At 41.0% G+C, this 72,089-nt stretch overlaps 1 long non-coding RNA gene across 2 annotated transcripts; it reads right to left on the bottom strand.

Moving 5' to 3' along the window:
- Positions 1-21,033: 21,033 nt before the first annotated feature.
- On the bottom strand, positions 21,034-64,525 carry LOC127451602 (uncharacterized). Of its 2 annotated transcripts, XR_007899116.1 has the most exons (4): positions 64,418-64,525; positions 60,050-60,130; positions 59,260-59,362; positions 21,034-22,031 (listed from the first exon to the last, which is right to left on the bottom strand). It is a non-coding gene; the product is annotated as an uncharacterized LOC127451602 (long non-coding RNA). The 2 variants fall into 2 exon arrangements; XR_007899115.1 differs by lacking the exon at positions 21,034-22,031 and having other exon boundaries at positions 58,729-59,362.
- Between the last annotated feature and the right edge of the window lie 7,564 nt (positions 64,526-72,089).

Below are 72,089 nucleotides of genomic sequence, written 5' to 3'. Positions count from 1 at the left end.
TGACATATCCTTACCTAGGCGCAGATCAGTGCGAAGTAGAGGGTGCATCCGCATCTGTAACTGTTGTCACCTTGTACTTTTCGCTAGCAGCAATTTTTCTCAGTGTGCACTTGTCTTTCTAGAGCTTATCGTAAAATGCAGAGCAGTCCAGTCCAAAATTAAGATGCACGAAAAGCATTGCCTTCATGACTGTTACACAGAGTTGAGATTTATCCGGTGTCCATGCTGCGTTCATTAATGAGAACACACGCTCCACAGATGCAGATGTCCAGGCAGGCATAAAACAAACTCCACGACCTTGGCTAAGACTCCGAAGTTGATGATCTTGCTCTCCAGCTCACGAAAAACGTCTGTCCATCACTCAGACATGGCCGTCTTGTTCATGTTCCACTCAGTGATGCGATAAGTGATGATGTTTTTGCGCAAGCCCACTCATCAAAGAGTGTGGTTTCATCAATCAAACTGAGAGCAGGGATTCTGGAAGTGTTCGAGGCTGCTCTGAAAGTCTTTCCACTCTGGGATGTCTCTCAGTAGGGCCCACTTAAGTTTTTCTGTGTTCTCCAATGAGCGGCTCCACCGATGCTGAATAAAAGTTTCTCACTGCACAAATGAAATCATCCGCTCGCATGTCACCAGCTTCAACCAGGGCATCCAACTGCTTTTTAATGTCAGAGGGTATGAATGATTCCTCCAGCCTGGCCTGCAAGACTTTTCTCAAGTCATTAATGTGCAAAGCTATGGCCGTGCACAACAGAATGATAAGCAAAAAGTCCTTCTCTTGCGTGCACCTTGTCAGATTCGGAACTTTGCTTAAAAAATCGCTAACACTTGGTGTGGCACACTTACTTTTAGCAGCATCCACATGCTTTTTTGTATGAACATGCTGCGTGATATCAGTGTGGCCTTCATGGGTGATGGAAAAGCGAGCTCCACAAATCTCACACCTCACTTTACTAGGCTCTGTCATAGGCGATAGGGAAATTTTAGGAGAGCAGAAATACGGGACAAAACAATATTTTTTCAGAATAAGTCGGGACACTAGAAAAAGTACTTAAATACGAGACTGTCCTGGGAAAAACGGGACATCTGGCCACCCTACTCTGAATGCAATAATTTTCTGAATAAAGGCTTTAAATGCGATTGTCACGAACTGCCTTGTGTTTTTCCCTCACTTTCAGTTCAGTTTCAATGACTGTTTAGTTTTCCCCTTGTTCATGGACTACATTTCCCAGTATGCACCTTTTTGATTACACTCACCTGCCCTCCATCTTCCACAGCTGTTCCCTGTTCCCTTATTATTCATCTGTGTATATATACCCTCTTGTTTCCTTCACTCATGGTTAGTTCTTGTTCTTATGTTAAGCTGTAGCATTCATGTATATATTTAGTTATTTTGTATTCTTCTATGTTTATTGAATTACCTTATTCCTTGTTATCATTAAAAGAAGCTGCGATTAGATCCAAAGCCTATTTTCTAAAATATCACCACCACGTTACAGAAGTTACAGGACTGGCCTACAAATGGATCTAGCGGCTGTCCAAATACTCCTCACTCAAGAGGACCGTCCATTACAGGATCATGTCTGAGTTCATTGATCTTGCAAATGTGGTGTAGTTTGATGACCGCACTCTATCATTTTTCAGAGCCAGTCTAAATGAATCATTAAGGGCACGGATGCCCAAATCTGATCCTCACATGACTTTATGTGAGAACATGGATTTGGCTTTCAAATTATGTGGCTCACTTTTCACTGAAGAGGAAGAGGACTTTGAAACTCTGCCAACGCCTTCCATGGCCCCCAGTGGCGTATCCAGGAAATTTTTACTGGGGTGGCCAAGGTGGGGCACAGACCTAGTGTGGGGTGGCAATACTGGGAGAACCTTTATGGATGGCACATGATCAAAATGTGTAAATATCGCATTGCTTTGCTTCAACATCTACACGTATAGAATAAATGAATTCTTAAACTCATGTTAGCCTTCACTGAGTTGTTTGTATTCAATATCAGATTGTTTTGACATTTGACAGTTTTCTATTCCTGTTCTATTTTAGCCTATTACAGTTTCTGGGAATCTCTGGTTATTTTAACATAACATCCATTTTTAAATCAGTAATTGTTTAGGAAAAGTCAGTTACACATTTTTAAGAGCTATTCTCATTGTAGAGAATGAATCTGTGTATAACATCAGGTATAGTGTATAATCATAAAAAGATACAAGTACAGGTGATAACTGAGGCGCAATTCAACCCCAGAATTGCAGATTGAGCTCTGAATACAGTAAAAAACAAAACTCTATTTACAGTGTCTACTCAGGTTTATTTTCCATATGTTCTGATAGCTTCAATTACTTTGAATATTACCAAATAAAATAGTCAAATCATTTGTGGCATTTAAGTGCAATTTGCCCTGCCTCTGCATATTTAAAATGTCAAATAAGGTATAAAAACTTTGAAGATTTTGTTGGTCTGACTGACCAAAAATACACAGAGCTCATATATATATATATATATATATATATATATATAACTCATGTAAAGATTTAAAGTACAGTCACAGCACAAACCCTTCCATTTCACACACAGGTTAGCCATATATATAACTTCAGCTATTGAACACGTACATCTGTAAAACGCTTTACACACCTCCGTCATTAAATCAGAAAACATGGCATTTCATATTTCATGTCAATATAAAGATAACATGCTGAATGTGGTGTAGGGTCTAGCTTTCTCTTTAACCTAGCTACTGTAATAATGAAAAAATGTTTTCACATTCACATGGAAATTCGGGATAAATTAAACGTTAGATTAGATGAACATACCTCTCAAAAAACAGCTTTCTTTTTGACCACAAATCGACGTCGTCAACTCATTGGAAGTTGGAGGTAGACGCTAGCTCGTGTCAGCTTCGTGCTTCTGACTGACCATTATACTCCAGACCTGGCGCCCGCGGCCTGCCCCTCCCCCCACTGATCAAAGATCAGCTCACACAGCTTCAGTCCCACCACTACTATAATGGTCAGAAATATAAAACTGACCCTGGGTCAGTGTGGCTCTAAATCAACAAATGACCTGAAATGTCATCTTTGACAGGCGTTTCTATTGGTTCTTCGTTCTTGTGTTGATGAACATGATGAACTACCAATCAGTTCTGGGGTGGCCACAGGGTGGCCAATGAGATTTCAGGGGTGGCCCAAGCCACCACAAGCCACCCCCTAAAATAACCACTGACGGCCCCCCACCAGAGACAAAGACCGACCCAGAGCCAACAACTGATGCATTGTCTGTCCCAGAGCCAACGCTCGCTGAGCTGTTAGATCTGGAGCTGGTTCCCGCCCTTGTGCCCACTCTGAGTACCCTTCCTCCTCCGCTGGTTCCGTCCAGCCTTTCTGCTCCCCGGGTCCATCCAGCCTTTCTGCTCCACTGGTTCCGTCCAGCCTTTCTCCTCCACTGGTTCCGTCCAGCACGATGGCCCTTCCTCCTCCACTGATTCCGAACCAGCACGATGGCCCTTCCTCCTCCACTGGTTCCATCCAGCACGATGGCCCTTCCTCCTACGCTGGTTCCATCCAGCACGATGGCCCTTCATCCTCTGCTGGTTCCATCCAGCACGATGGACATTCCTCCTCCGCTGGTCCCACCTAGGACATTAGCTGCTCATCCTCCTCCTCCTGATCAGCCGGTTCTCCCCAGTTCACAGGTTCGACCATTGCCCCCTGTGGCATTACAGATGAAAAAGACTTTTGACCCTCCGATTCCACCTAGGCCCTCTGAGCCCTGGACTCTGCCTTGGCCCTCCGATCCCTCGACATCACCTCGGCTCCACTGTGGTCCTCAAGCCTATCGCCTCCACCGGGGATCCTCGTCCCTCCAGCTCCGCCTTGGTCTGTCGGTCACCTACCTATGCCTTGGCTCTCCGATCCTCTGGCTACACCTTGGCTCTCCGATCCTTTGGCTCCACTGGGGACCTTCATCCCTACAGCTCTGCCTTGGTACTCAGTCCCACTGACTCTGCCTCAGTCTTCTGATTCCCCCAGCTCTGCCTTGGTCCTCCGAGCCTCTGGCTCCACCCTAGTCCTTCGAGCCTTTGGCTACACTCCAGGTTCTCCAACTCTGCCTCCTGAGCCTCCCACAGTTCCACCTCCAGAGTCTACTACGACTTCACCTCCTACGTCTCCGCCTCCTGGTTCTCTTATGGCTTTACCTCCTGAGTGTCCTTTGGCTCCACCTCAAGTCCTCCTCACCTTCCTCCAAGCCTTCCACGGCCATCTCCAAACCTGATCCTTCTCCTAAACCTCCTGACCCTCCGCCAACTCTGTCGTAGACCCTGATCCTCCTCCCAGGCCTCCAGACCCTCTGTCCAGTCACCCTGGATTCCTGTCACCCTTCCTTAACCCTCCTTGGGTCTTGTCTGGGCATCAGGAGCCAGGGGTTCTGTCACAAACAGCCTTGTGTTTTTCCCTCACATTCAGTTCAGTTTCAGTGACTATTTAGTTTTCCCCTTGTTCATGGACTACATTTCCCAGTATGCACCTTTTTGATTACACTCGCCTGCCCTCCATCTTCTACAGCTATTCCCTGTTCTCTCATAATTAATCTGTGTGTATATATACCCTCTTGTTTCCTTCACTCGTGGTCAGTTCTTGTTCTTATGCTAAGCTGTAGTGTTCATGTATATATTTACTACTTTTGTATTCTTCCATGTTTATTGAATTACCTTCTTCCTTGTTATCATTAAAAGAAGCTGCGATTAGATCCTAAGCCTCTTTTCTAAAAGATCAACTCCACATTACAGCGATAAAGTTTTTAAAAGATAATTGTTTTTTCACACAGAAGTTCACACAGTACAAGACTACCACTGTGTCTACATTGCTAGCAATTTGCCTGTTTTATTCATCTTTTCTTTTTTGTGCTGTATCAAAGAAAAGACTAATATCATTTGAGTTTCTTTTCATCACTGATGTATCTGTAAAATGACATGACTGTGTCAGCTGGCTAGCAAAAAGAAAATACACCAAATTATTTACTGCCATCAAGCTGTCCCTCATTGTGTTTTTTTTTTCCCCCAGTAGAATCTTAACACAATCATTTCTTCGAGAACCCAAACACTGCTCTTTTCCATACAAAAACTGTTCATATTGAGCACTACTGTCGAGGTCCAAAGAAAAAAAAATAATATACCATAAAAGTAGTCCATACAACACAAAGCTGTTGTGTGGCCCCAGAAAGCTTGGAATATAATGCATGAGTCATGTGGACTACTGTTATGATGTCTTTATACTGAACCTGTAATAGTGCTTTATAGTATTTGTCCTTTTGAAGCTTGACAGCTCCTTCTCACTATAAACTGTTCTATGGAACAGAGCTGCTTAAAATATCTATTTTTATGTTCCAAGTAAAAGTAACAGCATGTGGATTTTGAACAACATAAGGGTAAGTAAATGAGTAAGTAAATGTACATTTTCCATTTTTAGGTGAACTACTCCTTTAACTGATGGCTGATCCTCAAAATAAAATCTCTTAAAGTCTCTTTTAAAAGAAGACTCTTAGGAGATACTGTACAAAATTCAGAATTCATTAAAGAAATAAATTATTTAGAAAATCTTAAATTGATTTTATATTATTACCTAATAATATTTGCATTACAAATATATGACACTGTCCTTGCCACAACCTAAAAACTCAATTGAAGTCACAGGTCTTACCATGTTCTAGTTTTAATCTGAGGGTGAAAACACTCTACTTTGTGTTGTAGATAATTTTCAATATCAAGTGAATTTTCTAAAAAGGTACTTCAGAAACTTACCAGATAACCACATTCATTCAATTCCATTACAATATACACACATTGGCTCTTTGTTTTAAGCCTGATATGCTGAAAACTGCTCCGTTAATGTTTTCACATTCAAAATTATAAATGACATACGAATCACGTACTGTATGTGACATTTTTAATTAAAAATGGCAAATTTCGCCAAATGGTGAATAGTTTGCACAATTGGAAATGACTGTTGGTCTGTACAACATTTCAATCATAAAATAGTGGGCAAATATTTCATGTTTAGTTCTATACTGACATATTACATGACACTAAAACACTTAACCTGAACTGCTGACACTAATGTGTGCGTGCTGCGTGGCGCTGGAGTAATCTACAAGGTTCCCACTCAGCTTGTTAAATTTGAGTCCCGCCTTCATCTCATATGACATTGACGAGCGGTGTTAGACCACTGTGCATGCTAAAAAGTAAACTTTTTTTAAACCATTATGTTATTCCTGCAACAACTTAATGGGACTTGTCCCCCTCAATGTACATTGTGGTTACAGCCCTGGCTGAAACATATGCTAGTGCTGCTTTCAGTTGCTCTTCACTTTCAAAAGGTATGTTTACATCTTTTTTTTTCCTCCCACATACATCAAACATGCTATTTATTTATTTTATTTTTTTGCATGAAGTAATCAGTTTCCATCTTACGGGTGTGTAGTGCTTTCTGTCACAGTAAATATTTTTCGTATATTTTAATTGATGGTTGGTTTTGTTTCTTACCACTTTTGGTAATAGAAGGTGGTGATATACCCTGCTGGTTGGCTTATGGCTGTTTCAACTCCATTTTTCCCTGCATAATATCAAGAAAGGGATGCCGCTATTTTGGTGAGTGGTAGTTGGCTAAAGCACATAACTGGTAATCTGAAGGTTGCTGGTTCAATCCCCACAGCCACCACCATTGTGTCCTTGAGCAAGGCACTTAACTCCAGGTTGCTCTGGGGGTATTGTCCCTGTAATAAGTACACTGTAAGTCGCTTTGGATAAAAGCATCTGCCAAATGTAAATGTATTTTGCCTTCTATGGTGCTTGTGCACAACTCCCGTTCATTTATCCCTATCTGAATTATTTGATTTGTTGTCCATTTAAAATATTTCCTTAAAGTGTGGGTTGTGTGTGACCCTTCTGTTATGATACATTGTTTCTTTTTTTCTTTAATTACTTGTGCTACCTTTTATATAGGGAATTGGGCCAGTATCTTTCCAGGCCAGCTATACTTCTCTGCATTGAAATATCAGTGAATGCCCACATTGTAGTAGGTAATTTGTGGAGGTAATTCTATGGGTATTTAGTGGTACTGACTTGAACTGTGCTACTGCCTTTCTTTAATGTGTTCTTTTTCCCCCCTAGTTCAAGTGGAGTCACCGGTTGGAGAGACTATCCCCCTAGTGGTGGTTGCCTTTCATTACACTTATCTTACTGTGTTGCAGTGTTTTGGACTGGCCAATTTTGTGTGGTGTGCGGTGCTAGTCTGCAGCACACCCTGGAAGTCTCTCTTCCCAGTAAGACTCCACTCTGTTTTTAGGAGCTAAATTGGTGGTTTTATTCTTGTGGCCACTTTTACCATTTTGGAACTGTAAAATAAAGCTTGTGATTAAGTCTATTTTTATAAGTGTTATTTTCCCCTTTTTTTGTGTGTTAATAAAAATTTTGAATTTTTGTCTTGTCTCTGCTCATTGCATGAACAATCCTGAGTGACCTTTTGGTTGGGTTTAAACCATTTCACTGGGTGTAATTCCCAGGGTGGCGTAGTCAAGTATGTTTTCATCTATTTTAAAACTTTTTGCTTTTCATATAAACCCCCCCCTCCCACTCACGTCACATTCTGGTGCAGCCGGCAGGATCGTGCATGCAGAGACGGTTCCAATTCTTTCTTTTTTTTTGTAATTGGGTACTAGTTGGCCCATTGTGTAATTGTTTATACATCTGTTTAAGGCAAAATAGCAACTGTTCGAGGCAAAATAGCAGCTCTCTGTTGGTCTCAGAACAACCCGTGACAGCTGTTTCCTATGTGTGTGTGCTTTTTTGTGTTCTCTACTACTGTGAAGGCTCTTCTGTTTAGGTAATGGAGGAGGACATGCAACAGCTTAAGGAGTTGGTAGCCCAGCTGAAAGCAGATTGCTTTATGAACAAAATGCGGCAGCCTTAAGTTCGCCTGTGGTTTCTCCAGTGGCTCCTCCCAGTGCCCCCACTGCTGTACCTTTCCCTGGTAATGCTTCAGCCACGGAACGGTTAATCTTCATTCCTGGAGAGAGGAAATTTTACCTTCAGGGGAAGATCTGGGATGGGTATAAGTGAGTCGGTGAAAGAGGTTCAGGCCTGTATGCAAACCTGCCAAATGTCTCAAGCAGACAAAGCATTTAAAATTGTTGATCACTTAGAGGGTGAGGCTAGAGAAGAGATTAAATATCGGTCTAATATAGAGAGACAAGACCAGATAAAATCTTTGCTGTATTGCAAGAGTTGTATGGTGGTTCTGAGTCCCATGTAGCCTTGCAAGAAGCTTTCTTTTCTAGGAAGCAACAGGAGGGAATTGCAGGAATTCTCTCTGGCTCTGATGAATAAATGAACATGAGGAAGCTATCCGTTGGGAGAGAGAGGGTACGCCAGGAGGTCCAAGCGGCAAAAGTCATTCTCTTCCATCTGTTGGTGGCATTCAGTATGGGGTTTGGGGGGTCAAGTCCTATACCCAGTGATGCTACACAAGGGTTGGAATTGTGGGAGCTGAAGGAAATGTTGAAATTACAACAAGATTAGATCAATCAGTTAACCCACAGCATTTCTCTTTTACAGTGCCCCCAGAGACATAGCAGTTTTCCATATAACAGCCCAATTATAAAATCAGCAAAAAAAGAACATTTTGTAAAAATATAATAACTTTACAGATCTTTATTGTAAAGGGTTTAAACAATGTTTTCCATGCTTGTTCAATGAACCATAAACATTTAATGAACATGCACCTGTGGAACGGTTGTTAAGACACTAACAGCTTACAGATGGTATGCAATTAAGGGCACAGTTATAAAAACAAAGGACACTGAAGAGACCTTTTACTGACTCTGAAAAACACCAAAAGAAAGATGCTCAGGGTCCCTGCTCATCTGCATGAACGTGCCTTAGGCATGCTGCATGGAGACATGAGGACCGCTGATGTGGCCAGGGTAATAAATTGCAATGTTCCTACTGTGAGATGCCTAAGACAGTGCTACAGGGAGACAGGAAGGACATCTGATCGTCTTCACAATGGAAGACCACGTGTAACAACACCTGCACAGGATCGGTACATACGAATATCACACCTGCGGGACAGGTACAGGATGACAACAACAACTGCCTGAGTTACACCAGGAATGCACAATCCCTCCATCAGTGATCAGACTGTCCGCAATAGGCTGAGAGAGGCTGGACTGAGGGCTTGTAGGCCTGTTGTAAGGCAGGTCCTTACCAGACATCACCGGGGACAGCGTCGCCTATGGGCCAAACCCACCTTCGCTGGACCAGACAGGACTGGCAAAAAGTGCTCTTCACTGATGAGTTACACCGAGGCCTGTACTCTGGAGTGGGACCGATTTGGAGGTGGAGGGTCCATCATGGTCTGGAGTGGTGTGTCACAGCATCATCAGACTGAGCTTGTTGTCATTGCAGGCAATCTCAATGCTGTGCGTTACAGGGAAGACATCTTCCTCCCTCATGTGGTACCCTTCCTACAGGCTCATCCTGACATGACCCTCCAGCATGACAATGCCATCAGCCATACTGCTCATTCTGTGCATGATTTCCTGCAAGACAGGAATGTCAGTGTTCTGCCATGGCCAGCGAAGAGCCTGGATCTCAGTCCCATTGAGCACGTCTGGGACCTGGGTGAGGGCTAGGGCCATTCCCCCCAGAAATGTCCAGGAACTTGCAAGTGCCTTGGTGGAAGAGTGGGGTAATATCTCACAGCAACAACTGGCAAATCTGGTGCAGTCCATTAGGAGGAGATGCACTGCAGTACTTAATGCAGCTGGTGGCCACACCAGATACTGACTGTTACTTTTGATTTTGACCCCCCCCCCCATTTGTTCTGGGACACATTATTCCATTTCTGTTAGTCACATGTCTGTGAAACTTGTTCAGTTTATGTCTTAGTTGTTGAATCTTTTTATGTTCATGCAAATATTTACACATGTTAAGTTTGCTGAAAATAAAAGCTTTTGAAAGTGAGAGGATGTTTCTTTTTTTGCTGAGTTTATATAGGAGGTGTCAGCAGCCTGGTCATATTGCTAGGGACCTTGATGGAGCACGGGTTTTCCGCTGAGCTGATGAGCAACTGCTGATCGGCCTTTGACTGGTGGAAGGGTGGCTCCCTCAAACAAGCCATCAGAAAACTAATTCCCACTGAGTTGCTGAGCTACGATTCTGGTGGGTTGTCATCTGGCTCAAAGGTGGGTTTGTGTGAGGTAGGCACTATGGGTAGGCTTATGTCATCTTGCCCTCATAGTGACATTATGATTGGTGGAATTATCGTGCCATGTTTTTTAAACACAGGATCTATGGTGTCTACAGTTATAGAGAGCTTCTTTTTTGCAGCATTTTGAGCCAAGGGGCCAGGATCGTCTCCAGTCTTGCCAGTGGTTGCAGCTTCGGGCTGCCATCGGTCTGGAGATCCCGTATCTTGGTAGTTGGAACTAGATGTTGAGCTCTGTGGTAAGGTAGTACCCAAATGTGGCATATTAGTTGTTAGAGACCACCTGGTCTCTGGGGGGGTGGTTTGCCCCCTCAGGTCCTGGGTGTTCTGGGCATGAAAGTTATTAGTATGTTCTATCAAGAGGTTGTTTGGGCAACATAGTCTCGCCTGATTTAAATTACCTTCTGTCTCCCAGTGCCATTCCAGTGCAGTGCAAGTGGTTTATCCTTGTGGCAGAGTAAAGTTAAGGGGTAGGAGAGCTAGCCGGATTCCAGGTGGCACCCTTAAGTTTGTATCTGCTACTTGTTCCAATAAATTCTCTGGTCATGTCCTATTTGAGCCTTCAGACTCAGGCTTACCAGCTGGGTTATTGGCCTCGCCGGCTGTGTTGCAAGCTAGAGGTATAGTTTACCTACCAGTTGTCAATGTAGGCAGGGAGGATGTACTGTTGTTTCCCTGCACTTCCCTTGGTACTGTGAGTGATGTGAATATAGTTGGTTTTCTTACAGGAGTCATTGAATTAGGGCTGTGGTAGCCACTGTTTCCACTCACACAGCCTTTACATCAATCCAGGATAGGATTAAAACTCTAGACTTGACCCCATTAGGTGAACAGAAACAAGAATGTTAAGATATTTGCTGCAGAAATACTACACAGTGTTTTCCACCCATGAAGGGGATTTGGGTTGTGCCAACCTCATTTCCCATGACATACCTTTGATGGATGATGTCCCGGTGAGACAGTGCTATAGGCATATTTCCCCTTCTAAATATGAGGTAGTCAATGCCCATATTAATCAGCTGTTAGAGGCACAGGTCATCTGGAAGAGAAGAAAGAAAAAAGATGGCAGCCTTCGGATGTGTGTGGATTATTGTCAGTTAAATAGCAAGATGAGAAATGATGCATTCCCTCTTCCCCGCATTGAGGAGTCTTTAGATTCCCTCTCCAGTGCCCACTGGTTTTCCACGGTGGATTTTGCCAGTGGTTACAACCAGGTTCCTGTTGCTGAGAAAGATAAAGCTAAGACAGTGTTCTATACACTGTTTAGGTTGTTTGAATGGAAAAGGATGGCCTTTGGCCTTTGCAATGCACCTAGCACCTTTCAACGACTTATGCAGAGGATGTTTAGATATCAAAAATGCCGTTCATTATTGCTTTACTTGATGATGTTGTCATTTCTCCTCCTCCGTAGCCCAGCATCTGGAACAGTTGGAGGTGGTTCTCTCTTAGTTCCAGCAAGAGGGATTTAAGGCCAAGCTGGAAAAGTGTGCCTTTTTCAGCCTAAGGTGCATTACATGGGCCATGTGATTTCCAGCAGGGGTGTTTCCACGGACCCAGGAAAGATCGAGGCTGTAGCCAGCTGGCAGTGTCCAACCAATTTCTCCGAGCAGCATTCCTTCTAGGGGTTTGCAAGCTACTATCGGTGCTTTGTATCAGGGTTTGCCAAGTTGGCGGCCCCCCTTGTCAAACTGGTGGCGGATCAGGGTGGCATGAAGACCAAAAAAGCATTCTCGCCTTACCCTGACTGATGCTTGGACAGAACAGTGTGAGAGTGGTTTCGAGTGGTTGCTGCCCCGGTACTGGCTTATGCAGACTTTACCTTGCACTTCATTCTGGAGGTGGATGCCAGTCATAGCAGCCTGGGGGCTGCCCTCAGAAACAGAAAGGTAAGGTTCGGCCTATTGCTTATGCCAGACATGGTCTCAGGCCCACCTTATGGAATATGCAAAACTACAGTTCCATCAAGTTGGAGTTTCTGGACCTTAAGTGGGCCATGACTGAAACATTCAGAGACTACTTGCCTGGGCACAAATGCATTGCTTATACTGACAACAACCCTCTCAGTCACCTCTCTTCTGCAAAGTTGGGAGCCATGTAACAAAGGTGGGCAGCCCAGCTTGCTGCCTTTGACTTTAAGATCAAGTATCGTCAGGTAAAGTTAATCGTAATGCAGATACTCTCTCACCAGTACTGTCCTGATTGCAGTATGGTGGACAGTATACTGCCTGGAATCTCAGTCCCTGAGTTCCTGCAGCAAGCTGCTGGCAGTAAGCCTACAGTTCAGGTGACACAAAGTGTTGTTTCTGTTCTGCCCTGCCTTGTTTCTTCAGACCTGATTTCCCTGCAGGAAGCTGATCCAGTCATCAGAGAGGCATTGGTGGTCTGGAAGCAGAAGATGCGCCCTGGGCTAGGGGAGCAACAGCGGCTTTCTCATTCAGTCCTCGAGTTACTGCAGCGAGGGGATCGTTTGGTGCGGTGAGAAGGGGTCCTGTACCGTAAGGTGTGCCCCCTGGAGGTGGGGAAGAAGTGTTTCAACCTGTCCTGCCTGCAGCCTTAAAAGATGAGGTGTTGACACAGTTGCACCAAGGACATGGCCACCAAGGTGTCAACTGAACCCTCAAGTTGGTGTGCCAACAGTGCTACTGGCCTGGGATGTCCTCTGAGATTAAACACTGGTGCGTGCGGTGCCAGGTGGCCAAGGACAGTAGACCAGTTGCTCATAGTTTTATGGGCCACCTCATTGCTTCCCAACCTAATGAGATCATTGCAGTGGATTTCACTCTTCTTGAGCCATCTCAAAATGGAATGGAGAATGTCCTGGTCATGACCGACATCTTAAGCAAATACTTGCTGGCTGTTCCTATTTGAGACAAGCGGGTCTCTACTGTGGCACAAGTCCTGGTGTCTGAATGATTCTACAAATTTGGAGTCCCAAGTCATCTTTATTTGGACCAGGGACATAATTTTGAGAGTGCTCTTATCTGTCAGCTGGGTAGTCTGTATGGAATGTGTCAATGTGAACATTTTAACAGGACCCTGCACAACCTGCTGCATACTCTGCCCATTTCTAAGAAAAGAGACTGGACATCCTGCCTCCCACAGATGGTTTTCTGTTATAACACCAATCCCCATCAGACAACGGGGGAGTCTCCTTATTTTCTTATGTTCAGCCAAGAACCCCAACTTCCAATAGATTTCCTGTTGGGACGGATTCCCAAGCCAGTGGCAGGCAGTGTGCGCGGTTGGGTCCAAGAACACCAGGCTAGGCTTAAGATTGATTTTGATGGTGCCAAGGATCATCTGGTCGCAGCTGCAGATCATCGGAAAAGGTGGGATGATCGACATGTTCAAGACCAACCATTAGGGGTAGGCCGTTAAAATCACAGACGGTTTTTTTGCCTTCTTTTGCTTAGTCAGACTTGGTGTGGTTTCTCCACACACACTCATAAATAAAGTTTCTCACATGGGATGCTTTTTCCCAAGTCAAGCAGATTCCATGGCATCTCATTACTGAAGGTTTGGCAACAGCCACAAAGAAACACTGCATTGCTCACTGACATAATGGAATGGCTTTGTGTTTGTATATATATATACACTCACTAAGCACTTTATTAGGAACACCTGTACACCTACTTATTCATGCGATTATCTAATCAGCAGAAGACCATGTCGGGCACTTTATTAGGACCACAGTGTTCCTAATAAAGTGCTCAGTGAGTGTACAGTATATAAAATAAACTCTTAAGGCAGGACTCTTAACAACTTTATGTTATATATGTGCTTTCATGGGCTCCTGTGATGCGAGTACAGAACACTAGATATTTAATGGAAATTCCTGAAGCTGTATGGTTACTGTCTTTATGGGTCTGCAATGGCATTCCAATCAGCTTTTGTGTAGAAGTGTTTTTGCCCTTAATTTGCCTTCTAGCCCGGCATGTTTAGCTTTTGATTGAGTCTTCAATGCAATTAGAATGCAACATGAACTGACTCAATTAACCACCGCTGGAAGCATTCCATTGCAGTTAAAATGCCTGTTTCAAATTCAATATTACCTGCTTGCAACAATTCCTGTAGTATTTATAATGTTTGATGTAAACTTTTTATTCAGCACACAATGCTGCTTAACCAAACAACTTTAAGTAATAGTTTAATATTCTGACTGTTGATTTATAATGTGGGCCTAATCCAAATCATGTCATCCCTTTGTGAAAAGTTCTCTGCCTTTTTGCCAGATGTATAAAAAGTGGTGTTTTATGTCATCTCTTGAAACTGCATTAAAAGATTTGCTCCATTTTGGAATGCTTGAGAGATATCAGATAATCTTCTAAATTACTGCTATGACCTGACTGTCATTTTGAATGAAAGTTCATCCAGATTTGTAAAAAATTGGTTGACCAAGTTAACAATAAACTCTCATTTCCTGTAATCTCATCTACAGTCAGACCCACTCATCATGCATAGCCTTGTCTTTCAGCTTATCCTGCCTTAAGCTTCACTAGACAAATGATTTGCCACAATCTGTGACAGTACCCCTGTGATGGCCATGAGTTGCCTGATTCTGTGTAAAATGCATGGCTGTGACTCACTGAAAAAATTTTACCTGTAAAGCAAAAATCAAAATCTATTTTTGTCCTTATTAGTCTCTAACACAATAGTCTTTCTTTTCATTATTGCCCACAGACATGAGATTTTAGAGGTAGGCAAGGCAAGATTTTTGATGGGTAAAACAGCAGCCTGAACATTCTGCCAAATAACCTTAATTATTTGCATTTTGCATTTAATGTATATAACGATTTATGCTGTTACAAAACAACATAAAGCTCAGAGATGCTAAAACTAAGAATTTAATCTTTTAGAGTCTCTTCATCTCATTTATTCATTAATTTGTAGAAATGTATGTAATTGCTCTTTTTGAGATTTGAAGCCCCTTTGCTCCTTTTAGTATCTATTGTGAAAATGGCACATTAGATTAGTGGGAAATCTCTCTGTAATCAGTGAAGATAAAAGCTTATTGACAGTAGAAAGGCAGAGCAGGTGAATGGGTGCAAGTCTCATGGGATGGGAAGTGCCTGCTCTTGTTTTCAGGTCCACTTTGTTATATTAAACACTGGGAATATCATTAGTTATGAGCTTTTTTCTGTTTTTGAGAGACATTGTGTAAAAGAAAGGACAGAAAGTACAAAGAGTGGAGGTGAATAGTAAAAAACAAAAAACAAAACAAAAATGCAATTTTGAGAAATAAAAAATAAAATCACCCTCATTCCGTTCCGAACCATTATGACTTTCCTTCTTCCATGGAACAAAAAAGGTACGTTTGAAGAATATCCAGGCCACTCTTTCATATAATAGAAGTGCAAGTGGACGCATTCTGTCAAGCTCCAAAATTACATAAAAACACCATAACAGTATCATAAAAGTGTTAAAGATTTTGCACTATATTTCAAGTCTTCTAAAACCATATAATAGCTTTGATCGATGAGAAAATTTTAGGATAATGATGAACTTCAAAACTGTCTGCACAAATATCAAATTTAAAATTTAAGTTTCTGTGTGTTTTATTTATTTTTTTATTTTTTTACTGTTACATACTAGATGAAATGTTTCACTGAAAATTAATTTATGTTGAATACTAAGGGAGATAGTTAATCCACCAAAATGAGTCGCGCACACACACACACACACACGGCATGCCATTTACTGTACAGTATGTTGCTTTAATCATATTTGTTTTGTGCATTGCCACACAGTAATGTTTCCCCAGGGCTCTTCACATGTGACATCGCAGAACATGTGAAGTCACAACAGGGAAGATTCTCCATGCTACTTGGAAAGGAAAGGATAATCTTAAAAGCACATGTCTGTGCGAGTTCACAAATCTGCATACTTCAGGTTAAGCCAAATCTTTTGAAAACTAATAACTAATGAGTGCCCGGAGAGCTGTAGACATGATGAGAAGCACTGTTGACTCTTACACAAGTAAGAATCCTGTTTCAAATCCATTTATTGCATTTGGAACTGTGTTTTTGGCAGGCATTTACTCACTCACTTCTGGTGTTTCCATGCTGGCTTTACTGCACTTCAAGAAGGCAAAAACAGTGACTTTCACACATAGTGAAAAAACAAGTTAAAGGGATAATTCACCCAAAAATGAAAATTCTGTCTTCATTTACTCATTCTCACTCTTATAAAATGAAAGTGAAAAGTGAATGAGGCTGTCAGTCCCTAACATTCTGCCTAATTTGTGTTCCACAGAATAAAAAAAAGTCATATCAGTTTGGAACAACATGGGGGTGACTGAATTATGACAGAATTGTTATTTTTGGATACACTATCACTTTTAACTGCTGAGGTGAAACAAGTATTTATTTACTAGTGCCCAACTGATTTATCGGTTGGCCGATATTATCGGCCATTATTAGCCTTTCACAGATATATCGGTATCGGCATATGTTTTCCGATATGCGCAGATATGAAAACTTTCTTTTTCAGAACATATAATGCAGAAAACAATGCTTGGGGTGATTTAGAATTGATGTCATAACTTTGTTTGTCCAGCAGAGTGCGCTCCGACTCCATTGTTCACAGAGCTGAGCTGATGGTGGTTCTGCAGACATTGCGGAGGTAAGCGGTGTCTTCATGGTAAGTTGCTAACTAGTTTGTGAAATACATACTGGAAAGTTAATAAACAATGACCCCATCATTTCCCCTTGTCAATATAACTAATATAATGTTAACCCTGTCCCTGACAACCATGTCACTCATGTTTATCACATCTGTTTGCTATTTTAGCCAGCTAGAGTTTGTCAGTGCAGTCAGTAACGTAGCAGATTGAAAGGTAAGCATCAGAGCATCTTTTTTGCAGCTCAGCAGACAACGGTATGGTGGTGGATTGTGTCTGTTGAGTGTTGATTTCATGCTACGTTGTTACCTAGTTGGTGAGACGCAATGCTGGAAAGAAAATAAGCAATGTCCGTCTTTTACTCTCTGTGAAAACGTGCTTATAGTTAACTAGCTAACCACGTAGCTACTTTCATACCTTGTCAGCTGAGTGGAAGCTAATGTGTAAACATGTATTCACCAAACTGTTTTGTTCAGGATTTGCAGTTTGGTACACCCTTCAACTGAACAGTTCCAGTCGTTGCATTTACAAAATGTAATATTTAAAAGTTTCCCCTGAACTTGTGTAGCAGAATACGGTGTAACATTGCTGCCGCTATTTATCTCTTGACTTGGCAGGTGTAAATGCTTCTTGTTTTACAACCTGCCCCTAACTGACTGGCAGTATTAAAATAGTCAGCATTTGTCTGATGCTAAACAGTACTACTGATGTTTATTTAGCTATTTATTTTATTTGTATTTATTCTTTATTAAATGGTCAGCAATTGACTGATACTAAACATACAGTACTGATTTTTATTTAGCTATAATTTTAATTTATTCTTTATTTAAATGGTCAGCAACTGACTGATACTGAACATACAGTTCTGATGTTTATTTAGCTATTTATTGTATTTTTATTATTATTTTCTCATTGTTCATTTCTAGAATTTGTTGACAATGTAAACTCAGCAAAAAAAGAAACGTCCCTTTTTTCAGGACACTGTATTTTAAAGATAATTTTGTAAAAATACAAATAACTTTACAGATCTTTATTGTAATGGGTTTAAACAATGTTTTCCATGCTTGTTCAATGAACCATAAACAATTAATGAACATGCACCCGTGGAACGGTCGTGAAGACACTAACAGCTTACAGACGGTAGGCAATTAAGGTCACAGTTATAAAAACTTAGGACACTAAAGAGACTTTCTACTGACTCTAAAAAAAGAAAAAAAAGAAAGATGACCAGGGTCCATGCTCATCTGTGTGAACGTGCCTTAGGCATGCTGCATGGAGGGATGAGGACTGCAGATGTGGCCAGGACAATAAGTTGCAATGTCCGTACTGTGAGACGCCTAAGACAGCGGTACAGTGAAAATTAATTTATGTTGAATACTAAGAGAGATGATTAATCCACCAAAATGAGTCACACACGCGACATGCCATTTACTGTACAGTATTTTGCCTTAATCATATTTGTTTTGTGCAGTGCCACACAGTAATGTTTCCCCAGGGCTCTTCACATGTGACATCGCAGAACATGTGAAGTCACAACAGGGAAGATTCTCCATGCTACTTGGAAAGGAAAGGATCATCTTAAAAGCACATGTCAGTGCGAGTTCACAAATCTGCATACTTCAGGTTAAGCCAAATCTTTTGAAAACGAATAACTAATGAGTGCCCAGAGAGCTGTAGACATGAAGAGAGGCACTGTTGACTCTTACACAAGTAAGAATCCTGTTTCAAATCCATTTATTGCATTTGGAACTGTGTTTTTGGCAGGCATTTACTCACTTCTGGTGTTTCCATGCTGGCTTTACTACAGTTATAAAAACTTAGGACACTAAAGAGACCTTTCTACTGACTCTGAAAAACACCAAAAGAAAGATGCCAAGGCTCCCTGCTCATCTGTGTGAATGTGCCTTAGGCATGCTGCATGGAGGCATGAGGACTGCAGATGTGGCCAGGGCAATAAATTGCTATGTCCGTACTGTGAGATGCCTAAGACAGCGCTACAGGGAGACAGGAAGGACAGCTGATCATCCTCGCAGTGGCAGACCACGTGTAACAACACCTGCACAGGATCAGTACATCCGAACATCACACCTGTGGGACAGGTACAGGATGGCAACAACAACTGCCCGAGTTACACCAGGAACGCACAGTCCCTCCATCAGTGCTCAGACTGTCCGCAATAGGCTGAGAGAGGCTGGACTGAGAGCTTGTAGGCCTGTTGTAAAGCAGGTCCTTACCAGACATCACCGGCAACATCGCCTATGGGCACAAACCCACCTTCGCTAGACCAGACAGGACTGGCAAAAAGTGCTCTTCACTGATGAGTCGCGGTTTGTCTCACCAGGGGTCACAGCATCATCGGACTGAGCTTGTTGTCATTGCAGGCAATCTCAATGCTGTGCGTTACAGGGAAGACATCTTCCTCCCTCATGTGGTACCCTTCCTACAGGCTCATCCTGACATGACCCTCCAGCATGACAATGCCATCAGCCATACTGCTCATTCTGTGCATGATTTCCTGCAAGACAGGAATGTCAGTGTTCTGCCATGGCCAGCGAAGAGCCCGGATCTCAGTCCCATTGAGCACGTCTGGGACCTGGGTGAGGGCTAGGGCCATTCCCCCCAGAAATGTCCAGGAACTTGCAAGTGCCTTGGTGGAAGAGTAGGGTAATATCTCACAGCAACAACTGGCAAATCTGGTGCAGTCCATTAGGAGGAGATGCACTGCAGTACTTAATGCAGCTGGTGGCCACACCAGATACTGACTGTTAATTTTGATTTTGACCCCCCCTTTGTTCAGGGACACATTATTCCATTTCTGTTAGTCACATGTCTATGAAACTTGTTCAGTTTATGTCTTAGTTGTTGAATCTTTTTATGTTCATACAAATATTTACACTTGTTAAGTTTGCTGAAAATAAAAACGTGTGAGGACGTTTCTTTTTTTGCTGAGTTTATAATAATAATGTCAAATATTTTTTGATACAAATATGTGTTTAAGACAGCAGCCTTCTGAGTACCTTTGCATAGTCACATGCAACATGGTGCACAGTCCACATTGTAAAGGTCTGTGTTCATTCCAGCTCAAAAATTTTATATATCGGCCACCATATCGGTAATCGGTGAATGTTCCCCCTCAAAAATCTGTATCGGTCTCAAAGATCCCATATCGGTCGGGCTCTAGTATTTACACTGTGCCAAAGAAATTAAAAACAGACTATATCACATGTGTTATGATTATATGTTTGACAATTAGGAAGTGATCTGATTAATGCAAATAAAAAAACTAAAGAAAGATATTTAAATAATTGGTCATTACATGAGCACATATACTACCACATTTTGGGACATTTTAAAAACTCAAAATGTTTTGAAAAAAAAAAAAAAGAACCCAGGTATACCAAATACATATAGTCACTTTGATCTAATCTTACAATCCTCACACTAAATAAAAATAAATAAGCAATGAGGCATGAATTAAAAAAACTAACTAAATAAATAAAAGACAAGGTTTAAATTTTAAACAATTTAATAAAATCAACTCTTAGAATAAAATCCAAATAAAATAATCATTAAAACTGTGCCAGGATTAAACAACATCAGTAATGACAGGGGACTGGAATGGTAATTTTACAAGTTGAATAAAAAATATATAAGGAATAATTCACCCAAAAATGAAAAGAAAAAACAAAACAAAAAACCTTCCTCACCGAGGAGAAAAGGCCTTTGCACACCAAATGCGAATTTTCGTTGCAATTAACATTGGAACACTGGATTCCTATGAAGCCATTCACACCTGGAGTGAACGTACGCGTGCCGACAAAGCAAGTTTTTTTTTTTTTTCGTTGAGTGTGTTTTTTGTTTTTTTCACCGCCCTATGATGAAATGCTTTGACCAGTAAAATATGAGCTTTGGATCTTGTGTCACTTCAGTTACCAAAAACAGCACAAAAGTTGGTCTAAAGCACAGAAAGCTGTTTGGACCATGCTAAAGTAACTCGAGGAATAATTCCTGAACCAGCAGCGAGGATGTGTGTGTAATTTGCATCAAATGCCACCAATATATATATATATATATATATATATATATATATATATATATATATATATATATATATATATATATATATATATCTCATAGGATTCTCTTAACATGTAAATGTGAGTTATCTTATTTCTCTAATAAAATATTGCGGAATGTTTGCCTTTGTATCACTTTTTTAATAAACAACTTTACGAATCTTAAGTGTTTTTCTTCACCAAATATTAATAATATTAATATTAATAGTGTGATTTGCAGTGCACTCTGTGTACACCAAAAACTTGGTGGTTTCTCCACAAAATTATGTGATTGTTACTGCTGTGCTTTTGTTAACAGTTGTTAACAGCTATACTGTCATTAACAGTAAAGTATCTAATAATGGGTCAGTCTGAAAATGGGTTTTGGGTTTGGATGTCGTCACGTTTAATTCGTAGCATGCAGGTTTGAGCAAATGTATAACAAGTAGATATACATGGCAATAAGATACAATCAGTATTGTTCCAAAAGACAGCATTTGTTTTAACATGTGACTGCATTACGCAGTGATTTCAAACAAATGTACATAGCACATACAGTATGCATGGCAGTGGCATATAATTAATATTGTTCCAAATGATAGCATGTTTTAACTGTTAAACCATTTTTTACCCTCGATTCTTTCTATTCACCCCTCAGACTGTGTATACATGATAATACTGCCAGTCAGCTTGTCCAGCAGGTGAACTGAAATAGTTTGTGAAAGTGTCTCGAATGTTTTCTTTGTCATTTCAACCACATCTGTTTTATTCTTTTGATCTGCTCGTTAGAGAAATCACTTGCTTTTCTTTCTTATTGTGATTTCATGGTTGTTTTGCAAACTTGACAAGTAGTTCTTCTCATCTGTGATGGGCGAAGGGCAGACCAGTTGAAATGTGCTTTGCGCCATCTACCGTACCGGGGTAAAACTGCTTGTCCATTAGAGACACCGATCATAAATGTGTTAACGGCAATCAGTCACCTCGTCTGCAATTCGTTTCACATTATCACATCGGCTCTGGTGTGCAAACATCTTAAAGCAGAGTCTGCTAGACCACACCGGCCACACCCCTTGCATTCCAGATTCCTGAAAGAAAAGATAGAAATGGAGCCAGACAAGACCAACTCATACTGCATGCAACCACCCTCAAACCCCACACTTTATGACACACAATGTGCACCCAAAAAATAAATAAATCTATATATATATAAGTTTGGAATAATGCACAGATTTTGCTCTTATGGAAAGAAATGGATACTTTTATTCACCAAAGTGGCATTCAACTAATCACAATGTATAGTCAGGACATTAATAATGTGAAAAATTACTATTACAATTTGAAATGATTTTTTTTTTTTCAGAACTTCTTAAACTACTTCAAAGAGTTCTCATCAAAAAATCCTCCACGTGCAGCAATGACATCTTTGTAGATCCTTGGCATTCTAGCTGTCAGTTTGTCCAGATACTCAGGTGACATTTCTCCCTATGCTTCCTGTAGCACTTGCCATAGATATCGCTGTCTTGTCGGGCACTTTTCACACACCTTACAGTCTATCTGTTCCCACAAAAGCTCAATGGGGTTAAGATCCATAACACTCTTTTCCAATTATCTGTTGTCCAAAGTCTGTGTTTCTTTGCCCACTCTAACCTTTTCTTTTTGTTTTTCTGTTTCAAAAGAGGCTTTTTCTTTGCAATTCTTCCCATAAGGCCTGTACCCCTGAGTCTTCTCTTTACTGTTGTACATTAAACTGGTGTTGAGCGGGTAGAATTCAATGAAGCTGACAGATGAGGGCATGTGAGGCATCTATTTCTCAAACTAGAGACTCTGATGTACCCTCTTGTTTAGTTGTATCTAGGCCTTCCACATCTCTTTCTGTCCTTGTTAGAGCCAGTTGTCCTTTGTCTTTGAAGACAGTAGTGTACACCTTTGTATGAAATCTTCAGTTTTGCATAGCCTTCATTCCTCAAAACAATGATTGACTGACGAGTTTCTAGAGAAAGCTGTTTCTTTTTTGCCATTTTTGACCTAATATTGACCTTAAGACATGCCAGTCTATTGCATACTGTGGCAACTCAAAAACAAACACAAAGACAATGTTAAGCTTCATTTAAGGAACCAAATAGCTTTCAACTGTGTTTGATATAATGGCAAGTGATTTTCTAGTACCAAATTAGCAATTTAGCCTGATTACTCAAGGATAAGGTGTTGGAGTGATGGCTGCTGGAAATGGCGCCTGTCTAGATTTGATCAAAAATGACTTTTTTCAAATAGTGATGGTGCTGTTTTTTTAACATCAGTAATGTCCTGACTATACTTTGTGATCAGTTGAATGCCACTTTGGTGAGTTAAAGTACCAATTTCCTTCCAGAACAGAAAAATCTGTACATTATTCCAAACTTTTGGCTGCCAGTGTGTGTGTGTGTGTGTGTGTATATATATATATATGTATATATATATATATATATATATATATATATATATATATATATATATATATATATATATATATATATATATGTGTGTGTGTTGTCGATTTAACACATTAAAAAAATCGATGCAATTAATCAGGTCCCCGGACCTTAATAAGGAATATTCCTATCACTGGAGCAATTCAAGCTTGAAGTACCACCTGTTTTCTCCAGGGTGCAGTAAGTGAAACTTCAGTTGTATAACCAATGCACAGGTTATATGGAGAACAAACCACACTCACTGACAGTTGGTCGTATCTAGAAGGAATCCCTCTTCAGTCAGTCTCATGAGATTTTACAATTCTACAGATTATACATAGCGTTTGAAGTCGCATAGCAACGATGAGCGCTAGTAAAAGATCTGTCTGTTTTGAAAATAGTCATTCTTGATGATCAATTCAAGCTCTAAAATAAATATTTCACATAACAAATTTGATAACCTCATCTCTATGTGTGCTATTGTCAGTCATGCGATATTGTAAGTCAGTGGAGAAATACATCAGTAAGCGCTGGTAATAAGAGTCTGAATGGGTGGTCTAGTGGTAACTAATTTGCCCTGTGTTCAAGAGGTTTAGGATTCTAATCCACCCATATGCAACTTTATATTTTAATTAACAAAGATTGCATCCGCATCTCAGTGGATGTATATCTTGAGTGGGGACACATTTGTTTGTATTTTTCTATGGGATTCGACTGGAAAAGAGCACGAGCTGCGGAACTCGCAGCAATGAGGAGCGCTCGCAGCCCATTCTCAATTCCTCAAGTACATCACTGAGGCACATAGGTTGCTATCTTCTTAATACTGTATAATTAACACTTATGTTGTTTATGAGCATGCCGTTGTTATTTTGCTAGCCATCTTTAACTGATCTTTAACTTTATATGTCGTTCTTTTGATAAACATAGTTAACTGATCAGAATCAGAATCAAAATCAGCTTTATTGCCAAGTACATTTACACATACAAGGAATTTGTCTTGGTGACAGGAGCTTCCAGTGTACAGCAATACAAAAACAATACAAAACAGCAGCAAGACATAGATAATAATAATTAAAAAATAAATAATAATTATACACATACGTTACATACACACACAGACACACACACACATACATACATACATACACACATATGTAGTACAAATCAAATACAAATCTGTCATCTGTTATGTACAGTGCAAAATACAAATCTGTTATGTACAGTGCAAATGTTTTTTTTGTTTTTTTCTCTCAGAGGAATGAAATGGCAGAAGAGATTGGATGTGTTGGATAAATATCAAAAAGATTAAACTGTGTATTTCACATAGTTATTGCTCAGTGGAGCAATTTACCTGTTCATGAGATGGATTGCTTGAGGGAAAAAACTGTTCCTGTGCCTGACGGTTCTGGTGCTTAGAGCTCTGAAGCGTCTGCCAGAAGGCAACAGTTCAAAAAGGTAATGGGCAGGGTGAGTGGGGTCCAGAGTGATTTTTCCAGCCTTTTTCTCACTCTGGAAGTGAATAGTTCTTGAAGGGGGGTCAGGGGGCAACCAATAATCCTCTCAGCAGTCCGCATTGTCCTTTGTAGTCTTCTGATGTCTGATTTCGTAGCTGAACCTAACCAGACAGTTATTGAAGTGCAGAGGACAGACTCAATGACTGCTGAGTAGAACTGCATCAGCAGCGCCTGTGGCAGGTTGCACTTCCTCAGCTGGCAAAGGAAGTACAACCTCTGCTGGGCCTTTTTCACAATGGAGTCAATGTGTGTCTCCCACTTCAGGTCCTGTGAGATGGTAATGCCCAGGAACCTGAATGACTCCACTGCTGCCACAGTGCTGTTTAGAATGGTGAGGAGGCTCAGTGTTGGGGTGTTCCTCCTAAAGTCCACAATGATCTCCACCGTTTTGAACGTGTTCAGCTCAAGGTTGTTTTGACTGCACTAGACAGCCAGCTGTTCAACCTCCCTTCTGTATACAGACTCATCGTCATCTCGGATGAGGCCGATGACAGTGGTGTCATCTGCAAACTTCAGGAGCTTGACAGAGGGGTCCTTGGCAATGCAGTCATTGGTGTAGAGGGAGAAGAGTAGTGGGGAGAGCACACATCCCTGGGGGGCACCAGTGCTGATTGTACAGGTGCTAGAAGTGAGTTTCCCCTGTCTCACAAGCTGCTGCCTGTCCGTCAGAAAGCTGGTAATCCACTGACAGATAGACATGGGAACAGAGAGTTGGTGTAATTTATTCTGGAGTATAGCTGGGATGATGGTGTTGAAAGCCGAACTGAACTCCACAAAATGGATCCTTGCATATATCCCTGATCTGTCCAGATGTTGCAGGATATGACACAATCCCACGTTGACTGCATCATCTACAGACCTGTTTGCTCTATAAGCAAATTGAAGGGGATGAACGTAGTTGCACATATTTAGATTATACATAACAGACTGCGCATGTGTGAAAAGTTAACGAAAGAGGGATCCCTTTTAGACACGACCCCTACAGTTAGTCTCAGCCTCAGAGAGCATGCCCACAGTCTGTGTACTAACCGTCTGACTCTTATAGCACACAAAATTGGAAACGCTTTCTGACTTCAACAGGATTTCCGAGAGCTTAGTTTGCGCTGGTCCGGGTGGAAGCGCGAGTCAAGTTCACAAGGTTCCATGTTGATACAATGAGCACTTTTGAGGACTAAATTATCACAAAATTTGTCCAGATTTGCCAAGTTAGTCACATCAACTCTTTTAAAGATATTCAACATTTGGTTTGAGGCACGTAGCAGAAAGTAAAGCAGATATCCATCAGCAGAGCTGTATATTCTGCTTTGTTTACTTAATTCAGTTAGGACAACTCTCGGGGTAGTATAACATATATTTTTATATATACAGTATATGATATGGTATGGGCTTGGTCTTGGTGGACTAGATCTTCTCCATGCATGCAGCTGCTGCTGCTGCTACTTGACATGAGTAAATATTCTGCTGCTGTTGCACGGAACCCATGCGCTACTGCTGCTGACAGAGAAGCGTGCTGCTTCTACTGAACAAACATAAAATCCCCCCGTAGAGCAGATCTAGACAAGTGGTGCTGGGGAGGTGGAGGAAGAAATGCTGCGTGTTACCATGCTGCTGCAGCCGTGCCACTATGATGCGTAGGTGGGTTATATATAATTTGAAGAGGAAAAAAGGGGTGACATATCAGCCTGCTCTGAAAGAATACTCTGTAATGAGGTTCTGTGCTGTACTTACAGTCGCTACACATTTTCCGCTATTTCCCGTGTGTTTTCTGTGCAGTCGCTCGTGGAGTCTCGCATTCCATTATGCAAATTATTTATTTTCCCATGCCAGACTTTTATTATGGTATGAGCCGTCTCCGTTGACCCCGCCCCTAAACGTCTTATGATGGCTGTGACTAGTCACTTAACATGACAGTTAGATGGCTTTTCCTGCCTAAGTGGGCGGTTCTTTGCCAATGTTAGCTGTGATAGACCCCAGACCTTTGCTGTTTATGTCAAAGGTCTGACTACGTGAGCCAGTAGACACCACAAGATACACGTTCTTGTGTTCAAACATTGATGCAGTGTAAATCTGAATGCAGGGATCTCAAGACATGTTTTTCTACGTTTCAAATTACATTTAACTTCACAAAGTGACCTAAAAACGGTATGACGCGATGCAACCAAAGTGAGATGCTCCAAAAGCGTCTGTCTGACACGTCCTTAGAAAATCCCTTATAATAAATCTTGGACTGATAGACAAATTCAGTTGCAAAATAGATTGCTACATTTTAATTTATTCATTTAGCAGATACTTTATCCAAAGTGACTTACAAAATGAGAAAGGATACAACATAAGCAATTCATAGACAGTAGCATGGAATGTTGCTCCCAGATTGCTGTGTACTTCAGGCTAATGATTGGTTTATGTTCAATAATATGGAAATAAACAATATATTGGATTCTAAAGCCACTTTTTGTACTTATCAATGCTTTAATCATCTGCCACAATAATGTAATGCATTTTAATTATCTGAATTATTATTTTTTATTATTATATATATATATATATATATATATATATATATATATATATATATATATATATATATATATATATTGTAATTATTTAAATATGTCTATTTAGAATCATTTCATCATTATATATTAAATTATTGTTATTTTAGGGGCTTTCTCCACAAATATTTATATATGCCATTAATTTTTAGTAACTAATCAGCTTACCATGTAATTAATTAGATTAAAAAATGTAATTGATTGACAGCCCTAATATATATATATATATATATATATATATATATATATATATATATATATATATATATACACAGAGAGAGAGAGAGAGAGAGAGAGGGAGAGATTAGTTTATACACACTGATGAGCCAAAACATTATGACCACCTGCCTAATATGCTTATTTTGTCCTCCATGTGCCGTCAAAACAGCGCTGACCCACCGAGGCATGGACTCTACAAGACCCCTGAAGGTGTCCTGTGGTATCTGGCAAAAAGACATTAGCAGCAGATCCTTCAAGTCCCGTAAGTTGTGAGGTTTCCGTGGATTGGACTTGTTGGTCCAGTACATCCCACAGATGCTCAGTCGGATTGAGATTTGGGGAATTTGGAGGCCAGGGCAACAATCTTCAGAATGTTCCTAAAACCATTCATGAACAGTGTTTGCAGTGTGGTAGGGTGCATTATCCTGCTGAAAGAGGCCACTGCCATCAGGGAATACCATTGCCATGAAGGGGTGTACCTGGTCTGCAACGTTGTTTAGGTAGGTGCCACATGTCAAACTGACATCCACATGAATGGCCAGACCCAGGGTTTCCCAGCAGCACAACACCTTCTACCGGCTTTTCGTCTTCCCACAGTGCATCCTGGTGCCATCACTTCCCCTGGGAAACGGCGCACATGTACATGGCCATCTATGTAATGTAAAAGAAAAAGGGACTCATTTGACCAGGCGACCTTCTTCCACTGCTCCAAGGTCCAGTTCAGATGCTCGCATGCCTATTGTAGGCACTTTCGACGTTGGACAGGTGTCATCATGGGCACTCTGACCGGTCTGTGGCTACGCAGCCGCAGTGTGCGATGCACTGTGTGTTGTAACACATTCCTCCCGTAACCATCTGTTGGGCCTCATGTGCTAAGATAGGAGACAAAGGCAGGCCTACACAGTCATAAAGCCGGACTGAGGCCTGTAAGAACACTCAAAGGCAAACGGTGCTAAAATCAAACAAAGGGAGTCCATACAGACTACAGATCCCATCAAGCCCTGCTCACTTTACACCTAGGTGTGAAATTCTGAAGGATCGAAATCTCAACTCCTATTGGATGAAACGCACTACAGAACGTGTCCCTCAACCATGTTGTCATCGAGAGTATAAAACCCCGGAGATTCCTCCTAAGCTTCGCTTCCAGTGATAGTTTTCGCCGTGTCTAGTTGCAGCCCTGCTGCTCCCATGTGTAGCCTCGCTGCCCAGGGAAGTAATGTACCTACCTGAACTTTGGCCATACAATCTCCATCTTGCTGGACAAGTTTATCGACTGCATTGTATTGATTATTAATTGATATCACTGCATCAATAAAATTTGTTATGCTTTAAAGAGAAGTGTTTTGGTATTGTTCTGCATGCACCTGTGCCAAGGGCTGGTAGGGGATGTCAGTGCTCGGATTCAAGCCTTCATTGTTTTCTTTTAGAATGTCGATGTTCTCCGGATGTCGACTTTCCTAAGAGAACGATCCTATATTGAGACTGTTATACTGTCTGGTTATTATTCCCTGATTCCAGGGTGGTGCCCCGGCAGTATTTATCCTTATTAATATTCTATTGATTTTGATAATTGATAGTTATCTTTGATGATTGTTGATTTGAAGGATTAATAAGCTAATGTTGATTCTAATCAATGTTCTGTTGATTTTGATAATTGATAGTTATCTTTGATGATTGTTGATTTGAAGGATTAATAAGCTAAAGTTGATTCTAATCAATGTTCTATTGATTTTAATGATTAATAATTATCTTTGATAATTATTAATTATTGCTAATAACCAAACCCTCTTCTGAACAAAGCCCTAACACTTCATTAACCTTTTCTGTGACTTGTGCTGCAGGTTTGTACCAGACGGGATAGCCTTTGTTGCCCGTGCGCATCGATGAGCCATGGGTGCCAAACATCCTGTCGCCTGTTTGTGGTTTATCTCTCCTCGGACCACTGTCAGTAGGAACTCATCACTGCTGACCAGGAGCACCCCACAAGCCTTGCCATTTCAGAGATGCTCTGACCAAGTCATCTGGCCATAACAATTTGGCCCTTGTCAAAGTCGCTCAGATCTTTTCTCCTGCCTATTTCTCCTGCATTCAACACGTTGACTACGAGAACTGATTGACTGCCTACCATATAATCTAACCAGACCTTGAAATGTGGCCCTGTTAGGAGATGATTAGCGTTATTCGCTTCACCTGTGAGTGGTCATAATGTTTTAGCTCATCGGTGTATACAGTATTGTAACACAGTTCTAAGTTCGTGGGCAATGGAGGAGTCAGGAGACAGCAAACAGTCAAAGGTGAGTATTGTATTACTCTCAGTGTCTCACAAAACTTAAACAAAAAGGGCTCTTAGTGGCCAAACACACAAATAGGTCAGCAGTGTCATATATAGCTTCAGGAAGAGGCTCTGGTCTAAATCTCCCACTCTGATGCTCTGGCATGCCTTTTTAGGTCTCCCTCCGCATCACTATAATCAGAGACAATTATTATAGTATATAGTTAGAGATAATTATGACCAGGTGAGGAGCCTTACCGCTTTCTCTGTCTCTCTCTCCCGCAGACTGACACATGACCACGCCCCCCATGCCATAAGTATATATAGTATATGTTTAAATATTTGAATTAAGGTATTTACACCACTTGCATGCTGTGACACACACCAAAGCACCGCATCTATCAGGAAAGTCAGTAGGAGGCAAACAAACACGTTCCAATTGGACTCAGATAGAGGAAAGAAAAATCAAAAACAACTCTGAATCAGGAACAATTATCAAACTGACATGTTAAAAGGCACAGACTTGATCACCACCAAAATCTAACGGAGAATAAAACTGGCTGGCACGCTAAAGTGTTGCTCATAAAATCACCAAAAGCCTCAATGCTACATCCAGGTGAGAAAGAAGCAATACTAGAAAATAAAAGATATGTATCAATAGAAGAACATCCACTAACAAATCATCATATATTTACAAGAAATCCATTCTGATCCGCTACACCTATAACCTATAAAAAAGCATTTGTCTTCCAATTATTCACGCCACATTATCGGGATACAACCAGGAATTGCTTGTGTACTGTATGCACAGGTGAGCCTACTTTTATCCATTCTTGCAATGGATGAAGATTTTTGCTGAGAAATGACTAGGGCTGTCCTTTTAACGTGTTAATTCAGTACGATTAATTTTTTTGTAAATAACACATTACAAAATGAACACAATAAATCATGTGTCTGGGCCGTAATATGGAATCTTCCTACAATCGCAGCAATTAAAACTTGAATTGAAAATACAATTTTTCATCACGTTTTATTTACAATATGGTGCTGCAGATGGCTGCTTCGGTGTGGAGCTCTCTAGCGTTTTTGTTACTTTTGTTTGTTTTTCATGTTTTTTGTCACTCTTTCCTGATCAGTTTCACCAGGGATGAACTGCTGAATATTCGGCAGAGCATACCTGATAATTTTTTGCTGGTGTTTGATTATTCAGACGTTTTATTAGACATTGTAATGAAGTTCAAAGAATGCATGGGCAAGGAGGAAGCTGGGACTGGCTTAACAAACACATAGACATTTATTTACACACACAATTTTCACTGTTACAAACATCGTTAATTTTTACATTCAATACATAAACACAAGCACACAAAGGTTCGTGTGTCTCTCTCTCCCCATCTGCCGCTGTCTCCTTTCCTTAAATACTCCTAAATACTAACTCCGCTACTCTGTGTTTCATGGAAACCTGGCTGAATGAAGCCATCCTGGACAGTGCACTACATCTGCAGGGCTTCCAGCTGTTCAGAGTGGATCACGTTGCAGAATCATCGGGGAAAAATGAGAGGCAATGGAACATGCCTTTACATCTACGAAAGTTGGTGAACAGATGTAACAGCGTTGAAGATATGCTGTCCTAATTTAGACGTACTCTTCATCAACTGTAAGCCTTTCTACTCGCCGCGGGAGTTTTCCTCCTTTATTCTGGTGAGTGTGTACATTCCGCCACAAGCATGCACAAACGCAGCGTTGCAACAGCTGGCTGATCACATTACAGACACAGAGCAACATCATCTGGACTCTCTTATCATTATTCTGGGAGATTTTAATAAAGCTAACCTCACCCGTGAACTGCCAAAATACAAATAACACATCCCATGCCCCACCAGAGAAAGAAATATACTGGACCACTGCTACACCACTGTAAAGGATGCATATCGCTCTGTCCCACGTGCAGCTTTAAGACTCTGATCACTGTCTGGTCTAATGGACTAATGAAGCAGAGCTGGAACTACAAGCCTGCTTTGAATGCACTGATTGGAGTGTTTTTGAAGCTGCAGCCACTGACTTGGATGAGCTCACAGATACTGTGACATCATATATCAGTTTCTGTGAGGATATGTGCATCCCTACTAGGACATTTTTATCATTAAATAACGATAAACCATGGTTTACAGGAAAACTCAGACAGCTTCGTCATGCCAAAGAGGATGCTTACAGAAGTGGGGACAAAATACTGTACAACCAGGCCAGAAACACTATGACTAAGGATATCAGAGTGGCTAAAGAAGCTACTCTGAAAAGCTGAAAAAACAGTTTTCAGCCAACAATCCTGCATCTGTGTGGAAAGGCCTGGAAAGCATTACCAAGTATAAGACACCTCCCCCTCGCTCTGTAGAGAATCAACAAATAGATTATGAACTGAGTGTGTTTTACTGCAGGTTTGAAAATCCCAGTCTCACACCCCCTCCCCCACTCTGATCTTCATTTCACACACACACCAACACCTCCTGGAACCCCCCTCCTCACCCCTCCTGCTACTCAACCTGCACTTATGGTCTGTGAGGAGGATGTGTGTTGGGTCTTCAGACACAAAAAACTAGGAAATTTTCAGGCCCAGAAGTGTCTCACCTGCCTCTCTGCGTTGACCAATTGGCCCCCATCTTCACACAGATCTTCAACAGATCACTGGAGTAGTGTGAAGTTTCCTGCTGCTTTAAATGCTCCACCATCATTCTGGTCCCCAAAAAAAACAAAAATCACAGGACTTAATGACTACAGACTTGTCGCTCTCACGTCTGTGGTCATGAAGTCATTTGAGAGACTGGTTTTGGCCTACCTGAAGGACATCACTGGAACCCTGCTAGACCCCCTTCAGTTTGCTTACCGAGCAAACAGGTCTGTGGATGAAGCTGTCAACATGCGACTGCATCATATCCTGCAACACCTTGACAAACCTGGAACTTATGCAAAGATCCTATTTGTGGACTTCAGTTCAGCCTTCAATACCATCATGCCTGATCTTCTCTCATCCAAACTCACCCAGATGTCCATGCCAACCACAGTCTGTCAGTGGATCAACAGCTTTCTGACAGATAGGCAACAGCTAGTGAGACTGGGGAAAATCACATCCGGGATCCTCACTATTTGCACTGGTGCTCCTCAGGGATGTGTTCTCTCTCCACTGCACTTCTCCCTGTACACAAATGACTGCACTGCAAAGGACCCCTCTGTCAAGCTCCTGAAATTTTCAGACGACACCACGGTCATTAGCGTCATCCGCGATGGTGACGAGTCTGCATACAGACGGGAGGTTGAACAGCTGGCTGTCTGGTGCGGTCACAACAACCTTGAGCTGAACACTCTCAAAACAGTGGATATGATAGTGGACTAAAGGAGAAATCCCCCCATTCCACCACCACCCTAAACAGCAGTGTGATAGCAGTGGAGTCATTCAGGTTCCTGGGCTCTACCATCTCTCAGGACCTGATGTGAAGAAGGCTCAGCAGAGGTTGTAATTCCTTCACCAGCTGAGGAAGTTCAACCTGCTACTGGAGCTGCTGACTCAGTTCTACTCAGCCATCATTGAGTTTGTCCTGTGCATATCTATAAATGTCTGGTTTGGTTCAGCCACCAAATCAGACAGAGGGAAACTACAACGGACAGACAGGACTGCTGAGACAATTATTGGTGCCCCTCTGCCCACCCCCCAAGACCTGTACGTCTCCAGAGTGAGGAAACGTGCAGGTAGAATCACTCTGGACCCCACACACCCTGCCCACTCCCTTTTTGAACTGTTGCCCTCTGGCCGGCGCTACAGACCACTCAGCGCCAGGACAACCAGGCAGAAGAACAGTTTTCAACCTCAGGCCATTTACTACATGAACAATTAAACTGCCTTCAGGACTCTCATAGTGTAATAATGTAAAAATATGTAATACATATATGTAAATTCACTTATATTTAATTCAATAACTGTACATACCCTACCTTGCACAAATATTACCACTTGCGCATGCACATATGCCATTCTATGTTATATATCCTATTTTTTTGTATGTCTATTTATACTTTGACCCTGTTTTATATTCTGTGTCTCACTGTAATTTTCTGTTTGCAGTTGCTTGTTTCCTTCCTATCACCAAATTCCTAAATCCTTGTGTACGTGAGCACACTTGGCATTAAAAGCTCATTCTGATTGTGATTCTGAAGTAGCAACTGTTTTCAGCAGGTGGCAGTAAGCGAAACTCCAACTGTATAGGCAATGTGCAGCTGAACAGAGAATAAAACGTCACGGTTGCTTGTGTAACCTCCGTTTCCTGATGGAGGGAATGAGACGTTGTGTCAATGTAGTGACACTAGGGGTCACTCTTCGGAGCCCGAGACACCTCTGGTCTTTGATAAAAGGCCAATGAAAATTGGTGAGTGGTATTTGCATGCCACTCCTCTGGGCATACAGGTTTAAAAGGAGCTGGTATGCAACCACTCATTCAGGTTTTATGCTGAGGAGCCGATATAAGGTCCGGCCTTTTCAGCGGGTAGTTCAGCATTGTGGCAGGAGGGACACAATGTCTTGTTCCCTCCATCAGGGAATGGAGGTTACACAAGTAACCATGATGTTCCCTATCTGTCACTCACTCGACGTTGTGTTGATGTAGTGGCACTAGGGGTTTCTATATGAAATGCCACAATTGGCTAAACTGTGTTACGTGAACTGTCGGTGTGTTGTTGGTAGACTACTGTGTGCCTCATAGCCAGCACACCAGGTCAACACGTAACCTCCCCCAACATAGTTATGAGTGTCGAACTGCCCTTTTTGGGGACAAGTCGACTACCCAAGAGATAGAGACAGGCTTAACCCAGTCGTGGCCTCTTTTCCCCTTCTCTTTTTTCCACTTCCTAAGAAAGAAGGGGGATTATCCGACTGGGCCGACAAAGAGAGGGGGGGGATATTTAAGTGGAAGGATACGTCACATAGTCCATGTGGAGAGTCTTCAAGGTAGATCCTGCCCAATGGGGGAGGAGCTACTACAAACATGGAGACTGGGGCAGAGGGGCTCTGCCCAAGGAAGACGCAGTTTGCCAACAGGGAAACAAATTAGCGGAAGATATATATCGCATGGGGTTAGCCTAACAGGGAACCACCACATGCGAAGCACCTACCCCAGAACAGGACTCTTAGTTAGCATGTGTACTGGGCCGGCAGCGAATCTCTCCGAAAACTTGACTGCCACAGGGCTCGGAGGAAGTCAACCAGGGAACAAACTTGTGAACACTACAGGGAATTAATGGTGCACGTCTTCAGCTCAAAAGGAGGTGGAAGGTGCTATGTGCAAGCGATACACCCGGCCGGCTATCCGCTTATCCGCTTGTGTTGCGTGCCCGGGATGTGAGTGGCTCGCAGCGACTTGAAGTGCTGCTGACTCCAGAGGAGGAGACGGTGGGCGAGTTGTGATATAAACAAGAGCGCAGACCGCCTTGGCGGTTGACATATGCTACCATTGCCATGTTGTCTGTCCGAACTAACATGTGCTTGCCCTGGATCAATGGCCGGAACCTCCGCAGGGCGAGCAGAATTGCCAACAACTCGAGACAGTTGATGTGCCAATGCAGTCGCGGACCCGTCCAGAGGCCTGCGGCTGCGTGCCCATTGAAAACAGTGCCCCAGCCCGTTTTGGAGGCGTCTGTTGTAACCACGACGTGCCTGGAGACCAGTTCTAGAGGAACACCTGCCCGTAGAAATGAGCGGTCGGTCCAAGGGCTGAAAAGACGGTGACAGGCCGGCTTGATGACCACGCGATGTGTCCCGTGGCGCCATGCCTATCTCGGGACTCGAGTCTGGAGCCAGTGCTGAAACGGCCTCATATGCATCAACCCGAGCGGGGTGGCCACCGCCGAGGATGCCATATGCCCCAGGAGCCTCTGAAAAAGTTTTAGTGGAACCGCTGTTTTCTGTTTGAACGCCTTCAAACAGGCCAGCACCAACTGGGCATGCTCGTTCTTAAGGCGCGCCGTCAAGGGGACTGAGTCCAACTCCAAACCGAGAAAAGAGATGCTTTGAAACGGGAGGAGCATACTCTTTTCCCAGTTGACCCGAAGCCCTAGTCGGCTGAGGTGTGAGAGCACCAGGTCCCTGTGTGCGCACAACATGTCTCGAGAGTGAGCTAGGATTAGCCAGTCATTGAGATAGTTGAGAATGCGAATGCCCACCTCCCTTAACGGGGCAAGGGCAGCCTCTGCGACCTTCGTGAAGACGCGAGGAGACAGGGACAGGCCGAAAGGGAGGACTTTGTACTGATACGCCTAACCCTCGAATGCAAACCACAAGAAGGGTCTGTGTCGAGGAAGGATTGAGACGTGGAAGTACGCATCCTTCAGGTCTACCGCCACGATCCAATCTTGATGCCAGACGCTCGCCAGAATGCGTTTTTGCATCAGTATCTTGAACGGGAGTCTGTGTAAGGCCCATTTCAGTACTCGCAGGTCCAAGATTGGCCGCAACCTACCGCCTTTTTTCGGTACGAAGAAGTAGGGGCTGTAAAACCCCTTCTTCATCTCGGCTGGAGGGACAGGTTCTATCGCACCCTTCCGTAGGAGGGTAGCGATCTCCGCGTGCAAGGTAGTGGCGTTTTCGCTCTTGACCAAGGTGAAGTGAAAACCGCTGAACCTGGGCGGGTGCCTGGAGAACTGAATCACGTAGCCAAGTCGGACGGTCCGGATCAGCCATCGTGACGGATTGGAAAGCGCGAGCCACGCGTCCAAGTTCCGCGCAAGGGGGACCAAGGGGACAATGTCGTCGGACGTACCGGCAGGTGGGGCCTTGTGGCGGGGCGGAGCTTGAGGTGCCACACCACATCGTGGCCGTGCTGAGTCTAGGGACATCCTGGCTCCTTGTGATTACCTGGCTCCTTGTGATCACCCCCGGAACAGCCTGGGACAGGGGAAGAAGAGGCCTGTCCTCGTAACACATGGAGACTGCCACATCGGGGGCGGCTGTGTGCCACAGCTGGGCGCTCAGGGGTGGAAAGGCCACCGCTGGAGCGCCAATCCTGCAAGAAAAAAACCTGTGGACGGTAGTCGTAGTGTCGACTGTGCACACCGGGTATGTGACCCAGGGAGGAAGGAAGCCGCTCTTTTGCTGAACTGTTGGGTACCGCGGCCACTTGGGCATGCGGCGAAATCAAACAAAAAGGCAGCAAAAGATTTTCCGACCGGAGTGGTCTTTTTACCAGCTCCAAGTGAGTGGGTTCCCTCGTCTCTGGGTCGCCCATCTCAGGGGCGCTTTGACGACCTCCGTGGGTTCTTAGGCGCCGGCTGTGAGACGGGTGGCATCTGCTTCCTGCGGTGGGCTCCACGCCGACTGTGACGAGCAGACGGGGTGCGGGATCTTGAGCCACGCCGGGGCAGGATGTGCCAGATTGCCTCCGTCTGCTGCTTCACCGCCGAGAACTGCTGGTCAAAGTCCTCGACGGTGTCGCCGAAAAGGCCAGTCTGGGAAATGGGGGCAGCAAGGAACCGTGTCTTGTCGGCCTCGCCCATCTCGACCAGGTTGAGCCAAAGGTGGCGCTCCTGGACCACTAGTGTGGCCATTGTCCGCCCGAGAGACTGTGCTGTGACTTTCGTCGCTCGGTGAGCGAGGTCGGTCGCCGAGCGCAGTTCCTGCATCAAATCTGGGGCGGAACTACCCTCGTGCAGTTCTTTCAACGCCTTGGCTTGGTGGACATGCAGGAGAGCCATGGCGTGCAGGGCAGAGGCGGCTTGTCCAGCAAATCTGAAGGCTTTAGCCGTCAGGGACGACGTGAGCCTACAGGGCTTGGACAGGAGCTTGGGGCGTCCGTGCCATGTGGTGGCGCTCTGCAGGCATAGGTGCACCGCGAGCACCTTATCCACCGGGGGAATCACCGTATAGCCCCTAGCCGCCCCACCATCGAGGGTAGTGAGAGCGGGGGAACTGCGGAATCGGGGCTGGGCAGTAAAAGGTGCTTCCCACGATTTCGTCAGCTCCTTGTGCACTTCCAGGAAGAATGGCACTGGAGCGGGGCGTGGCTGCTTTGAGCGGCGCCAAGAGCCCAGGAACCAATCATCAAGCTGCGAGGGTTCAGGGGAGAGCGGAGGGTTCCACTCTAACCCGACGCTCATGGCCGCCCGGGAAAGCATGTCCATCATTTCGGCATCGGCCTGTGACTGGGCAATCGTCCCCGAAGGGTGAAGCCCAGCTGAGGCTTCTGCATCCGACTGGACAAGCCCGCTCTCTGATGCTGCGCTCAAGAGCTCATCATCTTCGCGGGCTCCGAACAAGAAGCCAGACTCTCCGTGAGATGAGCCGGCGAACTCATCCGGAAGCCCGATTGGGGCAGACGAGCGTGCTGGGGAATGGGAGGTCCATGGGGGGATACCCGGTGGAGACGATCCCATTGGGGTCCCCAAATTGCCCCCAGTGCTAGTCGCACTGGCCTCATACCTGTTCTTATGAAAGCAAGCCGCAACCGCAACATTGCCACGGTCATGTTCTCGCAATGAGAACATGAACCATCCACAAATGAAAGACAGTGATCATGACCGTCCGAAGTTGAGAGATAACGACCGCAACCAGGAATAACACACAATCAGAAAGGCATCTTTAAAAAGACGCGTCTTTAAAAAGACGTTCCATGTGTGCTGCTTTTTTAGAGAAATATATACTCTTTTAGAGGAAAAAAGCTCTTTCAGAAAATATACTCTCTTGTTTTTCTGCCGAAGCGCCCAGGGGCGTTCTCTGCAGTGCACCAGTGCAGAGGAGGGAGAAGCCGCTGAAATGCGCCATCAGATCCAGCAGAGGTGAATGAACAGTAGGATTCAGCTCAATGAGCATGACCGTTCGGCTCCAAAGAGAAAATCTGAATGAGTGGTTGCATACCAGCTCCTTTTATACCCGTATGTCCGGGGGAGTGGCATGCAAATACCACTCGCCAATTTTCATTGGCCTTTTATCAAAGACCAGAGGTGTCTCGGGCTCCCAAGAGTGACCCGTAGTGTCACTACATCGACACAACATCGAGTGAGTGACAGACAGGGAACAAACTTTGAATTTCTGAACGCAGGGATATCATGTTTTTCTGTTTCCAACTGTGTTTAACTTTACACAGCAACCTAAAAATGCTGTTTATGACACGACACAACCAAAGAGACACTCCAAAAGCATCATCTGATGCAGGTGTACATTAACGCGTCTTTAGACAAGCCCTTATAATAAATCTACGTATGAAAATATATTGCTGTGGACTGTAGGCCAATTAGGCTTATGTTCAATAATATGGAAATAAACAATATATTGCCTTCTAAAGCCACTTTTTATTGTGTTATCAATGCTTTACTCGTCTGCCACAAAAATGTTATGCATTTCAATTTTCTGAATTATTATTTTTATAACATACTATATATATATATATATATATATATATATATATATATATATATATATATATATATATATACATACATACACTGGCAGCCAAAATATACGTTTGGAATAATGTACAGATTTTGGCCATTATGGAAAGAAACTGGTACTTTTATTCAACAAAGTGGCATTCAGCTGATCACAATGTATAGTCAGGACATTACTGATGTAAAAAACAGCACCATCTTTATTTGAAAAAAGTCATTTTTGATCAATTCTAGACAGGCCCCATTTCCAGCGGCCATCACTCCAACACCTTATCCTTGAGCAATCATGCTAAATTGCTAATTGATACTAGAAAATCACTTGCCATTATATCAAACACAGCTGAAAGCTATTTGGTTCGTTAAATGAAGCTTAACATTGTCTTTGTGTTTGTTTTTGAGTTGCCACAGTATGCAATAGACTGGCATGTCTTAAGGTCAATATTAGGTTAAAAATGGCAAAAAAAAAAAAAGAAACAGCTTTCTCTAGAAACTCATCAGTCAATCATTGTCAAGATTTCATACATAGGTGTACACTACAGTCTTCAAAGACAAAGGACAACTGGCTCTAACAAGGACAGAAAGAGATGTGGAAGGCCCAGATACAACTAAAAAAGAGGATAAGTACATCAGAGTCTCTGCTTTGAGAAATAGATGCCTCACATGTCCTCAGCTGTCAACTTCATTGAATTCTACCCGCTCAACACCAGTTTCATGTACAACAGTAAAAAGAAGTCTCAGGGGTGCAGGCCTTATGGGAAGAACCGCAAAGAAAAAGCCACTTTTGAAACAGAAAGAAAAAGAAAAGGTTAGAGTGGACAAAGCAACACAGACATTGGACAACAGATAATTGGAAAAGAGTGTTATGGATCTTAACCCCATTGAGCTTTTGTGGGATCAGCTAGACTGTAAGGTGCGTGACAAGTGCCCGACAAGACAGCTACATCTATGGCAAGTGCTACAGGAAGTGTGGGGTGAAATGTCACCTGAGTATCTGGTCAAACTGACAGATAGAATGCCAAGGATCTGCAAAGCTGGCATTGCTGCACGTGGAGGATTTTTTGATGAGAACTCTTTAAAGTAGTCTAAGAAGTTCTGAACATTTTTTATTATTTTTTTAAATTGTAATAGTAATTTTTCACGTTATTAATCTCCTGACTATACATTGTGATCGGTTCAATGCCACTTTGGTGAATAAAAGTACCAATTTCTTTCCATAAGAGCAAAACATTTTTTTCAGCAGGATCGTTTACATTTTATATATATATATATATATATATATATATATATATATATATATATATATATATATATATATACAGGTGCATCTCAATAAATTAGAATGTCATGGAAAAGTTCATTTATTTCAGTAATTCAACTCAAATTGTGAAACTCGTGTATTAAATAAATTCAATGCACACAGACTGAAGTAGTTTAAGTCTTTGGTTCTTTTAATTGTGATGATTTTGGCTCACATTTAACAAAAACCCACCAATTCACTATCTCAAAAAATTAGAATACATCATAAGACCAATAAAAAAAAAAACATTTTTAGTGAATTGTTGGCCTTCTGGAAAGTATGTTCATTTACTGCATATGTACTCAATACTTGGTAGGGGCTCCTTTTGCTTTAATTACTGCCTCAGTTTGGCGTGGCATGGAGGTGATCAGTTTGTGGCACTGCAAGGTGGTATGGAAGCCCAGGTTTCTTTGACAGTGGCCTTCAGCTCATCTGCATTTTTTGGTCTCTTGTTTCTCATTTTCCTCTTGACAATACCCCATAGATTCTCTATGGGGTTCAGGTCTGGTGAGTTTGCTGGCCAGTCAAGCACATCAACACCATGGTCATTTAACCAACTTTTGGTGCTTTTGGCAGTGTGGGCAGGTGCCAAATCCTGCTGGAAAATGAAATCAGCATCTTTAAAAAGCTGGTCAGCAGAAGGAAGCATGAAGTGCTCCAAAGTTTCTTGGTAAACGGGTGCAGTGACTTTGGTTTTCAAAAAACACAATGGACCAATACCAGCAGATGACACTGCACCCCAAATCATCACAGACTGTGGAAACTTAACACTGGACTTCAAGCAACTTGGGCTATGAGCTTCTCCACCCTTCCTCCAGACTCTAGGACCTTGGTTTCCAAATGAAATACAAAACTTGCTCTCATCTGAAAAGAGGACTTTGGACCACTGGGCAACAGTCCAGTTCTTCTTCTCCTTAGCCCAGGTAAGACGCCTCTGACATTGTCTGTGGCTCAGGAGTGGCTTGACAAGAGGAATACGACAACTGTAGCCAAATTCCTTGACACGTCTGTGTGTGGTGGCTCTTGATGCCTTGACCCCAGCCTCAGTCCATTCCTTGTGAAGTTCACCCAAATTCTTGAATCGATTTTGCTTGACAATCCTCATAAGGCTGCGGTTCTCTTGGTTGGTTGTGCACCTTTTTCTTCCACACTTTTTCCTTCCACTCAACTTTCTGTTAACATGCTTGGATACAGCACTCTGTGAACAGCCAGCTTCTTTGGCAATGAATGTTTGTGGCTTACCCTCCTTGTGAAGGGTGTCAATGATTGTCTTCTGGACAACTGTCAGATCTGCAGTCTTCCCCATGACTGTGTAGCCTAGTGAACCAAACTGAGAGACCATTTTGAAGGCTCAGGAAATCTTTGCAGGTATTTTGAGTTGATTAGCTGATTGGCATGTCACCATATTCTAATTTTTTGAGATAGTGAATTGGTGGGTTTTTGTTAAATGTGAGCCAAAATCATCACAATTAAAAGGACCAAAGACTTAAACTACTTCAGTCTGTGTGCATTGTATTTATTTAATACACGAGTTTCACAATTTGAGTTGAATTACTGAAATAAATGAACTTTTCCACGACATTCTAATTTATTGAGATGCAACTGTATATATAATTTTAATATATTTACAATTATTTAATTATTATTTATTACATTATTATTGTTATTTGAGGGGCTGTCTCAGCAGATATTTATATATGTGATTAATTGCTATTAATTTAATTATTTAGCACATCATGTAATTAATTCTATAAAAATTTTTATTTAATTGACAGCCCTAAAAATGACAAAAAAATTGCCATCATATCATGTGCTTTCAGAAAACTATGATGTATGAGCCGCATTAACTACTTTTATGACACTTTTAGGTCCTTTAAACTCTATGTACCCATTGGCAGGTCCAAAGGGGGGTGCTATATAGCAAAAAAAGTTACTTTTACATAACTCAGGGATATGAGGTATCATTTGAAAGCTTAGAATCTAAACCTTTCAGAGATAACCATCACTTCTGCATTTGTTACATAAAATAACAAAATAAGGCCTCAAATCATTTGCATTGCAAATTAGCGTACCCTAAAAGGTAATAATATAAAGTAGAAATATTTATATGAAAATAAAAGTCTTTCACATTGTAATGTTTAATGTGTTTGTTCATGTGTTTCATGTCATGTGATTTCATGTTTCCCTCTATGTTCATGTGTCTTGCTTTCATTGGTTTATTGTCTTGTTACCTTTTTATCAGTTCTGTCTTGTCATTGGTTATCATTGTCATGTATCTCTCTTGTCCATGTATTTAAGCCTCATGTTTGCCATTGTCAGGTATTGTTTTTGTAATGCTGGTTCTATGATTCAAGTCAAGTCAAGTCAAGTCATGTTATGTTTTGCTTTGTTTCATAGTCAAGTCATGTCAAGTCAAGTTTAGTTAAGTCATTCATGTTTATGTTTTGTAGTGTAGTCAGGTCTCAGGCTCACCTCTGGCCAACGAACCAGCGTTGCAGGCCTCGTCCGTTCCAGAGCCATCTCTCAGTGGGCTATTTGAGCTGGAATTGGTTCCCGCCCTTGTGCCCACCCTTAGTTCTCCTGATCAGGTGAAGGGAACTTTTGACCCTCCGACCCTGCTTAGACCCTCCGAGCTCTGGACTCCACCTTGGTCCTTCGATCCCTCAGTCCCACCTTGGCCCTATGTCCCTTCAGTTCCACCATGGTCCTTCAGCCAATCAGCTTCTCTGGGGTCCTTCATCCCTCCGGCTCCGCCTTGGTCAGTCAGTCACCTGGCTCCGCCTGGCCTCTCCTATCCTTCAGCTTTGCTTCGTCACTCCGATCCTGCAGCTTCACCAAGGACCTTCTTCCCTACGGCTTCACCTTGGTCCTCATTCCCACCGGCTCCGCCTCTGTCTTCTGATCCCCCAGCTCCACTTCAGTCCTCCGAGCCTACGCCGCTACCTTGGTCCTCTGTACCTCCAGCTCCACCATGTCCCTTCGAGATGTTGGCTTCTCTCTGGGTACCAAGTTTCCTGATGTCACCCTTCAAGTCTCTCACGGCTCTGCTTTCCATGGCTCCGCCCCTCGAGCCTCTCATGGCTCCACCTTCCACTGGCGTTGCTCTGATCCCATGCTCCACACCCTGTCTTGCCAAGCCATGCCTCAAGACCCCCCCCCCAGCTCCCTACAGAACTTTTTGATTGTCATTTTTCATGTGTTTGTTCATGTTTTGGGGTGTCGGGAACCGCCCCTAGTGGGGAAGATATGTAATGTTTAATGTGTTTGTTCTTGTGTGTCATGTAATGTGGTCCCCTGGTCATGTGATTTCATGTTTCCCTCCATGTTCATGTGTCTTGCTTTCATTGGTTTATTGTCTTGTTACCTTGTTATCAGTTCTGTTTTGTCATTGGTTATCATTGTTTTTCCCTTGTCCATGTATTTAAGCCTCATGTTTGCCATTGTCCATTGTCAGATATTGTTTGTGTAATGTTGGTTCTATGATTAAGTCAAGTCATGTTTTGTTTCATAGTCAAGTCATGTCAAGTTTAGTTAAGTTGTTCATGTTTATGTTTTGTAGTCACATTTGGAGTTAGGGTTTATTGAGTCTCACTTTTGTAATTAAACTGCACTTGGGTTCATCGCACTTCATCATCGTCTCTGCGTCTACCTGTTGCCAGCCAACGTTACACACATAGCACCTAAATGGACTAGTCATATATCCAATGAAAGCTCTCATTCTCAGAAATGTGACGGTATAGTTTATTTTGTTGCCCTAATACCACTATTCGAAATATTTTCAAAAGAATCACGAATTGAAATATGATTTTTGTAAGTCATCAAATACAAGTGTCTCTTTTATGCTCCAATAACTGCTGCTGTAAGCCCCAAGTAGCCAAAAATGTTATATTTGCTTTTATCTTAGGCAGTTGTCTAAAAAATTAGCCATATTTTACTTGTCTGTGAGCTTGCTTGGCTGAATAATCCAATGTTATATTTTAGATGTCCAGAACAAAATATGCCATCCAGCAAAAAAAGCATGCTAAACAAATAATCAGAAAAATATGTTTTTGACTATTGAAGATAAAATGTTATATATCGCAAAGGGGAGGATCTCAGCTTTTTCACACCTAGATTGAGCTTCTAGTCTACTCGGAGGCTAAGATATTCAATGAAACAACAAGGGTGGTGCTTGAACTGAAAAATAGACTGACTCTCTATGGACGAGCACATCTGTGAGGGCTAAAATACGTTAGAGCGCCATCTACATTTCAGGTCTGTATATTGTGATGGAATGTGATAGAGAAAGAAAATATTTTTTTCTAGTGCTTTCTGCCACCTAGTGGAATAAAATGAGACTTTTCAAAGTGAGGTTGAGTGAACAGAATCAGAATTACATGTTTACAAAGTTAGGACAACAAAAAACTTTTTGTTTTCAAAACAATTTCTGTTTATCATAAGATTATATACACATACAATATTATTTTTGAATAACTGGAATTTTTTTATTTTTATTTGGATGGTTCTCTGAAAAATTAGACCATTTTTTTTTTTTTTTTTTTTTTTGCAATTAGTCCACAGTATGTGTGAATTGTGAGCTTTTAAATTTTAGCATGGAAAAATTGTGGGCGGCAGCCCAAAATTCACCAGAGTTTAAGGGGTTAATTTGACATTGGAGGCTTGCGCCTATGAGTATGAGAGAGCAGAATAAAAGTTAAAGAAATTTTAATGCATTCTTACTTCCCTGATGCTTTGGCAATTCAATTAGCTTTCTACTTTTTTTGTTATGTTGTTAGCATCTCCTGTTCTTCTTATAAAGAAGCAATTCAATAGATCTTTTGAAAACAACCTGACTGCCATACTACAGTATACTTGCTCTCGCTGTCTTTCTCTCACTCTCATTCACACTTACACACCTACACACTGTACATTCACACACACCATAGCTTAAAAGTGAAATCATCTTTTTTAAGAGCCTCATCTGCTCACTTGCTCACGCACTTTCTCCGCCTCCACTCTATCCTTTCAATGACAGATTATGGCTCCATATTAAAACTATAAATATGAGTCATACAAAGCATCAGTCTTTAAGATGCCAGTGAACATCATTACAAAGGGGCTAAACCTTATTTCAAAGTGGCTACCAGGCAATCACTAACATTTACAATAATGTTAAGGAATAATTTTTCAATTAATTGGTGTTTATTCATCATTTCTTATGCAGTGGGTTTCAAAAATCTGAGACCACATGAAAAATCATTCAAAAGGCCATAGATTGTGAAGTTTTTGATGACAGGTCACTGAAAAGGTTACTTTTCATGCAGGTCTGTGTCTAAAAGGAATAGGACAGGGCTATACAGGTGCTGCAAATTAGCTATTAGCTAGAAGCCATATGTACAGAGCAACTGCTGCTTAAACTTATGTAGCAATGTTATTCTGTATTGTCCCTGTCATATAAATAAATAAAATTCAAATGGAATAAAATGGAGGGTCACCATCCTGCAGAGTTGGGTTTCAACCCCTTCATGTTGTTCCAAGCTCATCCGACTTTATTCCTTAGAACACAGAAATAAGTAAATGATGACAGAATTTCCATTTTTGGTTGAACTATTATTTTAAGAACAAGTATTGTTGTTCTTCTTTCTTGAAAAACTCTAAAATAAATATCTTAGAGAAAGTTTTAGGGCTATATAGTGGTATTGTAAATTGTGCAAAATGCAGTGGTGGGCCAGCTGGTGCGTAACTTTAGTTCTTTTTGAGCCTGAAGTATTCAACTGTAAAACTGTTTCATACACCAAACTTTTGGATTGCTCATTAAATGCCTTTCCAAGAGAGGAACAAGAAAGTAAGTCTTCACACTTGTGAGCGAGAAGTGAAGGAGAGAGAGAAGCAATAAATGATAGCGACACAGATACTGTACAAAGAGAGGTGTGTTAGAGAAAGAGGGAGATTAGATCTGAGTGAGCTGGAAGTTTATTTAGTTATAGAGGGAATGAGAATAAATGAGAAAGAAAGACAGAGAGAGAGAGAGAGAGAGAGAAAGGCTTTCCACGATTTGTACATTTTAAGAGGAAGAAAGGAGTATGTGATCAAGTAAATGCAAGACAGAAAGTTTTATTTATATACATTACAGAATATTTCAATTAAAAAATGTGTTTTTTCATAGCTGTCTAAATGCAAAAGCAAGAATGAACAATCACCTTAACCATAAAAACTAGCTAGTAAAAGTATTAAAACTAATGATAAGTTATTCCGAGTAAATATAATTATGATGAAATAAACTAATCAAAGATCTTTTGTAGGCCCTTTCCCACTGCAGGGTCTAAAGCCTGTTTTAGGTAGTTTTACCTTTTACTTTTACTAGTACTTTACATCGTTTTCGCACATGAGGAACTATAGTTCCTTTTCGTCTTTTAGAGGGACTTTTTTTTTAGCTCCCACTCAGGGGTAGGTACCCCAGAACAGGGATTGTGGGAGGTGCGTGTTCAAACACGTATGACGCACAAAGCAATGAGAAACGTGAAAAGTCGGCAGCCGCCATTAGTAAACAAACTTGTAGTTGCTAGCCTGCTATTTAGAGGACTGCACTAATTTTCAAATTCCTCCAACAGAAATAACAAAAAACCAACAAAGTATCCAAAGAGTATCGCCTGTTTCACATGTGTGCAAGGGGTGAGCAGAGCTGCTACATTACTTTAAGGGGAGACACTTTCTTTGCATCTGTACTGTTTGTACTGTGTGACTATAAAGAAACTAAAGTCATTTCTGGATTACTACATTGTTTTATCCCTTTGATAACGGACATAAATAATAATATGTTTATCGAAAGTGTGTAAATGAAATCTATCACAAACATAACCGTCATGAAATCTAAATTACATTAGGAAAGTGTTGCATGCCTGTTACTGCATGGTCAACTTGCATCAAGATTACTTTTTTAAAGGATTAGTTCACCCAAAAATGAAAATTCTCTTATGATTGACTCACCTTTAAGCCATCCCAGATGTGTATGAATTTCCTTCTTCAGCAAAACCGAAATGAAGATTTTTATAAGCACATTTCAGCTTTGTATGTCCATACAATGTAAGTAAATGGGTGCCATCAGGCTGCTGGCTGTTTGACAGTCCAAAAGGCATATTTAGGTAGCATAAAAGTAATCCACATGACTGCAGTCAATCAATTAATGTCTTCCAAATGAATGAATGAATATTACATTTATATAGCGCTTTTCTGACACTACACTCAAAGCGCTTTACACAGTGAACAGGGAACTCTCCTCAACCACCACCAGTGTGCAGCATCCACCTGGATGATGTGACAGCAGCCATAGTGCACCAGTATGCTCACCACACACCAGCTATTGTTGGGGAGGAGAGAGTGGAGTGATAGAGCCAATTAATGGATGGGGATAAGAGCCAATGGGGGAATTTAGCCAGGACACCAGGGTTACACCCCTACTCTTTTCAAGAAGTGTCCTGGGATTTTTAATGAACACAAAGAGTCAGGACCACAATTTAACATCTCATCTGAAGGATGGTGCCTTTTTACAGTATAGTGTTCCCATCATTATACTGGGGCATTAGGACCTACACAGTCCACAGGGTGAGCACCCCCTGCTGGACTCCCTAATACCTCTTCCAGCAGCAACCTTAGTTTTCCCAGGAGGTCTCTCATCCAGGTACTGACCAGGTTCAACCCTGCGTAGCTTCAGTAGGCAACCAGTCTTGAGCTACATATGGCTGCTGGATGGACAGTTTGTGTTAAACAGTCCTAACAAAAATGTAGCTCCAGTCCTTGCATCCTCCATCTGTGTTGTTGTTGTCTCCTCGGGTGTGCTGTTTCTCTTAAGAGTTCTCATCTAGAAAGGTACTAAGGGTAAAGTACCGGTACTGTATGTGGGAAAGGGGCATATGTAAGATGGCAGCTCACCGCCCCCACCCCCAAAAAACCCCAACTAAATCTAGCTTTTCCATAGTTCAAAGTTATCTGAACTAGATGTGGGATCAGCAAAGTTTCTAATATGAAGAAATTGGATTTTATAAAAGAATCTTTAGTTAATTGGGATTTTATATAGCTGTGGCACCATGCTGAACTAGAATAATCACCAGGAAGGAAAAATTCGTACAGCAATGTTAATCGAAAATATTGTGATACGGTTGAGTTTAGAGAGGTGGACCATGAGCATTATTTGTTTCAAGTGGGGAATAAAATGCTAACTTGCATAAGAGTCTAATTATATATTACTTGGCAAATTCGCTGCTCCGTAAAACCTTTACGAGTTCTGTATGTGACTTTGTTGGATACCCTTTAAAAATAAATGTCATTTATATAAACTATGGAAATAGCATTGCGATGAATAAATAATGAAATCATTTAAATAAAAAATTAACTTTTTCATTTGTCCTCTACATTTTGGACTGGTAGTTTGCAAGCTACTTTTTCAAGCAAAAATGTCCGGGCTAAAATTATAGGCTAATAATGTACAGACTTTATTAGGGAGGGAGAATTACAGGCAATTAGAAAGTATGCAGTATGAGGGGTCACTTTGCCTTCTAGGATATTAGTCTAATTATAGTTAATGGCAGAGCATTTCATGCCTCATATCAGTAAAATATGCACCAAGTGCCCTGAACAGAGTAAATTCAAACATAAGTGACTCATATAAAGTCAGGTTTTGTTTGTTGTCATTTAGCTGTCATGTTGTTTTCAAGCATATAATGTCACATTATTAACTATACATTACTTACCGTTAGAACTGAAAATAGATTTGTATTGCTTGTTAACTAATAATAATAAAAAACCTAAATACTAAAAAGTTTGTCATTATTTACGATTATTTATAATTATATTACGATTTACTGTACAGAAGAATTTGTTTCTCCATTGTTGGTTAAAACAGCCACAAACAATATGTTGGTCTTTCCACCGACTTCAACTCTAGGGAGATACTGTAGCAGATATGCTCAGAACTCCTCTATGAGCCTTGTACTAGACACTAAGCCTACAAATGCTGTCACTAAATAGGAAACAGGTCATTTGTTTTATTACAACTAACAGCTTCTAGCTATTTTAATCTTGTAGACAATTATACACTTTGTTGTTGTACTACCTGCAGCAATTACAGCCCAGAAAAATGCATGCTTCACAGTGTGCTGTTGATACAGACTAGCTATTAAACTAATTCACAAAAGCTTTTACTGTGTGTCCTAGATACAGTTCTAGGAAAAACAAACATGACTTGACTAGCCCATGTCCAGATTAAGAATGACAGCCTAAATGAGTCGTAGTCTTAGCAAACATAACCTTTGTATAGTTCAGTGTAATGAGAATGCATGCCCTTAATTTTTATTGTGCAGTATGTTTGTTGAATAGATATTTTTTTTTATTTTATATTATCACTGTGGAACGGGGCATGGTCGTGTGTCTGTCATTGGGGAGAGAGGAAGCGGTAAGGGCCATCACCTGGTGATTACTGATGCTTAACACCTGTGTCTCATTACAATGAATGGAGATGGGCTTGAAAAGGCTGCCGAGAATGCTGGAGAGACAGAGAGAGTTAGCGACAGAGAAACATGAAGTTGTGAAGCTAATGTGTCGATTGTGACGCTGAAAAGCCAAAACTCTTATTGTGAAGCTGAGAAGCTGAAAACGCTGAATAAAAAGCTGACTTAACTGGACTGCCACCCTGCTTCCTTCTTGCTGGAATGTTTACACTCATGTAGAAAAGGGGGGAAAGTGCTAACTCCTCAGTCATTCCTCTGAAAGTCATTATCGGGCTGAATGGTCGCATTCCACCCATCCACACTGACATCAACAGTAATGTTGTGTGCATCTCTATTATTCACAAAAGATCCCTCAAAAATAGCTCATAGCAATGGAAGTGGAACACAGATAAATTTGTGAACAGAATTTTGTTTTGCCCACTTTGACTTGTGTTTTGTGAAATTTCCCTTTTCTGTGGTGAGTTTAATTTGACATGGAGTGTGGGTTCACTAAGAATGAATTGTGCTTTCTGATAGCATTGTTTATTTGCACATGCTGTATGCATTGTTTAGCACCCAATTCACTGAAGGAATAATGCTAATTAGGCAAACACAGCACAAATGTGTGCTGAATGCAATTTGCCTGCAGCAATTCCAATCTTGTGGGCCGGTTTTGAGTGCTAGGTGCCAGATTGTGGTAATGTGAAGCAGACTGACCACAATCTGGCATACTTTACAGGGACTGTACAGCATCATTCCACCACTGCCATCCTGACACTTGAATCGGGTCATCAAAATGCAGAGAGAATGTTTTACTCCACAGGTTGTAACGATGAATTACAATTATCACACATCATTTGATGAATTACAACTTACATAATTGAAAATGTTTTACACTAACATATCTTTCCATTTACCCCAACGTTAACTGCACCAGGCAGTCAGCACTGAGTTTTGTGAGTAAGGTGCAATTTATTATATTTAAATTCTTATGGTGCAGCACTATATCAGCGCATTTAGCACCTGGTTAAAGGAATTGCGTGTGGTTAGTGAACATGATGCAGGTTTTTGCACTGACATATGAATTAGAGTGTAGAGTATTAGTAAAACATGGTCCTCTTTGAGATTTTCTGATGGAAGCAGGGGAGAAATGTGACATATCATCTGATACAGATAAAGAATGTGTGTGAGATGGGCAAGTAATTACTTGAGCTGTGTTCTTGAACTTTTAGCTACTGTATATTAGGTGACAAGTGCTTAGCCTCAGAGTGATACACGGATGAATAATGAACTCTTGAACTATTTCTTCAAAATAAAATACATCTGAAATATGATTGTGAGCTGATAGATAGGCTAATTATGGGCTAGTTTGTATTTAATCATCGAATTAATGTGCAATATGGCCATGAGGATCCAAATAAAACCACCCGAACTGTCATTTCAGCTCAAAATCGGTGTGACGGCTATGTGTTTTCCCTTAGACAAATCAAGTAACAAAAGGGATTATATAATTAATGGTGCTTACACTAATGAAAGCATCAATATTACTATTGTTCATTGGTAGTAAACGTTGGCACATATCTCATTCTTCACTATTTGTGCTATGGACATGAACAATTCCCATAATTGTGTGGCTTTTTGAGGAAAGATGTGTTATTCTAACTAATCCGAATTGTGATTTTTGTTAATCGGGTGAAAAAAAAAAAAATCACATAGCTATTACAATGAAGGATCCAAGCCACATATAGAGATGAAAATATCATAGAGACCTGCGGTGGGCTCTTTTCAATTGGGCCTTTAAATAGCCACCTATCAACCTACCCAGTACGCTCTATCAAGCACCTAGCAATGCCCAAGAAACCACCCTGAACAGCTTACTAACTGCACAACAGTGCTCTTACAACCACTCAAAACACCCTAGTAACTGCAAAGCAATGCCCTGACAACCACATAGAACGCCCTAGCATCATGGCAGCGAGTTTTCCGCACACATGCACCAATCAAATTTTCGGCTGTTAGCTACAAAAGGCTATAAATTATTTAAACTATTTAATGCATAACACTGTGACCTATATGGAAATGACACTATGACCTGGCAACCTGGAAATAAAACTGTGACCTGAATTACAATTTTAATACATTCTGGTAATAAATAACCATAGAACAGACTGAATGACTGATGGCATGATGACGTATCACACCTCTGCTGCTGTTCAAAATTATCTGGCACATTTTGTCAACTAACAGTGGAAAATATGAACACTCCCTCATAACATTTGTTTCAAAATTCACTGAAGTTTAGTAGCAAATAATAGGACTATCTAATTACAACTTGCTGAGAATGTTAAATTTTAGGTGTAATGATTGGAGTTATTGCTTTTCTTCTGAATGGTCAAATGTTCTGTGCAGGATTACCCAAATGACTGAAAGAAGAATTGTACTGAGGATTCAGGATTATTCAGTTCTTCTCCTTTCAGTCACAGCTGTAATTCTGATAAAAATAGTCATACATTAAAAATGTTCCAAACGGCTTTAGCTTTTTAATAGTACCTACAGTAAAGGGAAGATGGCAGTTTATTACCAAGTCTGCAATTTAAAATTTTACTTGGAGTTTCTGTTGCACCTTTGCATAAATTACAACTGGAAGCTGAGCACCTTAAAGGGATTGTTCACCAAGAAACAAGAAAGTCTGCTAACAGCTGGTTGGAATCTTGTAGGTGTAACAGGAGCCAGCTGGTACGTGATAGCTCTACGGTATGTGTAAACCTCAATTCCCTGGCCTTAAGATGCGCACTAGCGATTGATGCTAGAGGCTGTAGCCTTTAGCCTCCTTGTTAGCGCGCCTGCCTCCCATGCCGGCGACACCGGTTTGGAACGTGTCAAGCAGGACCGGTTACAGTGGTGCCATGACCCAGATGGGAGTGAGGTTTAGGGGGGTGAGTGTAATGGTTGCCAGCTGGTAGGTAACTGTGCAGTGTGTAAACCTCACTCCCCTGGCCCCAAGAGGCACACTAGCGGCTGACGCTAGAGGCTGTAGCCTTTAGCCTCCTCGTTAGCGTGCCCGATTCGGTTCGAGTCCCACTCAGAGTGGGTCGAGCAGGACCAGTTCACAGTGGTGCCGTGACCCGGATGGGAGTGAGGTTTATGGCTGTGAGTGTAACGGGAGCCAGCTGGTATGTGATAGCTGTGTGGTATGTGTAAACCTCACTCCCCTGGCTTCAAGAGGCGCACTAGCAACTGACGCTAGAGGCTGTAGCTTTTAGCCTCCTCCCACGCCGGCGACGCCGGATCGAATCCCGTGCAGAGCAGGTCAAGCAGGACCGGTTACATAGGCAAAAGCATGCAAAAGCTTAATTAATAAAAATACGGGAAAATGCATATTAACTGACCAACACAACCAGAATGAGGATGCCATGCAGACCTGATTCTGAATTCCCAATTAAAGGCTCATGAAACAACAAGTTTTTTTTTTTTGATATGTTAACAGATATGTTCAGGTTGCACATAACTGAAAACAATTATAGCACTCATTATGTTTAATGTTAAGAGTAAAGAGGTTAATATTTTTTTTTAAGCCATTTCATTCATCTGGTTTAAAAACCAAACTTGAAGAAACATGATAATATGAGATATGAGAGGGGCATTTGCACTTAACACTCGTTTCATCTGGAACACGTTATGATGTCCTTACGGTGTTCAGGGACAACATGTGCAGTTCATGGCTGTACATACAACCAGGTGAAGCTTAATCTGTGGCTTAAGCAAGAGTGTTGCATACACAGACCAAAAACAAAGGCAGACTGCTCCTGTCAGCGTTGGTACCGTTTCCATCGCCTCCCACACGATGATGAAGCTAAACGAGCATGGTTAAAAAAACAGAACTTCCAAAACGGTTCATGTGTGCTCGTTTCATTTTGTCGACAAAAAGCCAATGGAGGACAACCCATACCCCATCCTGTTTCTGGGTTACGAGAGGCCACCAGAGAAGAGACGCCGACTCCTCGGGAGGGATGACAAATGTCTCTCACCAGGTTAGTTAGCCTACATTTTTATGTGTCACACAATGTTCATCATTCACACAGAACCCTTTATTTTTAGATTGTGCAGATAGGGGGCAACCAATAATCCTCTCAGCAGTCCGAACTGATTTCGTAGCTGAACCAAACCAGACAGTTATTGATGTGCAGAGGACAGACTCAATGACTGCTGAGTAGAACTGTATCAGCTGCGCCTGATAGCACATTTTCACTCACAACAGTATGAACTTGTATGAATGTAACATCTTAAGAAAGTGTTTCACTGCTGTTCGAAAGCTCCTCAGATTACATTGTTTATATGGATAAATGTTTTCCAACTGAGTAGTATAAACATGAAATAAAACAAATGAAAATAAAATGCAAAGTAATCTCCTCAGTAATCAAAATACATTTTGAATGTAGCTATATTCTGATTACCAATGATTTAAACTGTAACTGTAATGTTACTAATATTTTGTATTTTAAATACGTAGTCCCGTTACATGTATTCCGTTACTACCCAACCCTGTATATATATATATATAGGGTTGGGAGGGTTACTTTTTAAATGTATTCCACTACAGATTACAGAATACATGCTGTAAAATGTAATTTGTAACATATTCCGTTAGATTACTCAAGGCCAGTAATGTATTCTAAATACTTTGGATTACTTCTTCAGCACTGGTAGATTTTTTCACTTGTTTTGACTAAAAAAACTCTGCCAGTACAGTAAGACAAAATACACATGTTAAAAATACATTCTCTGAAAAACCTAAATATCTTATGCAGTGTTGTTTCTAAAACAAAATAAATCAAATTGATCTTGTTTTAAGGATTTATAGATATTTTTACAAGAAAACAATTCAAAAATTATTATCAAGAATATGATTTTTGCCCTAATATCAAAGGTCTTACTAGAAAAAAAAAAAAAAAAAAAAATTATGATCCAATGTGAATTTTCTTGATAAAAAATATGATCGTGCCTGGAAACATGTGCATGTAAAATGGCTAGAAATAGCACTTTAGCTTAGCGTAAAGCGGACAATTTACACAAGGTTTATTTCTATTTCTTGTGCTCCAAACTTACTTCAAACTTACTTCTCTGTCTGCTCGTATGAATAACACATCATAAGAAAGTGTTTCACCGCTGTTAAAATGCACTTTGGATCGCATCATTTATATGTATAAATGTTTTCCATCTGAAAGGACTAAATATTAAATGAAACAAATGACAATAAAATGCAAAGTAATCTCTTCAGTAATCAAAATACTTTTTGAATGTAACTGTATTTTAAATACCAATGATATATATATATATATATATATATATATATATATATATATATATATATATATATATATACAGTCATGTGAAAAAGAAAGTACGCCCTCCTTGAATTTTATGGTTTTACGTACCTGCTGTTGAATACAACATCACCATGCAGCTGGGAGCAACTACAGTAACGCCTTCCAAAACGGTCAGAAATCTAGGGGTAACCATCGATAACAACCTAAATTTCACAGACCACATCTCAAAGACTGCAAGATCATGTAGATTTACACTCTACAATATCAGGAAGATAAGACCCTTCCTCTCTGAACATGCCACACGACTTCTTGTTCAGTCACTTGTCATAACTAGACTGGACTACGGTAACGCTCTCATTGCAGGCCTCCCTGCATGTGCAATTAGACCCCTGCAAATGATTCAGAATGCAGCAGCACGTCTGGTCTTTAATGAACCAAAGAGAGCGCATGTTACACAACTCCTTGTCTCTCTCTTCACTGGCTGCCTGTTGATGCATGTATCAAGTTCAAGGCTCTGATGCTGGCATACAAAACAGTCACTGGGTCTGCTCCAGCATACCTAAAATCATTTCTGCAGAGCTACACGCCCACTAGAAGCCTGCAGTCAGCTAAGGAACGTCGCCTTGTTGTACCAACACAAAGAGGCACCAAAACACTTTCCCGGACTTTCGGCTTCATCATACCATGTTGGTGGAATGACCTTCCCAAATTCATCCATGAAGCTGACTCATTTTCTGTCTTCAAAAAACGGCTTTTCCATGAGCACTTAACCAGTCACAAAAAAACAAACAAAAAAAAAACATTTTCCTTGTTGCACTTTAATCTGTTTTGAATGCTATTCTGATGCTAGTGAAACTTTGTAACATGCCGCTTTTTGTACCACTGTTTGAATCATCCTTATGATGATTCGCTTATGTGTTCCTCTTTTGTAAGTCGCTTTGGATAAAAGCATCTGCCAAATGAATAAATGTAAATGTAAATGTATCAGGACATAATAAAAATCATCTGATCCTTAGCAGGTCTTAAAATTAGGTAAATACAACCTCAGATGAACAACAACACATGACATATTACACCGTGTCATGATTTATTTAACAAAAATAAAGGCAAAATGGAGAAGCCATGTGTGAAAACTAAGTACACCTTATGATTCAATAGCTTGTAGAACCATCTTTAGCAGCCATAACTTCAAGTATTCGTTTTCTGTATGACTTTATCAGTCTCTCACATCATTTTGGAGGAATTTTGGCCCACTCTTCTTTACAACGTTGCTTCAGTTCATTGAGGTTTATGGGCATTTGTTTGTGCACAGCTCTCTTAAGGTCCCGCCACAGCATTTCAATTGGGTTGAGGTCTGGACTTTGACTCGGCCATTGCAACACCTTGATTTTCTTTTTCAGCCATTCTGTTGTAGATTTGCTGGTGTGCTTGGGATCATTGTCCTTTTGCATGACCCAATTTTGGCTAAGCTTTAGCTGTCGGACAGATGGCCTCACATTTGACTCTAGAATACTTTGGTATACAGAGGATTTCATGGTCGACTCAGTGACTGCAGATGCCCAGGTCCTGTGGCTGCAAAACAAGCCCAAATCATCACCCCTCCACCACCGTGCTTGACAGTTGGCATGAGGTTTTTGTGCTGATATGCTGTGTTTGGTTTTCGCCAAACGTGGCGCTGTGCATTATGGCCAAACATCTCCACTTTGGTCTCGTCTGTCTAAAGGACATTGTTCCAGAAGTCTTGTGGTTTGTTCAGATGCAACTTTGCAAACCTAAGCCATGCTGCCATGTTCTTTTTAGAGAGAAGAGGCTTTCTCCTGGCAACCCTTCCAAACAAACCATACTTGTTCAGTCTTTTTCTAATTGTACTGTCATGAACTTTAACATTTAACATGCTAACTGAGGCCTGTAGAGTCTGAGATGTAACTCTTGGGTTTTTTGCAATTTCTCTGAGCATTGCACGGTCTGACCTTGGGGCAAATTTGCTGGGACGTCCACTACTGGGAAGATTGGCAACTGTCTTGAATGTTTTCCACTTGTGAATAATCTTTCTCACTGTAGATATATAACCCTTCCCAGATTGATGGGCAGCAACAATTGCTTCTCTAAGATCATTGCTGATGTCTTTCCTCCTTGGCATTGTGTTAACACACACCTGAATGCTCCAGACCAGCAAACTGCTAAAATTTCGGCTTTTATAGAGGTGGTCACACTTGCTGATGATCAGTTAATCAAGGGCATTTGATTAGCAGCATCTGGCTACTACTTAGCCTCTTAATTCCCATGGAAGCAGTAAGGGTGTACTTAGTTTTTCCACACATGGCTTCTCCATTTTGGCTTTATTTTTGTTAAATAAATCATGACACGGTGTAATATGTCATGTGTTGTTGTTCATCTGAGGTTGTATTTACCTAATTTTAAGACCTGCTAAGGATCAGATGATTTTTAAACCCTAGAATTCAAGGAGGGTGTAATTTATTTTCACATGACTGTATATACGCAGTGCAAATACAAATCTGTTATATACAGTGCAAGGGAATGTAACGGCAGAAGAGGTAGGATGTGTTGAAAGTAGACGAGAGTAGAGTTTATTATTTTCAATATAAAGCAACAGAATTTAAATTATATCCTTTATCAGCAACAGCGTATGAACGTGAATACCACGATATCTGCCTTTGATCTCGTAGCGGCTGATCCACTACGAGAAGTGAGAACTGTCCGACTTGAAAGCATTTATTTCACTCCTCCCCTGACTGCAGCCGCCTACTCTCATCTACTTTCAAGGCGAGGCGTTTGACATCTCGAACAGGCTCGTTTGAGATGCCGAACGCCTCGCCTTGAAAGTAGACGAGAGTAGATGGCTGCAGTCAGGGGAGGAGTGAAATAAGTGCTGTCAATGCTCATTGGCTTAACTCATTCAACCTCCTACAGGGAGAGAAAGATGGCAAAAAGCAGGCCAGGAAAGGCATAAAAGTGTTCACAATAGCCATTGCATTGGGTGAGGGCATTCCACTGACAGCAGACAGTGGTGGAAGATGTATTCAGATCTTTTACTAAAGTACTAATACCACACTGTGAAAATACTCCACTACAAGTAAAAGTCCTGCATTCAAAACCTTACTTATGTAAGTATTATCAGCCAAATTTACTTAAAGTACCAAAAGTAAAAGTATTCCCTATCAGTGTTTATCAGATTAAATACACATCAAAAGCCAATGTTTCCCAAAGATTTTAATGAGGTAGAGATTACAAAAGTGAGAGTACACACCTACAGTTAGGTCCATACGTATTTGGACATTGGCATGATATCTGTCCAACATGATATCTGTCCATCTGTACATTGAATCTGAAATTAAACAATGACTATGGACTTCAAGTGCAAACTCTCAGCTTAAATTTGTGGGTATTTTCAGATGTATCAAGTGAATCATATAGTAATTATAGCCATTTGATAGACTGCGATTTTCAGAGGACCAAAAGTTATTGCACAAGTTCCTATAAACCTAAATAAAATGATCATATTTAGTACTTGGTTGCAGATTCTTTGAATTTGATGACCAAATAATAACCTCATACTAAAGCTGAAAGTCTGCATTTTAAACTCCTAATCATTGTTTCATTTCAAATCCAATGTGCTGAATGACAGAGCCAAATAACCAAAAATTGTGTCATTGTCCAAATACATTGACCAGTCTGTACAAATCCCAAACCAACCTTACACCTGTAGGCTAGCCCAACACCTAAACTTCTCCTTCCTACAATTACAAGGTTTCAGACATTGTGGACATGGGGTGTGTTCCTCACCATCAGGAATCGGGTTAATCCTTAGCAACATTTCAGCAGTTCCCTCCACTCGTGACCACTGCTAGGCAACACCATGTGAATGTGCCTGGTGACAAGCAATCTCCTTAATAACAAAAGTAACAATACAGAAACAATTTATTATCAGGGGTGCAAACTCATCAGGGGTCCAGGGGCATGGTCCCCCGAGAAGAAACTTTTTTTAAATTTTAAAAAAGCTTTAAAATGTGGATTTACAGTCGAATTTAGCATGAGAGTATAAGGGAAAAACTCATCCTATAATTAATGTAAGGCAGGTAGGGGTTAATTGGCACCCCTTCTCTGGAAACTGAAGTAGTATTCATAACATCTAACTTAGATATAGATCGATCTGCCTTGCTTTGGAGAAATTAACTTATGTTGTCAGAGGGAAATTAAATAAATTCAGTGAAATATGGGACACTTTTATGCAATTCCTGGAAAGTGATATGGCTGAAATGAATGAGTGAAATTGAGAAATAAAACGACAGCACCTATAAAAAATACTTTACCTCTTACTATTATATATTATTTTATTTTTTTTATTTAAAAAAATTACAGTACGATTTTGGTATTTCTATGAAGCCAATAAGGATATATGCAGCTGCCAGTTTATTAGGTACACAGAGCTAAAACTACTACAGTCTAACAGTCCTGCAATAAATCCTACCTTCATTATAATGTTATAATGTTCAGTTTTTGTTGTTTAGAGGTGTTGATTCAACTCTATGATTATTTTGGAGGATACAGAGAGCTGTTTCTGACAATTACATACCTTATTGCTTTTTGGATCATTTGTAGATAACTGGCTTACTAGGTCATCAAAGTCAGTCTCCCATGGTTTCACATGTCAGCTCTTCAACAGAAAAATATGTAAAGTAATTAGCTATCTGTAGTTATACTTTCTTTTTACTATGATCATCCATATTTATGCTGCTGATCTTATCACCCACCACTGATGCACTGTCTAACAAACGATGTGTGTAATGCAGAGGTGGGTAGTAACGCGCTACATTAACTTTGTTACATTAACTTGAGTAAGTTTAAAAAAAAATAAAAAAATACTTTTAGAGTAGGTTTAAAAGTTGGTACTTTTTACTCTCGCACAAGTAAATTTCTACTGATTGTTTTTTAACTTTTACTTTACAGTGGGTGGCGTTCCTGTTATTACATTACTGGGTTTAATTTTAGTTAATGTGTAATTTATTGAGAGATTATTGAATGGGACTTTTACGAGAGCGGAAGTTCACACAGCTGACACAGACGGTCACTCAAGTCATCAATGCTGCAGCATCAAACTCTTCAAAGTGAAACACTTTCTTCACTCCGCACAGTGAAAAAAAGAATAGTTTCGTCATGCAATGCCTTCATTTAACACCAAGACATGCTGATATTTCAAGATTAAAATCATAGCTTCAACATAAGGCAGCACGTCGAGGTAAGTTTTGGCTCTAATGACAACGCGGGCTTTTCTATGTAATGTGATGGTCATTTTCAGGGTGATTCTGTAACTGGGCTCTTATGACATCAGTTTTTAAGTGTACATTTTTAAATCAGTGCAGCAATATATCAGTGTGCTTTGTCCCTCGTCCCACATGTCATGAGCAGTTTTTACACATTTACTGGAAAACTATTACAGCTACTTCGGGCTGATTAGCTGTATAAATCCATGTAAACATCCAAGTTAAGTGTAAATGCCTTTTGCTCTGCCGTCTGCGTGATTGACAACTGGAGCGCGAACAGACAGCATTTCTGCGCGTGCACAGAGAGGGGCGTGAAGCACGCGTGTAAGAGATGTGCGGGTGCGAGGCGATCGTATGGCGAAGAGAGTGGCTGTGTCCGAAATCGTTCACTTGTTCACTCATTCACGATTTCTACAACTACATCTCAGCAGTGAGTGAACGAAATGAGTGAGTGAATTCGGACGCTGACGTATACACCGAGTGTCGGAGCTCTGGGGCTGTCACAGAAACAATGCACTTTTGTCACATACAGGTGCATCTCAATAAATTAGAATGTCGTGGAAAAGTTTATTTATTTCAGTAATTCAACTCAAATTGTGAAACTCGTGTATTAAATTAATTCAATGCACACAGACTGAAGTAGTTTAAGTCTTTGGTGATGAATTTGGCTTACATTTAACAAAAACCCACCAATTCACTATCTCAAAAAATTAGAATACATCATAAGACCAATAAAAAAAAACATTTTTAGTGAATTATTGGCCTTCTGGAAAGTATGTTCATTTACTGTATATGTACTCAATACTTGGTAGGGGCTCCTTTTGCTTTAATTACTGCCTCAATTCGGCGTGGCATGGAGGTGATCAGTTTGTGGCACTGCTGAGGTGGTATGGAAGCCCAGGTTTCTTTGACAGTGGCCTTCAGCTCATCTGCATTTTTTGGTCTCTTGTTTCTCATTTTCCTCTTGACAATACCCCATAGATTCTCTATGGGGTTCAGGTCTGGTGAGTTTGCTGGCCAGTCAAGCACACCAACACCAAGGTCATTTAACCAACTTTTGGTGCTTTTGGCAGTGTGGGCAGGTGCCAAATCCTGCTGGAAAATGAAATCAGCATCTTTAAAAAGCTGGTTAGCAGAAGGAAGCATGAAGTGCTCCAAAATTTCTTGGTAAACGAGTGCAGTGACTTTGGTTTTCAAAAAACACAATGGACCAACACCAGCAGATGACATTGCACCCCAAATCATCACAGACTGTGGAAACTTAACACTGGACTTCAAGCAACTTGGGCTATGAGCTTCTCCACCCTTCCTCCAGACTCTAGGACCTTGATTTCCAAATGAAATACAAAACTTGCTCTCATCTGAAAAGAGGACTTTGGACCACTGGGCAACAGTCCAGTTCTTCTTCTCCTTAGCCCAGGTAAGACGCCTCTGACGTTGTCTGTGGTTCAGGAGTGGCTTAACAAGAGGAATACGACAACTGTAGCCAAATTCCTTGACATGTCTGTGTGTGGTGGCTCTTGATGCCTTGACCCCAGCCTCAGTCCATTCCTTGTGAAGTTCACCCAAATTCTTGAATCGATTTTGCTTGACAATCATAAGGCTGCGGTTCTCTTGGTTGGTTGTGCATCTTTTTCTTCCACACTTTTTCCTTCCACTCAACTTTCTGTTAACATGCTTGGATACAGCACTCTGTGAACAGCCAGCTTCTTTGGCAATGAATGTTTGTGGCTTACCCTCCTTGTGAAGGGTATCAATGATTGTCTTCTGGACAACTGTCAGATCAGCAGTCTTCCCCATGATTGTGTAGCCTAGTGAACCAAACTGAGAGACCATTTTGAAGGCTCAGGAAACCTTTGCAGGTGTTTTGAGTTGATTAGCTGATTGGCATGTCACCATATTCTAATTTTTTGAGATAGTGAATTGGTGGGTTTTTGTTAAATGTGAGCCAAAATCATCACAATTAAAAGAACCAAAGACTTAAACTACTTCAGTCTGTGTGCATTGAATTTATTTAATACACGAGTTTCACAATTTGAGTTGAATTACTGAAATAAATGAACTTTTCCACGACATTCTAATTTATTGAGATGCACCTGTATGCACTTTTAAAATACTTGGGCCTTACTTGTTATTCTTATTAAATAATATATTTTTTAGGGGCAGTGGTGGCTCAGCAGTTAAGGCTCTGGATTACTGATCAGAAGGTCAGGGATTCAAACCCCAGCACCACCAAGATGCCACTGTTGGGCCCTTGAGCAAGGCCCTTGACCCTATCTGCTCCAGCTTAGCTGAGATATGTGAAAAAAAGAATTTCACTGTATATATGTATAATGTGTGATAAATAAAATAATTATTAATACAATAAATCTTTGTTCTTTTTGTCATTTTTAATATATACTGTATGTTAATATAAATAGTAAACACATTTGATCAAATAAAGAGTACATTTTAAAATGCATCTGTATGCTTTACCTCTCTATATGTTATTATGTTATTTTAATAAAGTAATGATTTGTCAAAAAGTAATTTAATACATTCAGCATGAAATAAAACATTGCAGGAGTGAAGGAAGCAGTAAACTCCCAGCTTGTGTGTCATCCCCGTGGTGGATTGTGGGCAATTAACCGTTGTCTAGTGTAAAAAAATAAAAATCTTAATTTGTGTTCTGCAGAAGAAAGAAAGTCATACATATCTGGGATGGCATAAGGGTGAGTAAATGATGAGAGAATTTTAATTTTTGGGTGAACTATACCTTTAAAGTGATAGCTCAGCCATAATTTAATATTCTGTTGTCATTTCCCTACCTTCATGTTGTTCCAAACCCATGTGACCCTTTGTATTATGTGGAACATAAAATATGTTAGACAGAATGTTAAGGACCAACATTCTCAGTCACCATTCACTTTCAAAATATGGAGAAAAAAAAAATCACTGAAAGTAAATAGTGACTCAGGAAAACATTCTGTCTAATATCTCCTTATTGTTTTGCATGGAAGAAAGAAAGTAATATGGGTTTGGAACAACATGACGGTGAATGATGACAGAATTTCCATTAATAATAATAATAATTCTGTAATACAGGTTAAATGTGTATTATGTAATGGAATATAGGGGAGTTAACGTCTATTATGTCATTTGTGAAAGTAACGAGCTACTCACTACTTGAGTACTCTTTTAATTGGATACTTTCTTACTCTTACTCAAGTAATTATTTATGTTAGTACTTTTACTTGAGTACAGTTTTTGGCTACTCTACACACAGAGTGAATTAACCAATGACTGAATTAACCAAGGAACAACCTTGCTAGATACAAGCTAGCCATGTTATCTAGTTAAGCTAGCTACCATTCATTGAAATTAGGTGCACTAATACGGTATGGTCTTGTACTAAGTGTTGTTAACTTTAACAACAAATCTAATCACCGAAGATAAACTTTGTGTTAATGAATGCCAATAACTGCAATTAATTTGAGGTAAATGTAGGCTAACTGACATCTGGTTATGATAGCTAGTAAAGTGTTGCTCACGTTATCTAACTGCATTAAGAATCTAACTAGCTATTATCTAATAATAAACATTAACTAGAGCTGGCAACATAAAATACCACTAATGACTAGATTCATGAGAGGTCAGCTAATGCATTAAAATGTTAATGTTAAGTCATTTCATCAACTTACCAGCAAGTGTGCTTGAGAAACACTGAAATGAATAGGGTTCAGTGCTGGAACTATTCAGTGTTTGGAATTGTCGGTTGCCCCACGACACGCGTCACTTCCGCATTCTCCGATTACAACAGAAGTCTATGGCAGTGTCACAACTCTCTTTTTTAACAGTGCTGGATTTTTCCAGCTGTGCAAACTGCAAGCATGATGGGAAACGACTTGCTGACAACACAGCATAATGCTCATTGGCTTAAGCAACCGTGATGAAAAACAAATAACTAAAAAGCATTGAAAACATGTAAAGTTTTAAAATAACTAATATGTATGTAAAATATTGTGTCTGGCAGTGTAACTTATATTATTATGGTGACTATGTATAACGGGAGAAAGCTGGTACATGATAGCTGTGCAATATGTGTAAACCTCATTCCCCTGGCCTCCAGAGGTGCACTAGCGACTGACACTAGGGGCTGTAGCCTTTAGTCTCCTCGTTAGCGAGACCGCCTCCCATGCCGGAGACACCGGTACGAATTCTGCTCAGAGCGGGTCGAACAGGACCAGTTACAGTGGTGCCGTGACCCGATGGGAGCGAGGTTTAGGGGGGTGAGTGTAACGGGAGCCAGCTGGTACATGACAGCTGTGCGGTATGTGTAAACCTCACTCCCCTGGCCTCAAGAGGCAAACTAGCGACTGACGCTAGGGGTTGTAGCCTTTAGCCTCCTCGTTAGCATGCCCGCCTTCCATGCCGGAGATGCTGGTTTGAATCCCACTTGGAGCGGGTCGAACAGGACCAGTTACATATGTATAAATACCTCTTGTTCTTATGGCATTGAATGAATAATAAAAAATAAAAAAAACAACAACCATGATGTGATGTTTCGTTCTCTTCTAAAATGTTTGATTTTTTTAAGTCATGATTTATGTGTACAAATTATATGTGAATATTCCAAACACTCTGACAGTGCGATCTCTGTATGGGATATGCGATTTTTATCATATTTCTGAAATATCTCAAATATTTGTCTTTATTAAACTAAAAATGGATGGAAAGACAGGTCTTATTGGTGAAATTAAAGAACAGGTACATTGAGTGTCTTTTTCATCATATTTATTTTCATTTTAAAGCAACAGAATTGAATTCATATCCACTTTATCAGCAACAGCACATGGATGTGAATCCCATGATATCTGCCTTTGATCTCAAAGGTGTCCAGATCCAGTACGAGAAGTGAGAATTGTCCGACTTGACAACTCTTATTTCACTCCTCCCCTGACTGCAGCTGTCTTCTCTCGTCTACTTTCAAGGCAAGGTGTTTGGCATCTCGAACAAGCCTATTCTATTGACCTGTTGCAGTGACATCACTTTTCCTTTCAGCCGCCATATTTGCGACCATCAGCGGGAGGAAACAAGGGCGGTGAATGGAAAAACACCCATAAAATAATATTAATAAAAACCCTCAAAAAACGCTTTTGATCCATGCAAAGTCCCAGGAAAGGTGTATACAGGTCTGAGGTCAGCACAAATATTGCCAAATTTGACTTTTGCGGACATTTAAATATATTTTAGCCACAATTTAACTCCGTACACCGGTGAGTCTGATGTGTAACCGGTGAGTGCAAATGCCTACCGGTACATCACAGAGAACATCTCTCATTCAGAAGTTATAAATGTTGGTGTTGTTTTCTGCTCTGATTTGGTCAAAATATTACAAAATGTCTGTGATGATCCCATCTGTATGAATATAAGAGCTGCTTTAACTAATTGAGAATACACAGAAAGCAACTGAGGCATATTAGTGAATAAGAATAATATGCTTAAATTGTAATCTGGTGATGTGAATAATGTATACATCATAATCTTATGATATGTTGTTTATTGACTAACATTAGTATATACACATTAAATATTAAATTTATATTCACATTATAGTGCTTTTTTATTTATAACAACGTGTTAAAATTAGCGCATACCTTTATACAGTCTGGGTGTTATGAATAACATCGTCCTATGTGCATCTCCAGTTTAATTGCATCTGAATCGATGGTGTTATAAATATAATTGTCACATGTACAGATAACTGACATGTCTGAATGAATGAGCAAAGACCCAAAAGGTGTTTTTATCCCTGCTCTCTCTGCCTTCATTGCTGCTTGTCTTTGGCGAAATAAAGCCATGTCACTTAAAAGATTAAACTTTATCGAAAGAAAAATTAAATTTTGGATCTGTTATTTACACAGCAGTGTCACCTTTTCGAGATTTATAAATTGAAACAAAAATTTAGCCACTTTTGCCACATCCCACAGCACAGCACATTGAAGGTATTTGGAATTTTGGTCACAAACATGGCAGCATGGTCATACATTGACGTCATATTGAACAGGTCAATACAGAAGCTGTGTCTCGTTTCGAAGGCTGCGTCCTCTGGAGGTTGCATTTGTCAGCCGCATACGTCATCGAAGCTGTCTCATTTCAGAAAAGTGAGTAGGACACTCTGAATGCAGCCTTCAAATGTGACCTTCTTTCACGGGAATTCGGAGGATGCATGAGGTGTATCCTTCGTGGGCACTCACAACCCACAATTCTTTGCTTCAACGGAAATGAACATCATTTGTCTCAAAAAAAAAAAGATGCCAATTTGCCCGAAAATATGATGTTCAAACGCAAGTAATGTAAAGTTGAAGTACCTCAGTAGACAGGTGCAGAGTATATGTATAATTATAGTAATATATAATTAAAATAAAGTATTATAGACTAAAAGTACACCTGTAACATCTATTTTCTTTTCTCTCTACATCATTATAACTCTCTTAAAATTTACCTCATACATTCCCTTCCAAAGGGACTTTGTTCCCTTCTCACTCAGAGCACTCGCGCTTGTTAAAGAGTGGTGTGCTGTCAAAGCAACCATGATAAGTTCTTTGTCTGCTTTGGTGCACAGCGGAAAGTAAGCGCTGTCTCCAAGCAGAGGATCACCCACTGGCTCATTGACGCCATAGCTATGGCATATCCAACCCAGGACGTGCTGCCCCCAGTAGCACTACGAGCCCATTCTACCAGGGGTGTAGTGGCCTCCTGGGCCATGGCCAGGGGTGCCTCTCTAACAGACATTTGCAGAGCAGCGGGCTGGGCAACACCCAACACCTTTGCAAGGTTCTACAACCTCCGGGTGGAACCGGTTTCGTCCCGGGTAGTGGCACACAATACAAGCGGATAAGCCCGGGACAGCCGGCCGGGTGTATTGCTTGCACATAGCGCCTTTCACCTCCTCTGAGCTGAAGACGTGCGCCATTAACTCCCAGTAGTGTTCACAAACTATGTCCCCTGATTGACTTCCTCCGAGCCCTGTGGCAGGCAAGTTTTCGGAGAGACTCGCTGCCGGCCCAGTACACGTGCTAACTAAAAGCCCTGTTCTGGGGTAGGTGCTCTGCATGTGGCGGTTCCCTGTAGGCAACCCCATGCAATGTATATCTTCCGCTAATTCGTTTCCCTGTTGTAAACTGCATCTTCCTTGGGCAGAGGCCCCTCTGCCACAGTCTCCATGTTTGTAGTAACTCCTCCCCCATTGGGTAGGACCTACCATGAGACTTCTCCACATGACATACTTCCGACATAGTTCGGCAAGACCATGTGACGTATTTTCCACTTAAATATCCCCCCTCTCTCTGGGCGAGGTGTGGTCTCCACGGTGTCCTCCCCTTGGGAGGGACACCCCTCGACTAGACCTGGTCGGCCCAGTCAGATATTCCCCCTTTTTTTAGGGAGTGGAAAAAAGAAGGGGAAAAGAGGCCACGACTGGGCTTGACTGTCTCCATCTTTTGGGTAGTCAAAGACCAGAGGTGTCTCGGGCTCCCAAGAGTAACCCCTAGTGTCACTACATCGACACAACATCTTGTTCCCTCCATCAGGGAATGGAGGTTACATAAGTAACCATGACGTTATGCGCTTTGATGCTAACCTTGTAGGCTTCATTTTACAATGGCTCTGGTGAGTTTGTTGAGCTGATGGATGTTTGTTGAGCCGATTGATGCTGATTTGCAGTGAGCACATGTAAGAGACATTTCTCCCTGTGTTGAGAGCGTATTCATATACAGTCATCAAAGAGCATACGTGTTGAGTTATTACATAAATACAAAAAAATACTGAGATTATTGGCTCACAATTAAATGTTAAGGAATTGTGTTAAATTGTTAACCCTTGTTAAATCCAGAATGGAGATAAAAGTACTCTATGAGCCCTCTTTGTGAACTTCAGAGCGTGTTTGACAGAACGGAGTGATTTTTATTCACATACTTCATTCGTAAGAGTGTTCATACATTTTATAACAGTGTATTATGTGATGTAAGGTCTATGTTTATTCTGTTTCATTTGTGCTTTAAAATACAAGATAACATACTCTGAAGTCATTGTTATTATGCATGTTAATGAGGAGTGTTTATGAAACGTGTGGCCTTATGTATGCATTTTTCTGTTTCATTACATTTTCAGAGGGTTATACAGGCCACTACCATTGTTTATGTGTTTATTTCTGGGTTTAGGTCCCGCAATTCATGTACAATTCATTTATTGTCAGTTTGAGCATTGAGGATCTACCTCACAGAAGGGAAAACAGAGCAATTTTCTATTCAACCAAGTGATATTGTTTTCACCAAGCTTTAATATTTTTCTGATAAAAAACACCACAAGAGTTTGAAGTGGGAAAAGTAGATATTTTTTTTTTAACTCCCCAAAAGCTTTTCTTAATGCTGCTTCCCTTTGGATGCAGTCAGGAATAAAAGACCCTAAAAATTCAGTTTGCCTCGAGTCCTGCCCATTTCTTAATCAGAGGGTCGTGAGCACGGCAACATAAATATACATTTTTAAGACCAGAATATTTGTTTATTTTATATAACTTCCAATCAAGCAATAATTTTGTCAAAATATGCAAAAAGTGTGAAAATATTATTTAATAGTGTGTATTTAGGATACATGCCAGCTACAGTATGAAATTAGCCTTAATAGGACAAATGAGTCTGGAAAAAAAACAAAAAAAACAAATCAGTGCGAGTGTGGAAAAAGTCCACAAGGCCTTAAAGAAACACCCAAAAAAGTTTGACATTTGTAACTTTACCAACACATGTAAGCCTTGGGCTCATTGGAATTAACAAACTCGAACAAGCACTGCGTGACCAACCTGCAGGAAGCCCTAAAGCTAAAACACAACTGCGTTCTCTGTTGTCAAGGTTGCACCGTAAATAAAAAAAATAAAAAAATGACAGCATCATTTGTGAGTGCAAGAACTAGCCCTCATCAGCATTAACGCAACTAACAGGTCAACTTAACTTGACATTACCTTTATGTGTGTGGCCTCTTCCATTCGAGTACACTCTAAGGGTGTGTTCACACTTGTAGTTCGGTTCTCTTGGTTTTCTTGGTCCGGACCAAAAAAGAAAATTATACATTTAGTCCTGGTTCGCTTAGTGTTCACACCGGCATTTTTAACACCAAACCTAATGATATAACACGAAAGGCAACAGGAAAAGTCACAACCTGATTGGACAGCTTTTATGATGTATATTTTGCGACGGAACTTGCCGAACATCCAAAACAATGCTGGCTGCTGGGCGAAATGCGCTCGTTATAATTATATATGTATATATGGTGATTCTTTTACAAGCTGAGAACAAACGAAGAGCTAATAAAATGTGTAAAGGAGTCAAAACAGCACCAGAAATTCCTCCGTTGCACACACAAATGAAGATATGCTGCAAGGATTGCTGACGGCAGTTCCGACACCTGTATCGAGCTGTAATGGGCAACATAGCTCCTATGATGAGAAGAACCAGGTATGCTTGAGGTCAGTATTAGGCAAATTACTTCCTGTTTTTGGTCCGTTTAGATGTCTTTGGTCCATGTTGCATTCACATATCAATCGAACCACACCAGAGTTCGTTTGGAAGCGGACCGAGACCCACTATTCAGGCGGGTTCCGAGACCCACTATTCAAATTTGATAAGAAAGAAACATTTAACAATGCCCTCCAACCCGAATGTAAATTTTGTCTTCCTCAAACTGTTTGCAGAATGTTTTGCTGTGGACTTATGTTATGACTTCTAAAGCCACTTTTTGTAATGTCTATTCAGTGCTTTACTTATCTGCCACAATAATATCTTTGAATTATCTTAATAATTTGATTATTTAGCCCTAATCAACACTCATTCATTTACGTTTCCAACACTTATCTATATAGACACATACTGAATAATACAACACACTTATAATAAGCCAGCACCCTGATGGCTGTTATACTGTAGGTAAATCCTACTGCCTGTCAAAGTGTGTGAGCTGACAGAAATGGATGTCACACAGTTAATGCTGTATGTCATGAGGAATGAGCTAATTAATATCGGGTGTGTGTGTGTATGCGTCTGCATGTAGCTGCCATCTTGACAACTTGTACAAATTGACAGATGCTGCTGCCCCTCAAAACTCTTCACGTATTCACACACACACACACACACACACACACGATCCTCCATGTCTCTCTTTTCCCCCCTGCAGTGGTGACAGTGTGGAGGTGGAGAGAAAAATGACGGGTTGGCCCTTGATTGCCACTCACTGTAATCACAATAATTACAAAGGCTCTTGGCCTTTTACCATGGCCCAAAGGTGCACTCATTAAACAGATCCTAACAGAAGCCCTGAGGTGGAGGGACTACACAGAGACTATGGGCAGTGACATTCAAAGTGCTGGTGTTCCTCACATCACAATTATAAACACACATACGTACACTTTGATGTTAATTCCTGTGATGTTAAGTACTTAACATTGGAAAAGTCATAATGAATGCTTATATGCACACAATCTGTTTGGAAAAACGCAAGATCCAGGATGTATGTACGCACGCACGCACGCACGCATGCACACGCACACCTGTCAATATTGCTTAGTTTAGTATTTAGTCATCTGCCTCCTTGTAATCATTTGAAATCTCTGTACGGAATTTCCCTAAAGATGAAGGGTGTAATTTTGTTAAAATATTTTCTTCTATCCCAGCTTAATATGCAGAGACTCATAGAATCACATTACAATACCTAATTTTTTTCCTTTTATTCACTTTCACACAAATCATAAGTAAAACAGCAGGTTATCCATTCATAAACACTTCTCTTTTCACCTTGTTCTTCACACAAATCTTATGACATCTAAACAGTTTAACTATAGTGAATGGCTTGTAATGCGATACATTTGAACACATTACATAACCAACTACATTTACAAGCTTGTTTGAACGTGATCAAATTGTGTTTGCAATTCCTGGGTAGGGTTGCACCAGCTGTGCGTAAGTTCTCACATAAGTTAGGATGTAAAGTTCACACTAAGGGCTTAGTAACTACTAGTCAGTTTGTAACTAAGTCAGTGCTTAATTTGGTTGCACCACCTGTTCTTAAGGCAAGACTTAATTAGTAGGTTATAAGCTCTCCGTAAAGTAATGCGTAGTCTTATAATATGACGTTTACATTAATTGATCAAATAAGCAGCCTTCAAATTTGTACACAGAAGTATTAAAAAGCTGTGCATTTCAGTTTTATCTCGTTACGGTTAATGTTCAAACCTTGTTTGCTCACATAGCTGTCAGCTGTAATAAATTAAATCTCCATTAAAATACAAAACGTAATAAAACAAGATTTCATTAATGATATATTTAG

Source organism: Myxocyprinus asiaticus, chromosome 14 (assembly GCF_019703515.2).
Source record: "Myxocyprinus asiaticus isolate MX2 ecotype Aquarium Trade chromosome 14, UBuf_Myxa_2, whole genome shotgun sequence".
NCBI classification, from domain to species: Eukaryota; Metazoa; Chordata; class Actinopteri; order Cypriniformes; family Catostomidae; genus Myxocyprinus; species Myxocyprinus asiaticus.
The sequence above is the reverse complement of the archived record's forward strand: the minus strand, read 5'-3'. Positions and strand labels throughout refer to the sequence as shown.